Here is a 72,089-nt window from a genome sequence, read left to right as displayed (position 1 = left end):
AGACACAGTACTTGCAGGAATGGAAACCAGTTTTTTTTTTTCTCTCCTGCTGGCATGTCGTGCTCAACCAAATGTTGAAACAGAAGAAAATAATTCTCTGAACTCAAGGCCAGAAGTAGAAAGTAAATACTGCATTAACCTGATGCCTCTCTGGCATAATTAAGGTCTTGGGTGTTTCCCTGGATATATGACTTTCCAGCTTCATTAATAAAATGCTCTGTTGCTCTTCTAAACAGCACAAAGCTGCATTCCTTGCATACCCCCAATCCCCCTGACTCAGGACCCTGTAACACCTCACTTTCAGCATCCTCAGCCATTCCAGGCTTCTCTCCCACAGCTGCTGCTGTTTATGAAGGGGATTATCCAGCGTGGTGCCTGTGATAGCAGGAGACAAGGCTGGGGACCCAGGAGGCCTCTCTCAGCCCGTTCTGTGCAAGGGCTGGTGCACCAGATGCCACGGCTGCATGACTTGTTCAAACTGCTTGTCTGCTGCTGCAGCCGCTTACCAATTGCCTCGCTGGAGTTGGTGTTTGACCCCAGGCAAGACTCCAGCAGATGCCATCCAGTGGCACACCACGGATGGCTGCAGCTCCGGGCTGGTGGCCACGCCATGCAGGACCCACGGCAACAAAGGGATGGCTCTGTGCTCCAAGGCAATGAAATAAAGCCTTTCACTCCTATTTTCAGAGCTCACTGAAAAACTGCAGGTACAGCAAATTTTTGGTGTTTCTCTCTTGTCACTTCAGGATCAGATAATGTTGTGTTTTTTTGCTGTTATTTCTTTTAAACCATGCCAACACACACCCTCCACACCACACCGCCTTATAAACCTCTGGCTGCACTCTTCTGAATCACACTGATTTTTTAATTAACTGTTATAAGATCAATTACTCACCAGCCTTGGTTGTTCTGGCCTCCTAATGCTTCCAACCATGCAACCCATTCTCTCTCCCCGCTCTGCTCTGCCTTGTGGTCTTGTCACCAAGGAGCCTTGTTGGCTGAACACTGCGCCGTGTTTCTGCCTCCCACCCAAGATTTTGGGCCAAGGACATCACCAGGAGGTTTGTCACAATGAAGACATCATGCCTTTGCAGGCAAGATGTATTTATCTCGAGCTCACTTGTTTATTAGACTCCACTTTGGGTTTTGCAGAGGTAGGTCAGAACTGCAGTCTGAATGAATTTTACTTGCAGAGGTGACAAGCAGCTTCTCCTTGGCTTGTGTGGGCTCCACAGAAAGCACCACTGCTTGCACCCACAGGCTTTGATCACTGCCCTTCTACCCTGCAGCATCCTCAGGCTGCTCTGGGACCAGCTGGGCTTTTGGTGGCTGCAAGTCTGGTCCCTTCAGTGCCCCTGGGAACTTCTGCAGGCTGGATTTCAGTGCCAGGTTTGGCTGGAGGCTGTGGGCCTGCTGGGATGGCCAGAGCTGTGCTAAATAAGCCACAGAGAGACATGGGCTGCGAGCCCTGCCCTAGGGAAGGAAGGTTTTTAGGCTCTCCTGTGCTCTGGACATCTGCTATTTTTTTGTCAGTAGGAAACACAACTCCCTGATTTCCCTTCTGCCAGAGTCTGGCTGTTCTAGCTGGTGTTCCATGGACAGTGCTGAGAGCTCAGCATAGGCTGAAGATGAAGAAGTATTTGCAAAAACCCCTGTACTCTGGTGCAGTTGCACTTCACTCAGATGGTGGCATTTCAGGGCACAGAACAAGCACATTCCCCCTCTATTTCTAGACTTGATCATCCTTTCCCACACATTTCCTACGTGCCACGATTTGGAGGAATTCTTTCAGACAGCAATTCACATAATCTTCGTGTCACTGCTGGTTTTGCCATGACAGAAGGGGGGTTTCCTTTTCTCTGTCCCTCACTTTGTTCACCAATAACCATTTTACAGCCCTGGTGTGCTTGAGCTGCGAGTTTTGCCTCGGGACTGTGAATCCTTTGCAACACAAGCCTTGCCTCCTGCCCCTTGGATTTGACAGTGAGGATCTGGTTCCCAAAGCTGGGATTTCACAGCTGTGGTCTGACTGGTTTCCTATCACACACAAAAGGAGTGAGCACACAGCAGCAGCTCAATCCCCCCTTCCAACCTCAGACTCCTCAGCTGGAACAACTGTTGCAGTTTGAAGCTGTTTTGTTAACTCCTTTGGCTAATTGATAACATCTGCACCTCACCACCCTTCCCCGCCTCTCAGGCTGCTTTCAAATAGATGGGGCAGATAATTCCCGGGGCAGATCTCAGTTTCTGTATCAGTGATACATCAGTTATGCTTTCGGAAAATCCTGTGAGAACTGGGGGATGTCTTCAAATAATGCCTCCTTTATAAAGGTTCCTTTCACACAGTCACAGAAACAAGCCCAGAGACACCAATAAACCCTCGTGGTATTTGGCATTTCTCTTGTGATTGTGTCCAGATAAAAGATTTCACACTTCCCCCCCCCTCTGTTTTTCCCTGCTGCGTTTTCTAAGTTTGAAATTTACATTTGGGCTCCAAATATTGGAATTAGCTTTTATTTTTCGTTAGTTTTCATTTTCTTTGTGTTATAGCAGATGGATCAGAAACTGGTATATGTGATATTTTTGTAAATAAAATCCTTGTATTCAGGATCACTCTTGAAGTCTGGTAATACACAATGACACCATGTAGGTCCCAAGGAGACATTATGGTTGTAATGGAAATATCATATATCTCATATCCCAGGTCTGATATATCAGCTCAGCAATAAAAAGAAACAGGATATTTGCAACTATATTTTAACAGGGATTTTGCTGTTACCATGAGAACACAGATTACTCAGAAATTTTGGTGAGAAAACTCTTTAATGGTTTCATCAGTGTCGAACCCCAGGAGATTTCAGTGCTCTCCCTGCTGTTGAAGGAGGTATTAATGCAGTGAAAATCAGAAATGTATGTTGGTGTCTTCCTGGGCCTCTCAGAGTTAGGTCTCAGTGCAGGTCAGATGCTCCCTCCTCTCACTGCAGGATTCCCAGGATCACATTTGGGTTGTGCCTGGAGACACGTGGCCACTGTGAACTCCCTCCACCTCCACACCTTTTCAGCTTTGACTGGGGAGAGGTTCCCTCTTCCATCTCCCCCCTGCTGGGATGGCTGGTGATGCTGAGCTGGGTCTGGAGTTGTCCCCAGTCCCTGGGATGTGCAGGGAGCTGATGTGAGCTGAGATTAGAAGGCTTGGCTTTGCTCAGCCAGCCAGGAGATCCTCCTGCCTTTCCTTGTAAAAGGAATTTCAGAGGATTCAGGGAGACTTGTGTTACATAATCCTTTGAGAACACTGTTTGACACAGGGGAGGGCTGTCCTTTATGAAGTCCCCAACACACCACCACGAGCACTGTTGTTGTTGCAGTTCTTTTATTTTGTGCCCTTTCGGCGTCACCAACGTCCACAAAAGAAGTCAGATAAAATCCCAAATATAGATCTCATAACTTCACCTAAAGAAAACTTGACACATTTGGTCTTAATCTGAGTGCCAGGACTGGGATGAATTCTGCAGGGCTGTATAAAATAAATATTTTCCTGCACTGAGAATGGCTCAGCCCAAGGTTCAATGCCAGGTCAGCAAAGAGGAGCTCTTTAACCACATTTTGCTAGACATGGACCATATCCTCACCTCAGGAATTGTCAGGGCTCCACAGGGGCTGGTGGAGTGGAAGTGATTGAAAATATTCACCTTTTGGTCATTTTAAATGTTGGATTTGGTCAGCATTTGAGAAAAGCTGGGAAGTGGGTACAGCCCCAGCTTCCAGAAATAAAAATGTTTCCACCAGAAAAATGAACATAAACAGTGAATGAAGGACTTCTGGTTGGAATTCCCTTTTCTCCTCTGCACTGTTCAAACTGGATTACTTGCAGAACAAAGGGAACAGGCAGCAGAGCAGTCCCAGGTGAGTAATTGAGATGCTTAATAATTGGCCTTATAGGGACAGCTCTTTTAATTGTTTTTTCAAACAAACCTGAACCACCTGTTCTGCCATTTTAATGCAGGAACCAAAGGAAATGTGAGCCACAGGTGCATTATAAAAGGGAAGGCAGAGGTGCTTGGGAAGGAAAGTTGCCTCCCTGCTGCAGTGGGAGACAGTAGTTGTGTTTTGTGTCACTGTACAACTGGGGTGGGAATAACCTGAACAACAGAAGGATTTGTTAAGGTCAGTGGTTTTCCAATCCTTTGCAGCCATGTTGCTTATTGGTAAACAATGGGGGAGCAAACAAAGCCCATCTCTCTGCCAGGTTGTTCAAAGCCCCTTCCTGAAGACAATGTGCCTGTACTAAAACTCTTGGTAACCATACATTTATTTTCTTGTTGCCTTTTATCTCTGGGCCACTGTTGCAAACTTGAGATAGTTCCCTTTCAATTTGGTGGGAATTAATTATTAACTTTAGAAATAAAATTCAGTTTGTTAGTTGGAGATTACTTGGATTAAACTGATTTATTGAGTAACTTTTCTAAAGTTTGATACTTTTCTAGTTTGAGAAGTGATTCACCTTTGCCCTAAGCACTCATTCAGTTATTGAATGTTCTTTCTTTTGTACCAGACAGAAGCATTTTTGTCATTTCCAGACTCATACCAGCCTATATAAAGAACTCAGAATTTTGACCAAACTCATAAGGAAGGCTATGGCAGAGATGGAAATGAGTGCAGGAGTTTTGGTTCCAGGTCTTGTATCTCTGACTAATTAATTCTCCACTGATGTGATTCAACCTTCAGAGAGCTCAGCCATGACCCCTGTGGATTACCTGAGCTCAGACTGAAGGTATTGGGTGCCCACAGGCAGACCTGGGGCAGAACACAGTGGGTGATGCTCTACACCTGGGCCCAGAGGTTTTTCCACTCATTTAAATCCAGCAAATGTATTCCAAGTGATCTCATCCCTCCTGGAAGAACCTGATTCTCCTTGTTCAAAGGAATGTGCATCTATTGAGGCACTTCAGAGGCTCCTCTAGGAAGAGCAGGTGGCTCTCATGGTTGGATTTACTACAAAAGTCTTCATTTGGGATGTGTTCTCAGCAGAGGACTTTTAAAGAGAGATTGATTGAAGTATCTATGTTTTTGTTCCTTGGTTGTCAGGGAGAGGTTGATGTGTCCTGTCCTTGTAGAAGCTGGTTAAGTGAAAGTATTTCTTTATGACCATTGCCATTTATCCTTTAATTTTGGAGCAGCACTAATCTCTCTCCTTTCAGGGTGTGTCAGTGCACTTACAGACCATAATAAGTTGTCCAGCATTGAAGGTTTTACAACCCTATGTATATTTTTGAATTTTTTGGGACACATATAGATCATGTTAAAAACCAGAAGTCCATTGTTCAATCAATCAACTTAATCCTGGTGCTCCTTGATAACTATAGCTATCACATTTCAGAGTGATTTTATTGGATATTACTGGGATTACTTGTAGTAGCCACTCAGTCTAGACAGGGGTTTCTATTACAGTGAACACAGACAAAAGGGTAAGAAATATTAATGCCCAACATCCATTAACCATGCACAAACTGCATATCAGAGAGTGGATCCTGTTCCCTTGGCTGCGAGTCTCCCTCCTTTTTGTTTATCTCTCAGGAGGGCACTGGCTTCTTAATTAAAAAGAAGCAGGTTGTCTTAATAAAGAAGTAAAAAAAAAAAGGAGCTACTTGAAAACTTTGCTGCTCGGAGCTAATGGAAATTAGAGGTCTCTGATCAACTGTCCCAATCCTGAAAGGTCTGAGTATTTTGCCCCAAGATCTGTCTTGAGGATGCCTTTCTCTTCCCATCTTTCTGTGGGATGGGAGCAGAGTCATGGTGGTCTTGCTTCAAACTTGTACCTCCAACAGTCCCGTTGTGAGAAATGGGGTGAAGTGAATCCCAAGACTCACCAGGGCTGGATAAAATTAACTGCTCGTGGCTTCTGAAACAAAGCCTTTCAGAATGCCAAGCACTCCAGGAATGCTGCTCCCTGAATGGATGGGATGTGCCAGTGATGGTGTTCCCACCATCCCCTGGAAGACAATTCTGCTGAATTAGGACAGTTGGCTGATTAAAATTTGACCTCGTTAACGAGGCTCTGAGTGAGGTAATAAGCATTTCAAAATCTCCTTTTATGCTGCTCCACACGTTCACAGGACCATAACACATGGGCAAACATCATGTTTGCTGCCTGGACTGCTTGTTGTGTCAGACTGTATTTTGGACAGGGCATATTTCAGATTGCTGTCGAATTGCCCATCCTAACTGGAGCTCCCCCAGGTCTCTCAAAGCACTTTGGCAGTAAGGGGAACAGTAGAAATAATTACTCAGCTTTCACATGGCTTGCTGTCCTGCATCTGTGCACCCAAAGACCTGGATGTCCTTCTGTTGTTCACATCCTCTTGGGATCAAAAGGTAATTACCCTGCTGATGGGAAGGGTCTGTGGATCGTGTGGAAGCAGAAGAGTCCAAAATATTTTTTGTTGGGAGTGGGGAATGAAAAAGAAACAGTTTCCCTGGTTATGTAAGAAGCTTGCAATTTATTTCAAGATTGCTTTAAATCTTTGGGTCATGAGGCCAATTATGGATTATATGGATACATAAATCAAGATTTCCCTGTGAGGCTTTAGCTTGGTGGAGGCTTGGAGGACATGCTCTGCATGCCAGTGCTCTCAACCCTGTTTTATATGTGACAGTTGATGTTTGTGTGCTTGGACATGTCACAGTGGGAACCAGGGGCTCTGCTGCTGCTGCTCTCACTATTTCTGTCATCTAGTTCCTGGGGCTGAGCCCTGCTCATCTCTACTCCTCCACAGCAAACTGGCCTCTGACTGGGAATCTGTTGGTTGGTGAGCACAGCAGTAGATCCCAGTTGGTTTGGATCCCTATTTTATAAATGGAAATGTTGCCATCCTGGAATTCCAGATTAATCAAAGTGCAAATAACTAATTCTCTGGGTTGTTTCAATCAGCAGTTATGCTCTTAACACAGTTATGTCTATGCCAATAAGTTCCTTGCATAAAACCTGTGGAGCAGGGCAATGCAGTTGAGTTCCCTCAGATTTTAGGCTCCCCAATGAACATTTATTTCCCTCTGTGTACATGTTTATCTTGATCCAGCAGCTCCAGATCTGCTTGCCCCAACCCACCTCCTCTCTCAAACTTTCATTTCATGCTGATAAACCAGGAGTTTCCAGGGTATTTCTCATTGCAGTTTCAGAAAGGAGAGGGCAGCAGAAATTTCTGCCCTCATTTCCAGGAAGACTCTCTTCCAAGAAGAATTATTGTTATATAACTCGAGGAACATAGTGTCAAACTCTGTCTATAATTTGAGGCTGTTTCTAATAGGCATTGTCTCTGGCCTGTGGTTCCCTCTGGTTTAAATGTTCTCAGCTTTTTGGTCAAATAAATAACAGCCTAGAACAGTATTTTTAGGAAAAGATGATGCTTGGCAATGGTTGGGAATTCTATGGCTTTCCCCACCCTTTTGAGGATTTGGGTTAATGTCTATACTTTTCAAGAAAAAAGAACCCTCCAACTTGGGAAAGCTTCAGCTGAAACACCATCCAAGAGAACTCACAACTTCTTCTTTGACTGTGTTGCTGATGTGAGGGTTCTTTTCTGAATATAACTGGCCTTTCTGAATCTCTATAATCCTAGGTTTTTTTGGTCCTTTATTCTACTTTCCCCTGTTTTTCTCTTCTTCCTTGCTGCTCATTAATTCTTTTATTTCTCTGTCTGTTCCTCCTCTACTGTTTCCCTTCTGCAGTTCAAAATTACCTGGTCTTGAGCTGGTCCAACCAGTCGTGGAGAAAGTCAGTTCCTTGTCAAGGCTAAATTGAGTTTGATCTACACCAATTACATTAATGACAGTATTCATCTCTGTGATTCTCCTGACAATACTCTTGCTTCAACATTAGCTTTCAGTAAAGCTCTGCCATTTTACATTTCACTTTAAGCAGAAAAAATGGTTTTTAAAGTTTCAGATTCAGAAGCTTTTACAGAGCTGAATAAAAAAAATCACTTTTTTGGGAGAGGGCAAATCACAGTAGACAAGTGTATTGGTACTGATGGTTTCTATTTAAAAACATGTCCCTTTCATTTTCTCCATCTTGCAGCTGCTGAGATTCTTTATTTTGCTTCCTCTAAGTTTTTCTTACCATCTCAGAGGCATCAGAGAGGGGAGCAAATGCCTCCCACATAACCAAAGCAGAGAATTTGATTTTATTCTCTGTAAAATGACTCGGGTTTTTGTACTGGGGAATGATCTAGACAAGAACCAGGGATGCTGGGGAGAAGGTGCTCTAATGCACATGGTAAATTGGGATGGTCAAACACTCCACCACGCTTTTTAAACTCATTAAATATGTAGGCAGGAGGATGGACAAGAGCACCAGACCTTCTTGTAAGAGAAATATAACCTTAATCCTCACCCCTGCTCTTTGACCACCAGGTAACCGGGCAAAGTGCTCCCAGAAAACTTGTTGGGATGGAGGTTACTTGTTTTAATTGCACACAAAATCCTGTAGGGACAGCAGTGATGGTGCCCTGGGAATCCTGCTCTTGGGTTTGGACTGGCATTCAAAGGACAGCAAAACAACCCACAGGGTAACAGGGACTATTCCAAGGGAATAATTCAGGGAGGGGAAAAATCAGATATGAACTTACTGAGTGAAACAAGTGTCTGGGGAGTCTGGGATCTGACTCATCCTACTGTCACATTCCTGGATGTCCCCTACATCTCTAGGAAGAAGTCACCAAAGTGGAGGAAATACATAAAGTTAATCTCTTGCCTAGCTGGTAGCTGTATCTCTTTACCAGCTTAGCACTTCTGGGCCATATATCCGTGTAGGAACCCCAGTTGTACTTCTTTTTATGTGTATTGACTTAGTGAAGTGCAAACATGTTAAAAAGTTCACTCTCTCCTTTATACGAGTCTATAAAAAAGGCTCTTAAAATGGAGTCATAGTGTTTCAATGAGACAAATGAATGATCAGCTGAGCCCCCACCAGTCCCTTCCCACGGATTAGGTGCTTTAAGTGTGAGAAATTTTAGGATGCTGATCAGCCTGGAGAATTCTCATGCCTCCAGCACTATGTAATGACACAAAATATTGTGATGCCTCCAAGTTTTAATGGGATAGGGGAGGGGGATGCTGTAATAGGTATCACTCCTGATATTTGATTCCACTCAGAACTCCACTTTCAGAGGTCTCCAGGCAGCAGAGATTTCTTATGCATTTCTGGACACTGGAGTAAAACTAAACATATACATGCACCAGCCTGGAAATTTTTCTAACAGCTATTTGGACAGAGCAATGTACAGAAATAATTGTAAACATGTGCACAATTAGATCAGTGTGTGTTTTCAGTGTGCCTGCTTTTAGGGGGAATCACACATTAGCGTGTCTTCTGAATTTTGCAAATGCTCAATAAACGGAACTTTATGTGTTTGTCTGAGCTGATGACACCAGCATAACACCAAGATGTTTTCCTGTTGGGATTTAGGAAGCTGTAAAACATGACAGAAGTGTCCATAATGAGACATTTCATTACAAATTTGAATTTGCATGGAGTGGATCCAAAATCAACTGTCGAGCAAGGGGTGTATCTGGTTAAACACTTACTGTGGAAGGGATTGATGCCACTGCCAGGGCAGTAAAACACACAGTTGCTGTGATAGCACAGAAGTTGGTCACAGTCTACCAGAAGGAATCACTTACTGTACAGAGCTGTTAGGCTTTATTTCTGTACATTAGGAATTTTTGAGTTATGCCCTGTCACAGTTGCGGGCGTGTAAGTGATGAGTTTATATTCTGTGTTAGTCCCTGAGAAAATAAAGGAAAAAAAAAAGAGAATATTTCAATAGTAAGAGGGTGGGGAGCCCCTGGCACAGGTTGCCCAGAGAAGCTGTGGCTGCCCCATCCCTGGAAGTGTCCAAGGTCAGATTGGATGGGGCTTGGAGCAACCTGGGCTAGTGGAAGGTGTCCCTGCCCATGGCAGGGGGTTGGAACAGGATTTCTTTACGGTCCTTTCCAACCCAAATAATTCTATCATTCTATATCTTTCTAGCAGGGGTATTGTTGTTTTAGGGATAAAGAGTAAGATTGAAGTGTTTGAAAAGAATCCTCAGGATTGCTGGCTCTCTACAGGTTTCACTGAGCACCAAAGGATGCACCTGAGCTGGTGTTGAAATGGTTAATTAATAGTATGGGACTGGGAAATCAGTGTTCTACCTGGCACTACTGCTTCAGGAATCCTGCCAGGAGCCAAAAGCCTCCCTAAAATCAACGGGACAACACTGTTAAATGCCTGGAGTCTTAACAGGTTGGTGGTTTGTCAAGGTGACACACTTGTGGTCCTTGTGGCAGTGCAAGCTGAGAGACATCCCTGCTATTTACAGAAACGTGTCCCCAGTGCAGTTTGGGAGTTCTTATGTTGTGATTACAAGAACAAAATGTTATCTGCATAATTACAAAGTTATATTCTGATAGGGATTCTTATTTAAGCCTGTTACATGCTCCAGCAAAGCAGAAAATCCCTTCCTGAGCACCGTTAATAATGGAGCATTAAGAAAACACTGTTTTCTTTTCTTGCTTTATATACATTTATTTATTTTTAAAACAACTGTTTGCTGCTGCTTTCTAGGATTTCTTTCCTGGGGGTTGGAGAGATCATTTCCCTGGAGCTGGCTACAAGAAGGAATATCTCTACAGCCACTTCTGGTAACATTCCCTATGCCTTACTGGGACCAACCCTCTCCCAGTATAGTCTGCAGAAGGGCCTGGGACAGGGATTTAGGTGGGAATGGAGTGGGGAAAGTTTGCCAGCTGTAGGGAAAGTGCCTGGTCCTGCAGAAGCTGATGATGTTCATGGATTTCTTTCTGTATAAAGATTAGACTGAACTTTCTTGTGCAAAAAGTTCTGAATTTAGTGGTGGATTGGCAGGGTTGGGTTAATGGTTGGACTTACCATCTTACATCTTTCAACCTGTACAGACCAGTGAGGAGGCTGGAAATATTAAATAATGTTCTTTGAAATGAAAGGGGAAGGAAAGGAGTGTGAACCCCACAAAAGGAAGCAGCTGAGAAGGAAAGCAAAAGAGAAGAGCAGATGGGATAACTCCTGGCAATTAAGCCTTTCTGGGGTCAGCCCCACTCCCTGGGCAGAACCTGCCTGGATGCTTCTTCCACTGCTCCTGCTCCTGCAGGACAGTAGGACAAAAGCCAGTGATAACAAAAAGTGGCCACTATCACCAAGGCTTTGCTTGTTGAGCCACTGGGAATTTGTATCTGGAACTGGTGCTGTCTCCAGCTGAGACATCATGGTCAGCAGTCCCAGGAACTGGTTTCCTCCAGGGATTCCCACACTGCAGAGTCCTGCAGTGGGAGGATGGTTTAGGATAACTCAGACCTGCTCCATGCAGCTTCCTGCTCTGATCCATGGATGTATCTCCCAGGGCTGTGGGAAATGAACTTGTCTTGCCAGTTTTAAGGCCCAGCTGTAAATTAAGCAGTGGAAAAAGGACAGGATTGAACCCTTTCCTGGGCACTTGAGGGACTGGGAGTGGAACACTGGTGTTATGTGGCTTCACTGTGGGCACTTGCACTCTTGGATTCAAGACCAGTGTCTAGACTGGGCAAACCTTTAGTGTGGATGGGAGGAGGAAAACACCTATTTTCTTGTGTCGATACAAAGGATGACTAATTGCACCAAGAACAGCTGCAGTGCACTTGAAACTGTAGAAGACCAGCTGATCCCTTCCATGCTTCCCCAGCCAACTGGCAACACCTGAGCCCTGCCAGGTAAAAACCAGGCTCTGTGCTTTGTCCAGGTCATTAGAGCTCCACTTGGAGAGAAGTGAGCAAGGAACAAGCTTTGCTTCACTGCTTTAAGTTGCTCAAAAAGGAAAAAAAAAAAAGTACCTGGAAGAAATATTTCAGTCCCAAGTAATATTTACTTGGGTGCTTAAAACTTTGTAAAATGCCCTGAAGGTCACAAGCCATTCATCCTGCTGTGTATTTCTCTTTAAGAAGGTGCTTGTAAGTACTACTGGAACACATGTGTGATGAGGGGTTGCCATGGCAAACAGGTTTTGGCACTATTTAAGACAGGGTTTTATTGCACAGCAGAATAAATAAGCATGTTAAAGCCACATACAGTAACTTGTTGGCACATACATTAATACTCCCAAGGGCTGCAATAACTTAAGCACCCTCCCTTTAAACATTTTTCAGTGTTTTTTCTTTTTTATTGACTACATGCATTTAGTATTAGGGCAAGGAATGTCCCACTTCCACCCTCTTTTGAAGTGAGTAATTGAGGCAAAAAAGGAGGACTGTCTAATAAATCATAAAGGGGCATTGTGCACAGACAAGAGGGGCAATTTTCCCATTCCTGACATGCATGAGGATAAGCCAGTGTGAGACCTGTCTGTGTGCTAAATCCTGACTTGCTCCCTCTAGACCCAGGAGTAGATTGGTGTGGTTATATTTCTGATGGAGCCTGAATAATCAGAAATAGTTTCACCCTGTTTTCTGCAGTTTCTGTCTTGCTCTGCTGTGCCAAGCCAGGCTTTTCCCACATCACAGCCCCAAGCTCGTTACTTGGGCTTCACCCATTCTGTGAACCTGCTCTGTTCCCAGTTTGGCTCCCAGTTCACACCAGTGAGTCCCATCGGGTCTGGAAACACTCCCAGTGTTGAGGAAGTGCTGCAGGGAGGCGAGAGGCAAATCAGTGCCTGTAAGAGGGCTCAGGCTTGTGGTGCTCTTAAAGGTGAATATAAATTACACTTTATAATGAAAGCTCTGGTTTAAGAAGAGTTATTAGTGTATTAGTCCGGGCTTTATTAGCTCGGAGGTTTCGGAGCCATGTGGGAGGTGTGACACTGGCTCCCTCTTCTGTGGGAACCAGTAACTTTTCTGGGTTGGAGAACTTTGAAGCTACCAAAAGACGGCAAAGCCCACAAAACCTCCCCCATCCCTCCCACCTCGGGGCCATTGGTACAAACCACGTTATTTAGAAGGGATCAGGCAGTGCCCAGCTGTGAGGCAGGGGCACAGCTGCCGCCTCCCCGGGGAGGGGACGGGGGCCAGGGCATTCAGCTGGAGCTGGTGGTAACTGTGGTAGTTTAAAACTGGGCAGTTGGTGAGTGTGATGGACCCGATCCTGTTTGGTTTACTGGGGAGGAGTGACAGAAGTGAAATGACATCTCACCCTAAAAGAAGAGTGCAGGCAGTGCTGGCTCCCATTACACTCAGAAGAAAAATCTGGTTTATTATATTATTGTTATATTCCCTACGGTTTTAGGATGAAAGCTGGAACATATTTTATTCTTAGGACCCTTTTTGCCTTTTGCCTCATCTCCAGGGTTATCCCAGAGCCTTCACTAAGGCTTGGGTTGATCTTCAGAGCTCCTTGTTTCTCAAGGCCAGGTTGGACTGGGCTCTGAGCAACCTGGTCCAGGGAAAAGTGTCCCTGCCCATGGCAGGGGGTTGGAAGGAGATGATTTTTCTGGTCCCTTCCAACCCAAACCATTCTGTGATTCTGTTCTAGGTTTCTAAACTTTCCTGTGTGCTCAGCAGTGGCTGAAGCTGCTCAAGCCTCAGGAAATGGGGGAGGAAGAAAAGAGAGTTCATTATTTTATGAAAGGTACATGTTTGTAATGTCGCATCCTGATGGGTTCATTATGAATTACAATTTGCTGAATAAGGGGATTCCTGGGGGAGGGACAGTGCACGGAGAAAAAAGAAAGGGAAAAGGAGGGAGGTGATTTTTATGCCTGTAAAGGTGTCTCCTGGGCATAACCAGAGTGGAAGATGTACCACTTCCTTGGAGCTGTTTGGATTTGTTTGCAATTAAAGCCTAGTGGAGCTGTCAGGGGCTGTTGACAAATATATTATAACCAACTTAGGTTAAGCGAGTTACTTAAAATTAATCCATCCCTGCACAATCCTCCTGTTTCACTTTGGAAGAATGTGCCAGGAGGAACGAGTACAATCCTGACCATGTTGGGAGAACCTCCTCAAGGTGGAAATTTGCAAATAGGGCTACTGTAGTATGTAATGAGAAGCTGCAGGGCTTTCAATTATCCCACATAGTCTGTCTCTTTGCAACTTGACTGACAGCTAATTATGCCGGTGCCATTTTTTTGGCAGTGGAATTTAATCTCCCAGATGGAAAGCAAATCAATCTGCCCATTGCTGCAGCTGAGGCATACTTTGGCTCAAGTTTAATTTATTCTCCTAAGCCTGAGAAGGTTAGTCATTTCAAGGTACAAAAATATCAGATTTCTTCCGTTAACCAGGCTGGTGAAAAAGTGAGGAAGAGTTGGGATTTTCCGGGCTGCGCTGTGAAATGTTGCCGCTCCTTCCTTCGTATTAGGAAACAGCAGCATCATCTCCCCTTGATTCCTGGTCGTGGAATCTAACAAGGAAGGAGCATTTATGAGCAGGTTGCTAGTGATAATGGTTAAACATGAGTTGTGGAGGCATTAAGTGGGATTCTATGGAGGAACAAAGTAAATCTCTGAAGAACTCGACACGAAAAGGAATCGGTGGCAATTTTCAAGCGCTTCAGCCAGTGTGCAATAGCCTGGTTCCCTTTGGGTTTCGTGCCAGGGATATAAACACAATCCTCCTACTTACCTGCACTCTTCAGGCCTATCAATTATGCTGCTTCCTTCGAGTTGCTGTTACAACTTCAGGCATTACTGTCCTCTGTAAAAGCAGCGCCGAGCAGAGTATGGGACTAGTTATCACAGGCTACAGTCCTCATCTTCCAGTATCTGCACCTGCAGCTCCTGTCAGTGCTGTCTCTCAGGCTAGAAAACCCAATTTTAGTCGGGGTCAAGGGGAAGGGAGCTCACAAAAACTTGGTGCTAATGAATGCTGTAAAACCGGAGCCTTATTTTTCTGTCAACTTTTGCCTCTTTGGTTGTTTCAGCCCTGACTGTGGTTCTGATGTCTTGTCTGTGTTATTTTCCCTCTTGGGGTGCTTTCTCTGAATTCTTAAGCCCTCAGGGCTCCCCATTCCTGGAGATATTTAAGGCCAGGTTGGACTGGGCTGTGAGGAACCTGGCCCAGTGGAAGGTGTCCCTGCCCATGGCAGGGGGTTGGAATGAGGTCAGCTTTTAAGGCCCCTTCCAATCCAAACCATTCTATGATTCTACTCTGATTTTTTTTGAGAGTTTACAAATAGAAAGGTTCCCAATTCCCCCTCTTACTGAAAAAAGCATTTCTGAAAGTACTTTGCCCACACTTAATCACTCTAATTTCATTTTTCATCACACCTGTACAAAACCACAGCCATTTCAGTGACTCTTCTGGAGAACATTTAGTGGCTGGAAGATTACAACCTCTCCTATCCAACTATTAACACCTGGCTTTTTATATTTTCATAGTATCCTCATGATTATGTTGATGCTGCTCCTAATGAGCCCTGGAATGACATTGCACAACTGGGATGAAATCCTGTACATGGAAGCATTTTTTTGTGGCAAATCTCTGGAGAACAGATGTTCTGGTGTTGTCCCAGTGCTGCATCCATTACCTGCTGCACAGGTTTCTGCAATCTTATGGTTAAGAAAGGAGTTCAGGCAACAATGGGCAGCAGAGGAGAGAAATCATGCAATAGATGATAAGAGTGCTAATTAATCAGTGGGACCATGATCAATACCTGGGAAAAAACAGTGCACAGCAAGTGAATGTGGGCTCAGAAAGTAACATCCTGTGTGTCTCGTAGCTGATGTCTGAGGTTATAATCCCACTTACAGGTGTTTCTTTGGAAATGCACATGTATTAAACGGAAATCCAAAATAACCTGGAAATAACCAGCTGGATGGAGCACTGTGAGGAAGCCCAGCCCCCTCAGCAGATGTCAGAGCTCTTTGTAAGGTGCTGCAGAATACTGGTGTGTCCTGATGGCCAGAAAATGGGAGCTGTTCCAGCAGGGCTGGCTTTACCCAGGGGATGAGTTTGGGTGTAGCTGAAGTGTGAAGATAAGATGGACACTGCCCTCAGGGCAGGGATGTGGAGGAGACAGTGAGGCTCTTGGATGAACTGAATACCCACAGGTGATCAGCACAGAAGCACCCTGGAGGGGAGGGACCATATTTAGTACCCTGGGAGCAACATGAGTGGTCAGTTTTCAGATGGTTTGAGTTGTTAATCTAAAATGAGATTATTTTAAAAATAAAACCATAATTTACGAAACAATTAGAACAGCTATTAGTTCTCAACTGTGCTATAATTTTAAATGCTGGTGATAAAATGGAGTGTCAGACCTGTGATCTTGGGGCCAAACACGAGGGAATAACACAATCCCATCTATTCCTTGCCCACTTGTGTGAAAGTGGGGGGCAAGAGGGATCAGAAAAGAGAAAGTCTCTGCCATGTGTCTGTACCTCCTGTCAGTGGTCCTTGCTCAGCCACCTGACTTTTGCTGCTGTCCCAACCTCTGCATTTACCAAACTGCCACATCTAAACTTCCAGTTCACATCCAGAAAGGAGCTGAAGGAAGCGCAGCAGGATTTGCAGCTGAATCTCAAATCAAATGTGAAGTGTACAGAGGATGGATGTCAGTGGGATGTAACATGAGAGTGGAAGTCTCATCTGTCCAGCAGCACACCAACAATCCCAGAAGACACATCCACTATGGGTAGCAAATGATCTGCCCTTCCCAAATGGTTTTAGAACAGTCAAGGTTGCACAAATGTTGTTCATTGCTCCCATTTTTCATAATAATAAAAAAAAGGGACTTCAGGGAAACAAGGATTCAGAGGCGGAAGAGCACGGGAGGAACTCTGCAGAGGGGGATGACTCCCAAACTTGCATTTTTGCTTTCACTCTGGGACACTGAAGTACTTCTGTCACAGCTGATTGCAGCTACAACCCAGCCTGGCCATGGATGTGCTGGGATAATTAATTATCCCAGCTCAGCAAACCACACAGGCTGACAGCTTACAGAGGGGAAAGCTCCAGGAGGATGAAGGGCTGTAAAATCAGAGGGAACTTGTGAAGTTCCGTGAGTTGGTGCATCTTAAGGCCGGTATTACAGTGAATTTTCTGTTGTGGAAAAAGTCAGTGAGGTCAGAGGCTGGAAAATAGTGCAGAGCAGGATTTGAAACAGTGAAAAAGGAGAGAACATCTATTTTAACTGTTGTGTTCAGGTAAGATCCAGAATGGACTCAGCAGTAAGAGGAGCAGCTGTAAAGGCGCCTCACCCAGATTTTTCCATCTGTGGCCTTCCCGAAGTGGGATCAGAATTTTTTTTTTCCACCAGTGGACCTTGCATGTTTGGCTCTAACAAGCAAAATGCCAAGGAGATTCCCAAAGTAATGTTGTCCCACAGTACACAAGTTAGCAGGAATTTCTCCTCTTGTTTTTCATGTTATGTTGTGTAACCTGATGTGTTACTTTTTAGGCTCTTGACTAGATGCCATAATCTACTGGGGCTACCTGAGCTCAAGCTTTTTCTGGGATCTCTGGCTGGTGGGAGAGCAGCAGCACCACAGCAAGCTCTGAACACACACAAGGCTCTGGGATGGGTAAGGAGGAAAAGGATGCTCTGGTGTTTGTACAGAAGGAGAAGATGGTGATGCCCCTCGTGAGACCAGTTCTGACACTGCAAACAACATTTTGGGGTTGTATTTTCTCACAAAAGGACCAGAATCCCAGTAAATAAAATGGCCCATCACAGGGGATCCCAAGGAAACCAGCTGAGCTATTTATGGAGCAGCAGCTGAACAAGCAGATGAGATGTGAGGCCAGAAGAAGCAAGTCCATGTGATTTGAATTACAATAGTTTGCTTTGGGATTTTCTAGCTGAAAGACAAAAGTTGGCCCTCCCAGCACGGTGTTACAGTGTAAGAGATCTGCTTAATGCCATTGGAGGCTGTACTTTTAACTACGTAGAAAATACCTGTGGAAAAACACTTCTCCTGTTGACATTAATATTTTGAGACTTTAAAAAAAGTGAGAATTTATACAGTATAGTAAATTCTACAGTGCAAAGAGATCAGAAAACTGCAGTATGTACACTGTTTGATGTGCACTTTCCTTCTGGGTTAAAAATCCCCCTGTGCTGAAAAAAATTAGGGCCCTTCTCACACCAAGTGTTTCCTCAGGTAGCTGCTCACCCGGGATTTTTCCTGTTTTCCAATCCTTTTAGTGACATCTAGTGAAATTTGGGGAAAGTGCAGGTTCTGTTTTTAACTCCAAGGATCAGTGCGACTGCAGTAACAGATGCTTCACAATTAAATGTTGAAGTACTGTACCTCATTGCATTTACTGCTGTCTTTGAGGAATGCACCAAATGCATTTTGGCCATCAGAAAAATTTGAAGTTTGAGCCCATATTCTGGTCAAATACTTTATGCATTGAGGCACAAAATTAATTTACTCTTTGCTCCTTTTAACTTTGGGTATATATTTAGAATTACACTCTAATTTTATATTTTAAATTTTGGCTTCTGTTGTTGGTGCTGTTGCTCCTCTACACCTGAAGGCTCCAAGTACTTGGATTTCTACACAAAACCCCCAAATTATAGCAGGAGTTCAAGCTACACATTTTCAATATTTGGTATTCCTGAGCTTACTGAAAAGTCAGTCAGATTTGCTCCACTCATTGCTCTGGATCAACCCAGAGTGGGTGGGAAATACTCTTTAATCAGCAAATGAAGTTTTCACCAGAGATGGAAAATGTATGTCCACTACCTAGAAAGCAGCTAAAATTTCAAAGGAAGAGCTGCCTCCCTCAGAGCAGCATCCACATGCACCAGCTTTTAAAAGTGGAACCTCTTTTTTCTCAAAGCACAAACCCAAGTGGCTTCCATAAAGGTTTATGTTGGTATGGATTTCAGCTGTGCAAAGGATGTGGCCACCAATACAAACAGGGCTTATAAATATTTGGAAGAAACACGAAATGGCTTCAAACAGGCCAATATTAAATGACTGGAACCAGTTCAAAAAATCCTAGGCCTTGCTTGATCTAAAAGGCTTCAACCTCCCAGAGTGAACAGGCAATTAGGGCACATTCTGAACAGGAGGATCTGAAGCAATAACTTGGGAAAGTCGGAACACTCTGTGGAAAAAACGCAGCTGTTTGAGTGTCACTGGGCACACACAAATGCAGCCAGCGCAGGGAAGAGGCTCAGCATCCCCAAATTTCCAGGTCACTGTTTGTGATCTGCTCTCATCCCTCCCATAGGTAACTTTTCAGAACTTAGAAAACGAAGCCTTCGGGGAAAAATTAATCCAAGTACAGCAAGAGCAACAGTTCAAACATTTTACTAAATCAATTCACACAGTTTCAAAATTGTAAATATAATTAAGGACAACAGGGTTTCTGTATTTTTTTTTCTCTTCCAGATTCATCATTAAGACAATAAACAAACACAAATTAGGTTTATAGCATCTGTTCTTTTAAAAAATGAAAGGAACGCCACTCGATGTATTGATAAAGCACCACAACACAGTTACAAAATAGGGTTGGCCTGTTTCTTTCACAAGTAAAAGACTACATACTCCTATAACAGCTTCCTGCTTGATCCATACTTCATTAAAATAAAACTATAAAATCTCCTAGATTACACTAAATTCAGACGATGCCTGGGGTACAGTGCATTAACAGCAGTAATGCCAACTATCAGTGCCAACATAAAACAGTTTAGAAAGTAAAAACAAAACAAACAGACAAACAAACAAAAAAAAATTTCCCAAAACAAAACAACAAAAAACCCCCACCTTTATTCCCCCTAGATGAGCAAAATTTAAAATAAGGGATGCTCTGCTTCACAATGAGTTAAGGATCTGGGGAGGAGGAGGGGTGGAGGAGGGGGCTGGTACTGCAGCTTTTGGGGCTTAGTTGGCATCTAGTTTGGCCATTTCCTGCACGTAGATCCCTATACTCTCGCTGTCGAAGAGCACGAAGTACACGGTCTTGATTGAAGAGGACATTGTGGACACAAAGTAGCTGGAGATGGCTTTCAGGATCAGCTGAGCAGCTGTTTGCTTTGGGAAGCCGTTTCTAGAAGGAGAGATTAAAAAAAAAAATGAAAAGAAAGAAAATCAAGACTTGCTGGACTAGCCTTTGGTGGTTTAACCTTTAAGGCTCCGGCTTTTCTCTAAGACCTTGTGGTGAACAAAGCTGCAAAGTCAGTGTTTACAGGCTGAATTAGAGCTACAAACTTGTTTGTTTAGGTAAGACTTAAAATGTTCAAACAGAAGAAACACATTCCCAAAATACACCCACATTAATGGGTTGAACCTTATGATACCTGATGGGTCAATTATTCTCATTTAACAGACAAGTAAAACAAGGGCCTGATGTGTTCAGGAAAGCAGTGCAGATGTTGGAGCTGAAGAGTTAAACCTGTCCTGAAAGTAAAGCAACCAATAAATAAAAAGGGACAGACAACTTGACATAGAAAATGAAACATGAAAAGACCCAAAGTACAAAATGTTCTTACCACTGTTAATGGTTAATTAAGCACAAGATTGTAAAAGTTACTTGTATGGCCTTGCTGCAGGTTGAAAAGGAAGAGAGAATGAGTTCTGCTAGTTTGAGGGTGAGAAAAAGCACTGGTTACCCCATTATCATTTCAAATGTGGGAGGAAAGGGGAGCAGGCTGGATGATGGTGAGAATGCTCCCCTGGGTCACAGGGGCCTTGGCCAGATGGGGTCAGTCTGATTGGACTGGGGAAGCCAAAGTTGCTGGGTCGGGTCTGAGGACAGACTTTAGAGATGTTTCAGCAACACTTCCAGCACTCCTCACATCCTGTTTAGTTACAGGCTGCTCCAATACAAGTACAGTCCTAGGAAAATCACACTGACAGACATCTGCTTGGTACCAACTGCAGAGATGTGAAACCAGAGGCTTTCCTGCTCCTCTAGCCATGCCTAAAGAAGAGGCTCCTACCCTCTTCCTCTGGAGAAGCCACAGACACAGAACCAACCTTGCTGCTTTCTCAGATGCCAAAACTCTGCATGACTGAATTTCAAAGCTCAGCACCTAATCTGGCAACCCTCCTTACAAGCTTCTTCACATTTTTACCTAGCAGCCTTTGCCTGAAAATTTCATCTAATCTTTAAAATAGGTCAAGCACAAGTAGGATGGTCTGAGCAAAGCCCTGACCTGAACTGTGAGTTCTACAGGTCATGGTAAACTGCTGAAATTACACCTGGTAACCTGAGCTTTGCTGCTGTGTTACACCTGTGTACTGCTCACCCACACCAGGGGTTTGCCCTGGACAAAGTGTGAGCCCTCCCCCAGCTCCAGTGACGTGTGGTGCACTAACCAGTCTGAGGGTGAGGGGACAAGAACACCCTTAGGAGTAGCACCCAAAAAGAATTTGAAAGAGCCTGTTGAACGTCACCTGGTTCCTTGACATGTGCTTACAGATGTACGATAGTCAATGCTCCTCATTATGAATTGTGTACCATTAATACTGCAAATAACTTACAGATCACACAGATGGTTGAGTTCCTCAGTTTCCTCAGCAGTTCAAAGAAGCTGGGCTAAATTCTCCTCTGGCACTAACAGGTGAGCATCACTCAGCACTTGCTCACCAAAGCACCATGCTGATAATGAAGCACTGTTGGACACTCCCTCTCATTCTGGGCCACAACACACACAATGAGAAGGGCAACTGCCCGTGTCATGGCCCACTGCCTGCACATTGCCCTCCCAGCAAATATTTTCTGAGAGCAATTCTGTGCCAGTCCTGCCTGTAATGTGATATTATACAGGCTGCCTGAAGATAATGCTTGTGGCATTTCAAAAATGATGGCATGCAATAGCTCACGCTGTTTTCTCTTTTCTGAAAATGCCCTCTTTTTTTCTTCTATTGAAGAAGAAGTAAAAAAAAACCTTGTACTCTTCCAAAGGCAAATGAGCTGGTCAGGAAGAATCAGCTGTGTGAAAAGTTAATCAGCTGAGAGCAGTTCTGACATCAGAGCTGCTTCCTGCTGTCAGCTTACAGAGAGGCAGAAACACAGACTCAGCAGCCTCCACACCCGAGCACTTGCAGGTCACTTATCAATGCATATCAATCCTGGCATACACTGAAGAGATCTTTAGGGGTTTTGCTCCTGAGCAGAGACTGTGATGCAGCATCAAAATCAGGGTATACACTGTTCCTGAATCGTTCTGGGGGAACTCTGAAGTCACAAAACTTCTGAGTGTTCTGGCAGGGTGGTCACAACAGGGCACATGAAAGAAGAGCAGCCTGGTGAAAGGAAGGCACATTGCCAGGGAAGCTGATGACAGTACATTGCTCAGGACCCCTCTCCCAAAAGAAAGAGCATAGGAAAATCAGCAGAAAGGTGCTGGCCTGATGGCCATGTGTGGGCTGCAAGCAGCAGAAGCCTCTTGCATTGATCTACTGCTCTGAGTTAAACTCCTGTGAAAAGGCAGTTTGAGGCTTCAGCCAAACCAGTGTCGATCAGATCAAAGTCAGAGCCTCAGAATGAAATCCCTACCCCAAGGATGATTTCATGTTCAATCCCTAACTCTCCTTTCCCTTTTCTCCTGATGGCCCAACCAGACTGAACTCTAGGCTACCTCTGAACAGCACCCAAGTTGTGCTTTCCACAAGTTGGCTGTAGCTGAGCATCTGGCCCAGTGAATGCTGTTTTATTTCCCCCTGTGATTTATTTGAACTGCCCTCATGTAATCCCATTCCTCAACTATAAAAGAGAATGAAACTGTTTATGTGGGTTTATTGGGTGATGTCTGCTTGACAGATGTCTGTACTAGAACAGCTGCATACATGTGGTGTCTTTTGGCATTTGCTATCTTTTAAAGCTTTACTTTTATTTTTTTTAATGCTTTAGACTTCATAAAAACAAGTAGAGAGTATTGTCAGAATATAGTCTGCTCCCTCCAAAATTAATTTATGCTTGAGTTTCTCTAATTAAGAAAAAGGAGGGAAAATACATAGCCTCATTTATTACTCAAGGCCTTTTGATTCCTCTCCATCTTTTAAAAGCACCACTTCAACTGGCTCCAGTGAGAATGACGTGCACAAACCAGGCTGAGAGCTCACCACAGATCCTGCCTGTCAGTACCCAGATTTCATAACAGAATGGGAATCTGCTCATTTTATTCAGGGTTTCATCATCTTCCAGTACCAATCACCTACTTCACAGTAAGGGCTGGGACTGGTTCCTTGCTGGGAGCTATCCAGGGAAGAAAGGGCTCTGTGGAGGATACTTTCCACAGTTCCACTTTTACATAACCAATTCCACAGTTACACTGCAGTCCAGGGAGGGAGTTTCTCCCAAAGAGTGATTCAGAGCTTCCCTGTGTCCTGACCAGCCTGTGACCCCGCCAGTTAATTCACCAGCTTACTATGAACCCTCTGCTGTATTTCTCCACAAGTTATCTCCTTAAAATGACACCCATGTAAATTAACCTTAGCTGGAGATTTGTCTGATGCAAGCTGCTTAAATCTATTATCCTAATGAAACTTATATTTCTTCATTGTCATTCACCCAGAAGCTCAAATACTGATTTCTGCTCTAGCCCACAGAATATGCAGGAATTCATCTACTGTTGCAACACAGCACAATGAGAAGAATATTCTCGCTGTACATCAGCCAACTTCTTTCATGGCACATTGAACAGGGGCAGTTGTTCAGGGTTAGAGACACAACTGTGTGATTAAGCCTAGATTGGGCTCTTGCTCTTCACACTGAGCCATCACTGAGGGCCAAGAGTTCCAAATCTCCCCCTGCACCCCAAACCCAAGAGCCTCAGATTAAAGATGCAGTCTCAGACTCTTAAGAACACAATCCAACTTTCAAAGGCACTGAGCACCCTGTACAAAGCCAGAGGACTTGAACTTTAGGCTTTGGCTTTCAAAGACCTTGGCAAAGGCTTTTAAGGTCTTTTTTTTTTTTTTAACTGAAATAGTCCCATGATGTAAACTGCACGGAATTCAGCTTACGGATTCTGGGTGAAAGCTTCAAGTGACTCTGCAAATCCTAAGAATCAAAGCACTTCAGGTTTGCTGCTTAAACAAACACTAAGCCTTGTCTTTGGCCATCCTGAGCCATAAAGTGCAGGAAGTTTAATTATGCACTAAAACTAGGCAAAATAGACCCCCTTTTCTTCATGTTCTCCTCCACATCCCAAATTTATATGAAGAAATCAACAGTCTGAAGAGAGTCTTTTAATATTCTCCTGAAAGTCTGTTTTATGCTCTTTATCCTATTTACATGCTTTAAGATTCTGCAGGGCAGAATCACTCAGGAGAACACTGCAGGCCCCACAAGAGAAGAAACACTTCTTTTAGGGAACTGATTTAAAGAAGAAAAGAGTCAGCATTGTAGCAATGGGTTTTGTACATGGGAAGGGAGACTGGACCATGGGATGGCACTTAGGAAATGTGACCTCTTTGGCCCCAAGAGCCTTACCTGCCACTGCCAATGGAAGGGAACGCAATAGATTTCAGCTTCTTTTCATCAGCCAGGGCCAGGCAGTTCTTCACTGTCTTTTCCAGCAGCTCCTCACATTTGTCTGAGCCCCAACCAGGGCTGTTACAGTGGATCACAAATTTTGCAGGCAGTCCATGGCCAGCACTGACAACAGCTGGGGAGAACCGAAAGTGAAACATGAAAATTGCTTTTCCCTCTCCTCGGCATTAAAGGAGTGCACGTGTGATTAAAATAGCAAACAATCAACAGACATTCCCTCAGCCCCTGTGAATGGTTTGGATTACAAATCACACAGCCTTAAAATACAACATGAGGAGAGAGACTTTGTATTTTCCATTTCCAGCTGCACTTTGTTGTGATAATTTATGAATCATAGCTATGATAGAGCTTAGTTTAGAGAGAGCAAGAATTCATGGCTGCTATCAAAGGAAACACATTTATACTGGGGATTGTCTAAGGAAAAGGGCAGAATGTTAACCTGGTCAAGGGATGAGCTTGCTTTGGTTTGGTTTACCCCAGGAAATATCAGGATGGTGGACAGGCACGTGGAGTTATGACTTGGGTGACCTTCAGCTACTCCTGGTAAATGCACAGATTGTTCAGCTCACTTCTGATCACACCTCAGCCCAAACTGGAGCAGATCAGAGCTACCAGTGCTCTACAAACCCCTAAGGAAGGCTGGAAAAGAGGTGAATTAAGATTTTGGCTTTATTTCCACCTTTGTTTCTGAGCAACTGTAATGAAGACATTCGTGTGATTTCAAGACTTTGGGCCTGGCCTTATCTGAACTTTTTTTTGTCTAGGGGTCATCTAAGACCACTTGAACACTACTGGGTTTAATTTTGTGGTTTCTCTCTTTCATCACATTCTTGACAGACTGTTGGAGGGGACACACTTACAAATTTGCAATGTTTGATTCACACTGTTTATGTACCAACAGGCCAGGCCTTCTGTGTGTCACGAAATGAAGAATTTTTACCATGCTAATTGTATCTTAGCACCACAACACTACTATGGACATTCAGGGCCCAAGAAGATGGAGCAGAACCTTCGACAGCCAGAGATTCTCTGCCTTCCCTGCAGGAGAACATGCTCTGGGTTCACGACTTCCCACCACAGAGCAACAACAGGCTGTGCTCTGCCTGCCAGAAACCAGGGGAGGAGGATCTCTGCCATTTCCCAACTCACAGGGCTGTGGTTGGTTGCAAACAAAAAGTTGTAGCTTTGGTTAGTCAAAAAACAAAAAAGGGGGGGGAGGAAGGAGAAAACCACCCTAATGGCAAGCTGAGGCAGGAAAACATCCAGCTGACATCTCACACAAGCACACAGGGAACCTTCACAAAGAGTCAGCCCCTAAAATACCCCACAAAAGGGTAGGTAGAAAATGGCAGCTTATGTCTTCAAAAAACCATAATAAAAATACCAATAAGTCTTAAAAAAAAAATAATTTAAAAATCAGCTTTGCAAAGGTCTGAAAGCCTCCACTCCATTCTGGAATGTTTATGAGGCATTTTGTTATTTAAGTATAGTAGAAATAACTCCTGGCACACGATCACCACATATGGATACTATCCCATGGCTGCTGCAGGAAAGAGAAAATAGACTTTGTCATATGGCATCCTGACCAGGGGTTAACCAGAACATTCTGAAGGACAATGGAAGCACAAGCATTTATGTTCTTATGGGTTTGCAGAGTCCCAACATGTTGAATAGCCTCAGTGTTAGGCAATGTTAATTTGTCATAATGTGCAACTAAAGTGTTGGCAGATTCAGAATACATCATAAATCCAAGAAAAATCTATTAAAAGCAGCTGACATATCTCTAGTCAGATGTGAAATGTGGCTATCATCTTCATCCCGAAGGAACAGAATGCTGTATTGATACACATCACCAGCTTTAATATTTCTCAGGGATTGTTTTCTAGGGTAGTCATTAATTAAGTCATTAGGATTCTGATGAGGACAACTGTTCATTACCAAGAGCAGCTGTCCCTGACTTCAAATGCAAATGCTCTGTAAGGAGAAGTAGGAAACAGCAAGTGAGCCATGGACACATTCTGTGCTAGTTACCAGGTAGGGATCCTGGTTATTGGCAGATTAAAGGAAAACCCCTATATTTGAGAAATCTGAAAACTGGATAACCACAGCATTGAGAAATTGATGTGCATAAATTCTGCTCTAGAGCCCTCCAACAAATCCCTCACAGCCAGTTTCTCCCAGTGCAACACAGAGCTCCCTGGGGTAAGACTGGAAAAGCAGCTCCCAGATCTCAGGGATGCACTGATGCCTGAGAAAAACAAACTCTGCTTTCCAACTTGCCACCCATTTGGAGCAGTTTGGTCTGGGCCGGCGAGGAATATTGTAGAGAAGTTTTTAAAAAAAAAAAAAAAAAACAACCCAAAACTGAGTAATTGATTCTGCATATTTTTGCAGAACAAAAATTCCAAGAAAAACTTATTAAAATTTTTAAAAAGTTAAGGGAAAAACCCCCAAAGTATTAAGCAGCAGAAGTAAACAGTTGTAATTTTTCCTGTCAGAGCTGAATTCTTACATCTCCCCTTCGGCTGTAGTTAGGATTCGTTTACAAAACTGCACACACTGTATTTGTTTTTATAGCATAAACACAGATGGCAGAATCAGCCTTCTATATGAACAACATGGATCAGCAATTTCACAGATGGTGTAAAATTATATATTGCCATTATTAAACTTTATTACTCCTATAGTAGATTTTGCTCCGATATTACATAAATTTTGATAACTAGGCATCAAAAAGTCGTAAGCTTTTACAGTGATGGTTTTGGCACTGATGGAACCGAGCACCCAAGCAGATGCTGAACTTTAAGCACGTGCTTAAGTTCAGTGAAAGTCAGCAGCATTTCAGCAAAGCAGATGTTTAACAGAGTTGGGCTCAAAAATAAGCATCTCATTAATTGCTTTTCTAAACTGTGCCCTTAATGAGCAACATTCATTGTGTGTGCACGTCCCTGTGAACAGCTTTTACTTGCAGCATTACATCACTGCCCCACTGCCCACATGCCCTGGTAAAGGTTATTTATGATGCAACGTGTGTATATGGAGAATACAAATACCATGGAACCCATAAAAGCTGGCTCAGACAGCAGGAGCTCCAGGGCTGGAGTAGAAGGAGCTTGGCTGTGTGAGCCAAAGTGGTGAAGGTTTGGGTTTGGGATGGGTTTGGGTTCAGATCTAGGTTTGGGTTTGGGTTGGGTTTGGGTTCCCGGATCGCAGCCTCACCTCCAGCAATGTCCAAGGGTCCGTTCTTTTTGCGGAGCTCAATGACAGCTTCCACAAATTCCTTCCCGCCTTTCTTTTCCAAAGTGCTCCCTGGACAGAGAATTGATAGTTTACTCCTCTCATCTCAGCTTTCCACAGCAGACATGTGACTCATCATTAATTTTTATTACATCGCTCTAGAGTTTTCTGCCCAAATGTTGGTTTTTTTTGGGGACTGCAAAGTAAGATCTAAACCTTTTGGGACTTGAGAATTAGCTAATCATTAAAAACAACAACAACAACAACAGAAAGAAAAAACCAAAAAGACAACCCTAACAACCCAAAAACCTCACCCTGGTATCCCTTGCTAACATTCTCAGACTTGATTTTACTGTCAAAACATCGGACATGACATCCCTACCTCCTTCCTTATCACGAGCATCTCTCAGTGTGCAACGTTCCAGAAGAATGTGCTAGCTCAAGAGTGGTTGAAGGTTCATAACTCCTTCACCTAGGATTCATTTCCCCTCTTCTCTTACAAATTGTTTTAAAGAGCCATTTGCCACAATAAGAATTTGAGACTCACCTGATCTTGGTCCCTGACCCCAACAGGTGGCCCCAGGAATGAAACAGTCTCGTGAGTGCAGCGGGCTGCTTTACTTGGTAACTGCCCAGCTTGTTGAGCCACCTTTAACCAAGAGGAAGAGCCTCAGAAATAAGGAGAATCTCTAAGGAACATATTCCTCCAATGAACTTCTCTAACTACAGCTAAGGAGCTGGACAAAGTCATTCTGGGAGGAGAAGAGCTGTGCAGTGTTTCAGGGCAACCCAAAGGTATGCTCTTTACAAAGGCAGTCCATCACTAAATGGTTTAGATCTTATTTTGCAGCTCTAGTTTTAAATATTAATATTAAAAAAAACCCCTCAAATAAAAACAGCCCAAGAAAGCATTTTCCTAACTACATAAGCATCCCACATAATTTTGCACTGTGCATATTAATTATAAAGGTAGATAAGTACAAGCAGTGATATCATAAAGGCTCTGATTTGAGATATTGCTTTGAAAACTGATTTCCAAAAATTCAGAACTAGGATCTCTAAAGATCTAGACATTTATTTGGTGACACCCCTTACTTTCACTGATGAAGAAAGAAAAAAATGCATTTTCTGATGGAAGTGCACATACTGTATGCTCAAGGAAGCAGAGCCCCTCCTCCAAGGTTCAGGTTACTGAATTGGGTTATGGCTCTAGGAACTAAGATGCTTTTTGTTCTGCTAAATTTCTTCCAAACTGAAGATGAAAAGTTAAAAACAATGCATTTGTTTTCCATTCAAAAACTGACTCTGTGACCCTGCCTCTATTTTTCCAGTTGGAGTTTATTGCTTTTGGGGCACAAAAGCTGAGGACAATTACAAAACTTATGCCTTTTCTTTGGCTTTTTTGTCATCAGTTCAACGCAGGGTTTGCCAAAAGCTGGATTGCAAGGTCAGACTGTGTAGGTCAGAGTGTAATTTGCTCTTTGTGCTCATTTAAGCTCTTTTATAGAAATACTTCAGCCAAAGTACTTCGACTTATTCAGCCCAACTCCTCGCTAGGAATTTTCTGAGACTTAAAGTCACCAATCCCAGCGCACGGGAGTGGAAGGACCATCTTAAAATCTCTTAGAGGAGACAGCAATGGCTTTACTTGTAGCAGCAAGGGGTCTTAGGAGAGGGCTGGGAAAGGAGACCCACAGCAGCACTGAGGGGTTGGAAGGCCCCTGGCACCTCAAAAGCAGAGACAGACCCCCCCATGCCCTTTGCTGAGCCCTTCCAGGACACGTGGCTGAGCCCAGGGCCTTGTAAAATCCCTCTGCTGGAGAAGGGATGGGGAGGCAACAAAACAGTCTTCCATTCTAGTTCCATTTTTGCTGTATGTATTTCCATATAATTCCCATTGATATTTTTATATATATTCCAGTTATATTCCCCCCGAGTCCATGAACTCTGATCAGTCCTAAACCCCATGACATTCATAATCCTTAATTTCTCTTGTTTCAAGGGGAAACATAATTAAGCCTTGTGCAGAACCTAGGAACAGCAAAGATCTATTAAGTAGGTCATTTCTTTGCCATTGCAAAGCTGTTGTACATTTAATGGAATTTAGCCTAGTTTGGTTTAATTCAATCCAGAAGGATCAGCTTTTTCCCTTCTACTGGGAATTAATTTATAATTAAAAGCAATGAACAACCATGTCAGTTTATTTCACTGAGCTCTCTTCTTGGAGATCTGGTACAAAGAAGAGCAAAAGTATGAATCAGTGAGATATTCTGCATTTACTCCTCAATTATGTTCTTCTTCTGATTAATAGTGAGGGTTTATATTGAAATCATACTTGAGATCTATGTTCTAAATTAGCTTAATCTGGGAAAGGACAGACTGTATTTAACCATTTTCCACTACATTAGCAAGTTTCTTGATGGAAGTCTTGCTTCACAGCTTCAAGGTTAGTAGCTTATTTGCTCACAGGCATAAATATGTGTCACTCCCATGAGAACAAGATCATTATCTCATGCTTTCCAAGCAGGCATTGGTATCAGTGTGGAAAACAGCGTTAGCAGAAATTTAGGCTCTAAAATTCTCAGGATAAGCCCCCGGTACATTTAAATTGTTAGGGAAAAAAAATCAACAAAAATAATAATAAAAAAAATAAATTTAGATGGGTAAAAGTTAATAATTGGAAGCTAAGCATTTGTGCACTTCTATTCTTTCTTACAGCAGTCAGAGGCAACAGGAACCTACACTAAGGAATGAGCAGTCCAGCTTCGAGAGACAATTTTCTTTGCAGGGTAGCAAAGCACTTCCCTGTCACAGGGGAGGAGACAGGCACATTGGCTAAATGGGTCTGACAGACTTTGCAAGCATATTCTTCAGTTACAGGCTATTTAACACTTTTATTTTAATGTCTCTGCATATTATTTAGCCAGCCAAGCCACAGTGCTCCTGCTCAACGGGCCATCCAGAGCTACTTTTCTCTGTGTTACTCAGGAAGCAGCTCCTTCAGGAAAAGCAGGGGGTGTAGGATGTGCCAGTGCTGCAGCAGGACACGTGTCCCCCCAAGCCAGTGCTGAACCAGGGCCTTGGGTGTGCAGAGAGCTCGTTCACATGGTGATGGTGAGTTCAAGATGAGATGCAGAACAGAGGCTGGGATCAGCTCACTTGATTTTAACAACTTCTGCATCCAGCCCAAACTGTCACTTGCCTTCTCAAGTTACCAAGGCAGTTCAGTGAAAGCATTGCTACCCTTTTATCAAATCCTTCAGAACACTGTAAGCAGAGAGGGTACCACTTAGAGGAGTTACTCAGGGGACAGTTATGATGGCTGAATTAAGAGGTCTGTCCTGTTTTCTGTCGTGCCTTCTCTCAGCAGTGTGGCTTAGATGACTGACCACCTGAAAAACGTGTCACATCACTGTGGGCTTGTGGACCACTGAGCAGGGCTGGGAAGGTCATCAGACCATCAGGTTAATTGTAAGAGTTCAGAAATACAGACAGGCTAGATCCAGCATGTGAACCCAGATGTGAACATCTGGCATGGAGAGGGTGCACTGGAACTGGTTAGAAATCTACAGACCAAACCATGTTCAGCCCAGGCATTGAACACGTCAGGCCAACCCCTGACATGGGTGATTCCTGTGCCCTGCTCACGTGCCCGCATTGAACGAACCGTTCCCGCACTTCCAATTTTGGCGGCGCGTTCTGGTGTTGCCCTGGTTCGGTGACAAAAACCAGAAATGCCTACTGGGTTTGCAATCCCTGCTTTCTTTCTCTGATCAGTCAGGACTGCTGGAAGTGAGAAATGAATGCAGATCTGCATAGCTACACCAAGCTTGTGGCTGCTGATCGACCATGCACACACATACAAACTCGGCAGCGCTGAACTTGCCATTACCTACTTCACCACCGGTGTAGAAGTCAGAGTTTGTCGGGTGAACGACAGCATCACTGTCGATCGTGGCAATGTCAGCCTGTACAACTTGCAACTACAACAGGTAAACAGATGGATATCAACCACGTTGGACAGAGACCCAGCACAGGCTCTACATTTACACATGTACCAACGTCCATATTTTCCTACCTTCACATCTCCAAACCTTGCGCCAAAATGCTGAGTTGTGTGTGCAGGTGTGTGTAGAGAAAGGGGTGTAGGGAACAGGAGGAGGAATATTGAGTATGACATGATCAAATAAATGTTAAAATGACAAAGTCAGAGCAATCACATGAGATCATTTTCCAAAGTTTTAAAATCAGCTAATGCCCCACTGCACTTTGCAGAAACCTAGAACAACCAGTTCCCCACAGAGCATGACATTAAAATATGGAATCTGTTTAAAAAAAGAAATTCAGGATCATCAAGCCAAACAAAATAATTAGTTTCTCCATTTTGTCAGCATCAATAAGCTGACAGGTACTAATCTTCACATTCTAAAAATGCCAGTCTCCTTCACACAGAGGAAACCTTGTATTTGCAGCAAGGGTTGTACTGAATTTGCTTTAAAAAATACAAGGGATTGTTGTTATAGTTTAAAGGTAAGGCACACTTTCTAATTATGTGTTGGAATGGCTGAGACACTTGTAAAGATATACATATTTCTGAGAAAGGCTGGTTTAAAAATTAACCTTCTTAAATCTTTTTTCTTGTTAAGTTACTTCTGTACATTCCCACAGGAAATGCAGCAGTAGTAGAATTATGGGTTGTATTCCATTAAGGAAGTTTAAAAAAAAAGACAACAGCATAATCAAATAAGAATATTCAATATTCAAATGAGAAGGGAATGCAGTACATAATGCTTGAAAGGTAACTTTTCTTTTGCTGAAGGAGGAATTTTTTGATTTCTTTTCGATCTGGAACAAGACCGAAGCTTTAAAAGGAATTCACCATCTACGGTAGTTCACTGCTGGTATAATATCAGTATTTGTTTTCAGCTGAATCTGAGTGACAGGGAGTAACTGAAGCATAATGGAAACACGATTTGATTAAATTAAACATGAAATCGAGGTAGGAAAGATTTGGGGACAGTTAATTGTTTAATAATTCCTTTTAAAAATTTAAAGCCTACTCTAAGTATGAGAAAAAACTCCTGAGATTGCAGGTAGAATGGAGAAACTGCTTATTTTGAAAACAACCTGACAAAAAAGTATTTTAGTCCTCAAAGTATCCAAATAAGAAACCCCCCAAAATAGCTAACAGTCACATATGATCATTATGGAAAAGAATTTAAATTTTTGGTTTGAACTGAAATCAGCTTGAAGACAAGCAACAGCTGCGAGCGTTCGGATTCGGTGAAAGAGTATTTGGAACATATTTCTTCAACAAAGCAAGATTTGAATTTCTGCTCTTCCTAAAGGTTTTGAAGGCCTAGAGGGTAAATTCTGGGTTCCATAATTTCCATGTGACCGTTAGTTGTGTCAACCCATGCCCCATTTACCTAGGTCATCTTTAAGGTCAATGTCAGCATTGGTAGGATTGATAATGGCCTCCACCTCGAAGCCGGCTAAATTACTGATTTCACTGTGAATAAGGTTCAGCTGAAAAGAAAAGCATGAGGTGGGAAATAACAGGACAGCTGGGAAATCACAGAGAAGCTGCAGAAAAGTGAGCTTTGCAACACAGATGGAGATAGCATCACTGCAAACAAATATGCAAAATAAAAGGCAGGTCGTAAAGGAGGGTTATTGTCCCCAAAAAACTCAAACGCAAGACTCAAACGCTGTTCACACAGGGAGGACAGGAATGGACCTACTAATGAGCTCTGTTTTGGTTCTATGCTGATCACTGTTTGGGATTGTTGTTATTATTATTATCTACAACCTAAAGAGGGTTTACAAGAAGGCTGGAAAGGCACTTTCCACGAGGGCATGGAGTGACAGGACAAGGGGGAATTGCCTCAAGCTGAAGGAGGGAAGGTTAAGATTTGATATTGGGAAGTAATTCTTCCCTGGGAGGGTGGGGAGGCCCTGGCACAGGTTGCCCAGAGAAGCTGTGGCTGCCCCATCCCTGGAAGTGTCCAAGGCCAGGTTGGATGGGGCTTGGAGCAACCTGGGCTGGTAGAAGGTGTCCCTGCCCATGGCAGGGGAGAGTTGGAATGAGGTGTTCTTTAAGGTTCCTTCCAACCCAATTCCGTGATGCTAATTTTGGCATTAAAAGAAGGCTTTTGTTTCTCCTCCAAGTAGAGATGAAGGACACCCTAAGCATTCCTTAAGCATTAATTACAGGAACGTGCTGAGACCATTCAGACTGAACTGGGATCAAAGCTGCTGCTCCTCCTTCCTTAAGCCAGCACACACAGCCTATCTCTGAGGAAGCACACACTTGTCTCCAGAGATTCCTCCATCCCAACAAGAGGATGGGATTCTTTTTCTTTCCTTATCAGTGGTCAGCACGTTCTGTATTGCAACACTTCAGCTCTCATTACAGTTCTGCAGCCTTTGTTGAGTGCCTAGTGAGGTACCATAAGCAGGCACATAATATTATGTGCTTATTGCTTCTAGGTTTTATTTTATTTGCTTTTGTCCCTTAGGAAAACAGAGATTTTTAACTCCACCCATTAATGCCCATTAACTCCTCTCACTGCACCCCTGGATTTCTGTTTCTTTCTTGTTACAAAATCAGGAGGATTTCTCATGGGCACACAGTAAACTGAGGGAGGTGGCACAGAGATCTAGAGATTAATTCACATCTGCACTACATGTTCTTAAAAGAATAGAAAGAATTCATGGAATTAATATGAGGAAGTGCAGACTTTAACTTCTGGTAATATATTTTGAGCAAGACTTACAAACTGTTCTATGAAATTAGAAGTCAGTGGAAAAACTCAGACCAGCCATGGTGACAAAAGGATCCTGTCATGTCATTCCAGCAAGGATGTTTTTTCAGTAGTGCTCAGGGGTGAAAAGTGATAGTACAGATTGCCTGCTACTGATAGTTTGGGTGCCTCACCATAGGATGTGACCCACACCACAGAAACAACTCCATTATTTGGGCAACCTTCTGGGAATGCCAAACTTGGCAAAGGTCAGAATTGCAGGGTTAGAGCAGGTTGTGGCACTGCTTCGTAGCTCCTGTTGGGCAGTCTGATTTCACATGCACTAAGCTGACTGTTTCAAACTTAAAATACTCTAAAAGTTTAAAAAATTTCCAGATTCTTTCATCTGGGGAAACATATTAATTACAGCATGGTCTATGCTTGTCTCTACAGGTATTTAAAATGATTGTTTCAGGGGCTGATTAGGTGATACAGAAAGCAACTGTGGAAGAGAAAGTTCTTATTTGTTAATGCAAGTCTTGAAACCAGCTGCAGTTAAGCCAGGCTTTCCTTCTAATCCAAAGCCCTCAATCTCTGAAGCACAACAGGTATGGCACTTTACCTCATCAATAACTCAATTTTTTCTCTTGGTTTGTAATCCACGTTCTGTAAACTTAACTCTTCAAACCATCTCTCTGTGTATGTTAATTTATTAACAGGGAATATGAGCCAATCCATGAAACCCATACAAGTGAATGGGTGATTTAAGGAGGCCACCATCCACGTATTTAGGTTTTATGAAAAAAATATTTCCATTTCATTCATGTGATTCCATGAATTGACCTTCTTTCTCTCTTTAAAAGCCTGCAATGTCATATCATTTGCATATGTTGCTTGAGTAAACTGTGTCCCCTCAAAATAGGGTGATTTTGGCTAAAAATGAGTGTAATTCAGTGTTTTAAGTATGGGTCTGTTTGGGAATTTGTAATAAAATCTAAGAAAGCTTCCTTTCCAAATAGCTTGGAATCCTTTAATACTTCACACGTGGCAAGTTATTCATACTTGAGTTTGAGTCTTGAGTTTGACTACAAGCAACTGCTGTTTAAAAAAAAAAAGTCAAATCAAATCAAACCAAAAATGTTAAAGAAACTTCATGAATTTTAAAATTAAAAAACCCAAAACAACAACAAAACACATGCACACACCAAAAGACTGTTTTGTGAAGATTTTAGTCTGCTCCTAAGCATATTTTGTTCATTCTATAGATGTTCCTCTTTCATCCCTAATTCTGTATTCTACAGGTTTTTGCCCCAGATCTATTAGCTGCAGAACATTTTGGTTTTGGACCTGAAATCTAACCCTGAGCCCACCCATATATGGGATTTACATCATAAACAGCTGGTAATTAAACTTTCAATTTAACAGCAACAACAAGATGCTTAAAAAGCTGCCCATCACTGATAGCATGAGTTGGCAGCTAAGTATTATTTTACTAAATTCTGCATTTACTGCTCAATGCACTGTTAGACATCCAAGTGCCAGAACACAACTCAAAAATTAATCAGAATTAAATCCTCCAATGACTAATTGCTTAATTTCACTACCAAATAACATGAAGCATGTATTAGGCAGGAGAAGTGATCCCTTAAAGGGCCACTTTACAAATATAAATAGGCCCAATTTGCATATACATGTGCAACAAAGAATGGACAGAACTTAAGGTAACATTTCAATTAAATGTTAGTTAGATAAAATGCAGGTGGCACTTAGCACATCTGTGGGTATTTTTTGAGCCAAGCCTTGCATTTTTTATTTCAGACAAAATTACCTTAAAAGTCTTGGAAGTTTTTCTGGTACGAGTTTCATACTGAAAACTGAAGATGCCTGTTGAGGACCACAAGCTGAGGTCTCTTGCAAAGTCCAAACCCTAATGCTTAGGCTTGAGGTCTCACAACTCTGCCTCCAATCCTCTCAGGAAAAACAAACTACTTAATGTGCACAATACCACATTTCCATTGGGATGGCACTTGTAGTATGCACAGTCATTTACATATTAACTAGATTTTAATATTTAATTAATGTAGCACTAAGGCACTTGTACAGGTATAACTGAAGGGTTCTTGGCCATTTCCTGACCTCTAAGAATTTCTATCTGAGTGTCAGCAGTTACCTAAAGATTTAATGCAATAACTGAAATTATAAAAACTGAACAATACCCAGTTTTGCAACATTCTCATTTGTGTTTTTAGCTAATTAAATCTGGGGATATTAGAAGGATGAAGAGCTGCTCTTGCAAATAAATCCCTTCCATTCTGCAAACATGGAGCCAAGACTACGATTTTTCCCATTAAACACTTAGGAATGGTGTGATACCAAACCCAAGATTATTTTCTTCCCTCTCTGCCATTTAGCAAATGATTTTCTGATCTAGCAGATAATGGTTTTGCAAATCACAGAGACATGCTGGAGAGGTGTTCAAGGATGTCACAGGAGGTTTGAAAGATCCTGCTTGATTGATCTCAGCAGCAGTTCTTCCAATGCCTTCTCTAACGCTCAGAACATGATCCCTTTGATTTGGAGGGTTCTCTTACAGGAGACAAACAGGTTTTCATTTTCCTTTCATTTTTCTTTTCATGTGTGTTACAACAAAAGGCTGACAGCTGGTCCCTCTCACGTGCAGGGCTAAGTGACAATCACCCAGTGCAGGGATGGACACGTCACACCAGGGAATGCTCTCCAAGGGAATGGGAAAGCCAGGAAGTCCATTTCCCAGTATAAGGCACTCCCTGGGAAGCTCTAAAACAGACACTGGCTTTGCTCAGCACAGCTTAAAGCAATCCTGGAGTTCAGAATTCTCTTCCACTGAGCCCAGCAGCGAAGCCTCACTGATTTGCTGGGTCAGTTTGCTGGGACACAACACCAGGTCTCATCCCAGGTTCCCTCTGGTAACTAAAAGGAGCTCAAAATCAGCTCCAGAAGTCTGATGTTGCTTTCTTGAAACACTAACGTGGACTATAAATTTTAGGTTCTAAATTAGTCATTGAAATGTTTTAAAGAACCAACCCCCTACTAGGAGTAAAATAAAAGACCCCTACCAACCCAGCAATTTAGCTCCAGTTGTAAAACTAAATGTGGAAAATCAGAAGTCTTGCAAAAAAAATGTTACTCTCATGCATGTTAAACTTGGCAAACAAACTGTGGCAGGGTAAATGGAGAACAACCTCAGTATGAAATAAAAATGAGTCAGAGGAGTTACATTCCACAATGGACAATGGCTCATCTTTTATGGCTTACAACACAATGATCTGATTACTGAATGATAGAAGAAAGATGCAGCTTTACTTAACAAAAAATTTTGTATCATGAACTAAAGGCAGGTTTCAGGATAAAAAACCAAATTGATTTAATGAATTGTCTCTTTAAATGGATCCTCTCTTTAAGCAGATATGTATTTGTATTAAACCATCCCACGTCCCAAAGCACATTCACAGGGAAAAAAAGGATTGTTGACTTCTAGCTTTTCAAAAAAGCATCATTCATTATTACACAGTCTGTAAACCACAAAACAGAACATAACATAAAACCACTATGATGAACAAATGCCTAAAATAGGTTTTGATAAAAACCTGGAAATCATTTACATCAGTAATGAAGTGGGCTGCCCACTGGAAAAAATACATATTATTCTTATAATAATCTCCTCTTTGGCAGATGCTGAGCTGTAACAATTATGCTGTTTATCAATAAGGTGAGATAGATTACAAGCACACAGGCTTTCCTTCTAATTAAGTATTTAATTACGTAGCCACATGAAAGAATTTGTTATGTATTTTTAAAATGTTCTAGAAGTTTGTTGTTTGAAATTAGAAAAGCTAATATCATACACTTCCTCAAGTGCTCAGTGGGGAAATGTCCATTGTACCTGGATGTTTTATGGAAAGGGGGGGTGGCAGGAGGGGGGGGGGTATTCCCTAAGCAGCATGGAAAAATAGGTATTCATTTGTAAAAATGCAGGATCATACCTTCTGGCCAAGAAACAGGCTTTTGGTGGACAGGACTGTGAAACCATCTGCAGGAGTTCCCTCTGTTGTACTGTCAGCACTGGCTGATTTGCTCACTTCTCCCTGCTTCTTCTTCCAAAAATACAGTTAATTAGTTAACTCAAGGCTCTGAGAAAACCAGTTTAATGACACAAAGATACATGACATGCACTAAATGCTTAGCAGGCAATAAAATGCCTGTGCAAACACTGGGGTTGGATTTTATCCTCCAGTCCAACCAAAGTGACTGATAACAGTGAAGGGATCAACAGGAATAACGACCTCAGCACCTGCAGGTCCACAGGTGCCTTTTCCTGCCCATGACAGGGCACACTTGAGATGGCAGTTGTCTTAAATGCTGCAGGAAGACACATAAACAGCCCCAAAATGTTAACAGCTTTCTGATGGCTTGTGTGGACAAAGATATTTTATCTGCATGTGTGGGCAGACATTCATTTTAAGGTAAAAAGTGACTTGCTGGAGAACAAATTTTCTTTCTCTGTGAAGGGAGGTGCTCCCAGATTTCACAAACTTATTTTTAGAAATGCTCCTCTGTAATGTGTCCTCAGAGGCAGAGTCAGAAGAATACACCTACTTTCTACCTGCCTGGTAGCAGGAAATGGGCTGAAAAATTTTCTGTCTTATTTAACATCACCACCCACTTTTATCTCCAGTAAAACTGTTGGGGGAGAAGGAGTTCCCCTCAACCACCATTCCTTTTTTCAACAGTTCTCAGGAATGAACAAAAATGAGAATTAGGAACGTTTTGAAAAAGGCATTTCATGAAGACAGTGAACTGACTGCTGTGGTCATAAACTCAACTGGTGCCAAAAATAATCTCATATTTTCAATAAAATTACTACTTAGGGTTTCATATAAATATTTGGTGCCTCAGCAATATCTATGTTGAAGCTAAAAAGTACACCTGAAGTATTAAGCAAGCCACTGTCTCCCTATTATCCCTTTGCAAAGTTTAGTTTGTAGTTATATAAACTAAATCCGAGGGTGAACAACTGAAATGACTTTGATGCAAGGGTATATTGGTGCTTTTAGAAGCTGTAACCATGCTTTACTTTACACAAATGTTTTGAAAATTAGAATTTCATGGGTCCTATTTCAATTCCCCAAGAGTTTGCTGTTAGCCAAATACCAATATAGTAAGCAGACAATACAGTTTATTGTGTGGAAGAAAAACAGAACCCCACAACAGACTTCCTGCTTTTGTAATCAAGCAGGGGGAAAAAAATTCCAGATTTAGGGAAATTATTAGTGCATGGTTATTGGAAGCACTGCACTTGAAATGTCAACTACTAGGTGTTCTGGGGGAGAAAACAATTCAACAGCTCGAAACCCCCCCCAAAAAATCAGCAGAGTGACCAAGTAAACAGTAACAGAGACACACACAATGAATAAAGAAGCTTTGTTTGACCCAGAGGCAATTTTGACAATCCTTGTCCACTTCATGAGGAATTCCTGTCCTTTTCTTCCTACTTTCATAACTTATTGCTTGACAGTAGTTGTTTTGCAAAAGACAAAGCCATCCTTGGCTACACATGTGCAAAGATTCCCTACTCCTACGAACTGAAACCTGTCAGGTGTGACCAGCACAGCCTCCAGACACTTTCCTCTTCTATCTCCTGGTGCCTCCAGCCTGTGCCCACCTAAGAATGTTCCTTACAGAGTATTTATGGCTCACCCCCCTGTCCTGCAGACTCGAGTGACCTCTGAGGGTTTTCAGACTCCCCCTTCCTTTGCTTGTTGTGACTGAAATCACTGTTGTTAACAACACATGGCACAGAAAGCTGCCCCTGAGTGGAGCTCCCTGCAGCTACTGTTTGCAAGCTCCTTGGGTTTAAAATAAACACATTACTCTACCTTGGATTTCCTAGCTCCTTTCTTGCCTCCTGTTTTCTTTGATACAGTTTTTTTCTGTGAGGGAGACTTTGCCTTCTTTGCTGGAGGTGGAGTGATGATGGCTTCCAGTTTTCCTTTTGATCCTCTCTTCTTTGCCAACAGCTCTGGGTGAATATTGGGTAACACTCCACCACTGGCTATGGTGACCCCTTTCAATAGCTAATAAAAAATACAGAAAGTTGTAGAAGACGAATTCCAGCGTTTACTCACCAATAAATAGAAAATGGCAATTTACTGCAAGCTTTGTACATTGCCCTGAGTTTCTCAACACATTTACCCTTGAAGAAGAGAGACGTGAAATGTATGAAAGGAAGCTGACCACGTAGGAGATTTTAACCAGAAAAGGAATGTGTGTTCTTCTTGCAACATATGCTTGGCACTGTCAGCATCTCCAGGGCTCACCCAAGATCTGTTCCTCTGAAGCTGTGCCATAAAGGCTGTTACCCAACCAGGAGAAAACAGGACAGTCCCAGCCACACACATGAGGGCCCTGCAGGGCAGCCTGGGAGACAGAAATGGGGCCCCAAAGTCCAGGGGTGACACTGCAATGGGTGCCACAACCCAATGTATGTCCCCAAGTGCTGAATTCTCTTGAAAGGGCATTTTTAAAACAGCTTTTTCTTTCTTAGAAAAAGCAACTTCAGAATGGAGGGTAACATTTATACAAGTCTCTATATCTAGAAGTCTTTCTTCAAAGAAATGGGCAGTTGAAGATCAATATTCAAAAGTGTGTGGTTCATTTAAGTCTTTAAAAGCAGAGGTAAATATGCCATGTTCTGTATTTAAAAACACTTTAACCCATTTTTATACATCTAACTGGGACTAATTCACTATTCAGGAGGATACAAAAGGTGGCATCAAAGTCCCCCAGGTAATTCCACCTTCTGATTCGTGTTGACTGCTCCCAATCTCAACCCACTGAGGCTCCAAGCTTACAATGGGATGATGAATTGACAGTATTCCCAAATTTCACACAAAGCCAGAAGAAGGGTGGTTTGGGGATATTGGTTTTTCTCCTGTTCCATCATAAGTTTGGAAAAAGTCTCTTTTCAGATGTGTTTTTACAGCACCTCACACAAAGGTACAGTAATCCCAGCCACTGCCCCTGGCTGATGCCACAGCACTGTAAAAATAATACCCCAATTTCTTGTGGTACCTTGAAGCCTGTAAAGGACACAGACGTGCAAGAGTTCAGAGCTCTTCTGTGGTCACAATAACAGACTTCAGTGGGAACAGATAGGGGAAAACAAAAACAAACAAACAAACAAAAAGCATCTGCAAGATTTCCTCTGTGTACCTGTAGAGTTTAAGAACACGTCCCACCCCAACAGAAGAGGCTGTAAGGGTGTGAGCAAAGGTCAGGTTACATCTCCATTGCATTCTCCCACATTTTAAGGGTGCTGAAATACAGAATTAAGCTGAGTGCTGTAGTTACTCAGGCAGCACGTCAGGGAGTGATGGAGCTGTTTCCTGCTGTGCTGCTCAGTAAGCAGAAGTCTTGAGTTACAATTCAGCTGGATGGAAAGACAATTTAAAAAGCCCTAAAGGAAATCCTGGCCCTCACAGGGCAGGTTTTTCTTACCTGATTTAATTCTTCATCATTTGCTACAGCCAACAGGATGTGTCTAGGAGTGACTCGACCCTTCTTGTTGTCCCTTGCTGCATTTCCAGCCAATTCCAGAATTTCCGCTGGGGGAAAAGTAAACCCCTTTTAATTACAATGTGATCATTAAGAAAAATCAATGTGTTATTTAGCAAAAAGATATGGGAATTGCATCATGTTCCTCCTAAGTGCTGTAGATACCCTCAATAGACATCTAACTCTAAAATTACCATCTTCTTTTTACATGCCTAATCCCTGAAGCACAAATGCACCCTTGAAGTCCTGTGCTTTAAACCACAATTCTTTTTTTTGTTCTTTTGAAGCATTCAGATTCTTCACCTTTCAGTGGTCTTCTCAAGGCTACTGTCTGCTCATCTCTTAGGATCCCTCTCCTATCAGGTGACAGTACCAGATGTAAAAATTCTATAGTTTTTTTTCCTCAAAGCAGTCAAACGTGAGTCTGGCTTGAATCACTTCTAGTTTTTTATTACTGGAAAAGATGCTCTTCTCAATGTCTCATTTTTAACATCATGGAAGCATTTAAGCACACACCAAGTTGGGACACTAAAAATACAAACTCTCCTTCTACAAACACTGAAAGATCTTTTTTCTTTGCCTGACAAGAAGTGTCTAACCCAAAAAAGTAATTGATGAATGAAGTCTATTTTTTCCTAATAAATTATCTCCTTCGAAGACATTCCCAGTCCTGACAAAATAACGTTTAACAGCTATGTATGGGATGGCTTTTACTGGAATTAGGAAAGATTACCTTGCTCCCCTGCAAGGATTCTATGATGTGAAAGGCTGGAGTGCTATCTGCAAACTTATCTGTCTTCAGCTCAACAAGCCCTGGGCAAGGATGTAATTAATTACAACAGAGTCTGGGGAACAATTAAAAAATGACATAACATGTTTATCTGACTTTGCAATTATGTGCTGTTGCTGTCACCTTTTATCTCCCTCTCTACAATCTGTGATTCACCATTATTTTCTGTATAATTCCTGTTGCAAACCCGGTAATGTTTGGAGAAAAAAAAAGAAAATGAAAATGTCTTTTTTTACATCTATTACACACCAACATTAAAATGGAACATCACAATAAGGTATGAGATGCATTTCACATTTAATAACTGTCTATAGCACGAGAGCTCTTCCATAATAGGGAGGCAAACAGAACTGAATTAAGACATTAATCTGGAAATGAAAAAGACTAAAATCGAAGTCCACGTGACCACATAAGACACAACAGTACATCTTAAATAATACTGTACAGCACAGACTATGGCTTCTCATTGGACTGAATTTAACATGATTCTCCAATTGTTCTTCATCCTGATCCCCATAACAAGTAAAGTATGATGCTTACTGGAAAGCTTACAGCTGCTCCTGGATGTTCTACAGTTAAACCTCAGTGAGGATTTTGGTAGGTTTTCACTATTTTTGTGTTCTTCAAAGCACTCAATTAACTTTATTACAGGGTGAGACAGAATATTAAGTCTAAGGTCGCAAAACTAACTCAACGTTTCACGCTGACAACAATTGCTTTAATTTATTTTTAAAGCAGGATTAGCAGGGTAAGGTCAACCTGCCTATGCTTTCCACACCTCCAAAGAAGGGAATTAAGCTGGCATAATCCTTTTCATATACTTCCCCAAAAGGTCCAGCTCAGGTACATAAGGTTTAGCTGCCTGTCATGACAAAGACCTGGTTCCCATCCCTGTGGACACCCCAGACATCCCCACGGAGCTGAGCGAGGCTGAGGAACACCAGCATCCCCTCCTCTGAAGAGCAGGAATGGAATTGTTTGTACTCAGACATTAGTCCCAGCTGAAAAGCCAGGCTTTGCTGCAAACAGCAGGCTGTGTTTTTTCCCTTGCCTCTGCTCCCCCAGTTTACTGCAGCAGGCCCTGGAACAGTCAGGCCGTGTTATTCCCTGTGACTGAGCGGCACAACTATGCAGACAGGTCATTTTGGAACTAAAGGCTCTAAGAAAAGTGCTGTGCCTGTAAAGCACAGAGGAATGTTTTATTTGTTCCTCATAAAACTCAAATGTCTGCCTTGTACAGTGGAGAACTGTTCTGGTAAGTGCTAAGCCCTCTTCCTTGGACAGGAAACTCATTTTGAAATTACAGTTTTCTAATGGTCCTTTAGGGAAGTTGAGGTGCCCCACTTCCTCCTCAGGAACAGAATGCTTTGCACTGGCCTTGAGGACCACAAAAGAGGAGCTTGGGGAGGGGGAGAGACGAGGAGGAGGCCAGGGAGGGTGGAATTTCTCTTCTGGTCTTCTCAGCTCTCCAATAATAACCGAGTATTGCTGGTGCACACAGAGAGACCCACAGCACGGAACAGCCAAACTCAGCCCTGCACACAAGGCTGGTCAGAGGGGCACTCTCCTGATTAAAAACAGAAGATCAGGAGGAATTTGAGCTGAAGCCAATACAGGCAACAGTTTTTTTGATTTAGCACTGACCAAACCTAATCCAAACCCAACAGATCAGAGCACTCACAAATGCTGGAAATGAAGACTTTGTGGCTGTGGATGGCATTTGGAGTACTTGCCTTGAGCTTGCTTGCAGCCAGCTTCACTTTCACATCTGTTTTATGCTACTTTAATTCTAAAGACTTAAATGGTGTTTCACCTATGTTTTAAACTGATTTTAAATGAGATGAAAATCTAGCACTCTCTATAAGGGAGCTGACTCGAATTTCCAGAAGAATCACTCTGGCTTTAGCTGGAAAGAGTAGTAGGTGGGAAAAGGTATTTAAAATTGAGAGTGGCTCTGAATTCTTAGGTCAGACCCACCTTTGGAAGCAGGAGGCTCAAAGATTTGAGTCACTGAAGAGTTCTGTCTCATTAAAGGTAATCTTCCCACAGTGGGGAAAAAAAAGACATTGAAAAATCAACTCCTGCACCTGAGCAGGGCCCAGAGAGAAGACTCTGCTTCGAAACGTTGAGGCAAAAGAAAGTGTTAAGAGCTTCCATGACATCAGGTTTCACTCAGCTTGTATTTATCCAGCCAGAAGACCAAAACATTTCACAAAAATGAGGCCTCACAGAAAGGATGGAAGTTGCATAATGTCTATTCCATTCGTTTCTTATATTTACTGAAGGCATTTCCCCCCAGGAGAATAATTACATCACCACCACTCAGGCAATAGAAAATGAAAAGCTCTATTTTTTAAAACATGAAGAAAATATACAAGTTTTTCATTATTCTATGCTCTTGAAGGTATATTTTTGCAACTACTACATACTGAAATCTTAGCTTAATAAGAAGAGATACTCTTACTTGCACAAATGACTTTTTCTGTGCTTTCGGATACTTTCAAACAAAAAATGTATTGCTTTAAGAGCAGATATAAAACAATCCAGTGAAAAAGCTGTGAGAAGTATATAATTAGGAAAAAAACCCCCAATTAAGTAGGAATGCCATGTCAGCATGTGATATATTCATGTATGGACAGCTGTTAAGCAGCAAAAAAAAGGGTTGGAAGCCTCAGAAATCTGTAATGAACATATCAATTCGATTTAAAAAGTATAGTTGTGATTAATATTTTTCTTCTTTTCAGTCATTATTAAAGAAGGTTGTCATGAATACTTTTCTTCTTTTCAGTCATTATTAAAGTGGAAGGTTATGATTAATATTTTTCTTCTTTTCAGTCATTATTAAAGTAGAAGGTTAAAGTGGGAAGTGAAAGCCTTAAAAGTTAAGACATTTCCTCTTAAATTTTAACTCAAAGGTAGTTTTCAATTGAAAAACTCCTTTGTAATATTTAAACCAAGATATGGGTAGTGAAAACTGGTTCAAGCCTGTTCTCAGCACTTGAACCAAAACCGCTTTTCTTCAGCTGAGGTTTTTAAAAAGTTCAGTTAAATATTTTTAAAGGAGAAAAGAAAACCGGTTGTGTATCTTTGCATTTCAACCTGAGATAAGACCACAGGAAAAGCTGTTCTCAAGGCATTTCCTCCTCAAACACAACCAAGAAGTGTCAGAAGTGTCCACAGAAACCTCATCCTGAAGCAAGTTTTCAGGGTGAGTTCCTCACCCTTTCCTTTCAGAGATTCTGGTCATGTCCTGGACATCTCCTGAGTTCTCAATTCCCTACTGGTATTTCCCTGTTTCCCAGGGGGCTCCTCTCTGCCTTCAACACCTATTTCACAGCACTTGCAAATTTTGGAACCAACACCACAAGGTTAAAATGAAATGAGTTACTGTGAAGATGGAAACAAAGCAGGCACAGCAGGAACTGCAGACCTGGCTGGAAACAAAAGCAAATACATTCTTCTCCCACTCCTGGAGAGTGCTCTAGTTCATTTATCCCCATTTCCAAACAAAATATTACTGGTCATCACTAACTAAAACTCCTTTCAGGCCTTTAGTTTATCGTGCATTCCAGGCTGTAATACTTTCTAAATGTTAATAGTCAATTTAATTGGTCTGAGTTCATCCCCAAAATGTTGGTTTTCTCTCTTTTTTCGGTTTACATCTCAAGCTAAACCACTGATGTTGCATCAAATCCCCTTGTCCACCTTCTCTTCAGGGAGATGAAATCATAGCTTTGAAAATTAAACTCTTAACAACTAACAGGTGATGTGTTGACAAAAGGCCAATTCCTGAAGACTCAAATTCCAACAGGAACAAGTCAGAGGTTTTTAAAAGAATGGTGAAGCCTCTCCTCCAAAGAAAATTGGTATCCAGAAATCAAAGAGAAATGAATGTTGACACAATTACACTGAAAAAAAATATGTGTTTGCCACAAAGCCAACTACATGACAAGGAGTCTGCTTATTGTACTTTAAATTAACCATCTTCCCATCAGCATTTTATTGACCTGAGAATCATTTTACGTGATTCCAGAAGGTTTTAACCCAATCAACTCCAATCAACCAAGAGTGGTAAGAGTTTCCTGCATTCTTCTCTCCGTGTATTCCACCCAATCCCCCTGGAATCTGCAGTTGCAAGAGGGAAGGTAGAGTCATTTAACAACACTTTCCCTCTTATGCATCCCAATAAAACAGTTCTCAGCCTTGGTTCAAAGTCATGGAAACCTGATGTAGTGAAAATCAATTCAAGCAATTTTACTGCTTTGAACAAGCCTGGATGAAACCTCAACTCCCAGCAGGGCAATCATTCTCTTAGGATGTGATAAAAAACCCAAACCTTTCAGTCTTGAGTGTCTGAGCTGTATCAAAACTAGGCCCCTTAAAGGAGAAACTGTTAACTTTGCCAAGTTATTCTAAGTTTTGCATTTCTGTGAGGCAGATGACAGACTGATGTTTACATAAAACACAAGTTCAGGCCACAAAAGCCACTTTTCAGCTCTCTATTACACTTTATTACCATCCTTTTTTTTTCTTTTTTAGTATGAGATCTAATGTTATTTAACTTCCTTTTTTTTTTTTTTTAGTTTCTGGGTTTACTATCGATCTGTAAAAGGTATGAGAGTTCAGTTTTCAGGGAAACCTGAATTTCAACTCAAATGTTATTTATTACAGCAGTCACACCCTGAGTACTAATTTACAGAGATAGCCTAGTTCTTCTCCACTGACTTCAAGAATCCTGATGTAATTCAAATCAACCTTTATTCTTTTCCAGTGGAGCCTCCTCTACCTGGCAGGACACCTTTGCTGTTACTCATAACAGCTTACAAACGTTTTAGAAATGCTCAAACATGATTAATGTAACTGCTGCCAGACATTACCTGATCAAGTGGAGCATGTGGCACTTGGGGATATTGGTTTCCCATCTTAGAAATGCATCTTTTTGTTTAGTTCCCCAATGGATTTTATTTCCATGGATGTGCCTAATTGTTTTCTGGCCCCATTCAGAATGGTTCAGTATCCATTTTTAATATCCATAACATCCTGAGAACACAAGGCTCGCTACACCACAGTCATTTTTGCAGTTTAGAAGAAAAGTACCTCCTGTTTGTTTTAGAAATCCTGCATTTCACTGTATATCCCCTAAATTTATTTTTCCCCAATGAAGTTTCATATTGAGGATGGAGCATTTCATCTGACTGCACCGAAGAATCCACATGGAATTTCATTTCTAAACGTAACTCGGGGATAAATGTACTGTGGAAAAAAAGACTGGAGACCAAAGACAGAACATTATCTGAACTCAGGCATTCTAAATAATCCTCCCTCATGGAAAAAAAAAAAAGGGGGGGGGGGAAATTATGCTCACAATATTGATGTAACAACTTCTAAAAGTTGAGAACATCTGAGCTAAACACACTGTGCTGCTCTAGAGGGTTAGGATGTCTTCCTGCTTTCCAGCCATTTGTGCTGGCATTCCAAGAATAAAGGGCCAAAGAAGAAAAGACTTAAGCTTTAATAGATTCTTTTCTTCTTCTCAACAAGGAATTCAAGATAAGGCAAAGGTAAGGGTAGAAAAAAACATGTAGCAAAATCAGCCATATTTGTTTTACACTTCATTTACACTCCACTCTTCAAAACAAACGCTGATACCAACAGTAAACTGAGCAGCAATAGACAGTAGAAGTCATTACTCTCTTGCAACTTAGCCCAATAAACAGATGAAATGACTCACCAGAATAAAAAGTATTTAATTCTAGAATAAAAAATATTTCATTCTAGACCTAAGTGTATTAAAATATCCCTAAAATGTAACATTTTCAAGGGATGAAATAATTTGCCGACCATGATGTAAAAAATACCTCGTGAGACCCTAATTGAGAATACAGCAGGACCCTGATGGGGTCAGTAATTTTGGAGTGGGGTTGCTTTTGTAACTTGGGGATCCACTGAAGTTCATGGCACTACATGATAAGAGGCACATGTTTAAGTGCTTACAGGGCTGGGGCCAAGGAAGGGCTTATCAGTGAAAGAAAACTCTTCATTTCTGTACATTTGAAACGCACTGATTCGTGCATTTGTAATCAGAATGTTGGTAAAAATGTAAGGTTTTATATCTAAAGATATAGTTCTTACAAGTAGAGCAATTTTAAATTGTGACAGTCTCACTTCACTTAAGAGCATGACACAAATCTTACGTAAAAGGAATGTTACAAAGGAGCTTTCCTATGCTGACATATTCAAAATATTCTGCTTGTGAGGGTACTGCCATAAACAACTCTGCTGTATTTTAGGTCCAGTATTAATCCATATTAAACCCACACTGGATATGAAGAGTCAGCTTTGTGCTTGCTCAGGTAAGGCACAGGTCCTACCTGTCCCACCCCTAATTTATTTTAAACCTCCTTGGGACAAAGTTTGTGGCCCAACACCACAAAAGGGATTAGTGTTTCCAAAACTGCCTGTTTAAATAAGAGATGCATCTTGGTAGTGAGTACACATTTCAACAGCATCAAAAAGATACTGTCAATTAATTATCTTCTTAAATTTCATTACTCCCTAAGGACTGTTATTTAGAGCAGTCTCAGAATGCCTGGAAGTCAAGTTTAACCTAAAGCTTTTTTCCTGTGGACCCCTGAGCTCCCTCTGCTCCCAGGCAGGAGTTCAGCAGTCCATCTGACAAAGAGGACAGATCATTGCCTTCCCCTGTGACCCTTTAAAGATTTTGGGCAGTGAGCAGGACACCAGAGGGGAACAGCAACAAAAAACCCCCACCTCACAGTTGAGAAAAAAAAACTAATGGAGAAAACAGACATTTAACATTTTCTCCTTCCTTCACTTTGTACATAACAAATATAAATCAGGGTCTCATTTCTTCTGTATTCCTGTGCTCCTGCTGTTTTATAAACTTCTCCTTCTCCTCATTTGCTATGACATTTTGGCAAATGAAAATTATTTACAGTGTAGAACAGATGATGGGGGACAGGGGGAGCAGAAATCACTTGCAGGCCTGGTTCTTGCTGCCTTTAAATATGCTCAAGAGACTTCTATTTTTCAAGGGCAAAGGAGTATCTTTTTCAGCTCATAAGAAGGTTTGGACTGTACTGTAATTTGGACAAGCTCTACATCTGAAAGGACCAGACCTGATTAGATGTGTGGCTGGACCAGTTCTGACAAATACAAACCATCCAAGTTCATGTGAGTGGCTGCAGTGCCCCAGATGAAGTCTGTGGCCATTCCCTTGCCTGACCTAGTGTTCTTTTTTGACATAAATTGATACTGATTCACTACTTTGCAGAGAAATTAAGAAGTGGATTGCAGTTTCCTGAAGTCCACATTAAGGAAGATAAACAGGCAAGGAACCATTGTGAACCAAGTGATGCAATAAGGAAAGGAGACAAAAGGAATTACCAACCCTGAACCTGCCAACATAAAACTGTTGATAATGCTGATAATGCCTGAAATTAGCTCTGCAGCATAAGAAGTTAATCAAATAATCTGACTATTCCCTACAAGACAGGCAGCACTGCATGAACTGCTGCTGCAAAGAAGGAAAAGTAACAAGAACTATGTATTATAGTTCTTCAGCATCCACACTATTCCTGCAGAGCAAAGAAAGGAACTGTATCCATTTGCTTTGATATCAGTAAGACTCAAAGGTACTTTCTGCACAGTTCCCTACAAAACACACACTTGCACCCTATTAAAGTGGACATAACACCTTATTTCCTTAGAGAAAACACAGGCAACTATAATAAAGTTGGCTTAAGAAACCAAACTGCCAACACTGGGTGTGCTGATGAGACAATTATTTTGTAATATTATTCCTAGGTAACCTCTGGTGAAGAAGCAAGAGAAGGACAATACTCACTGGGCAACCTGTTTCTGTGTCAAGTATATTGAAATCTAAGGACACAAGAAATGACAGAATGTGCACCTTTACTTTCTGATGAGTAGTGTACATACATGATAAAACTAAATTCCTTTCAAAATACAAAGTGGATAAAGTCATAACTCCAGATGAATCCAGAACAGAACTCCAAGCCTAAACAGCTGGAAGCATTTCAAAAGTTCAAATCTCAAACTGAACAAAAAATCCCAGATCCGAGCACATTATGGGCTAATTTCAGATTTACATCAAAGTTAAACTTTAGCAAAGGCCAGTAGAATTTATCAGCTCACCTTCAAAAGGATTAAAGTTGGGGCCAGTACTCTGCACCTTGATGAACAAGGTTTCAAACCTTAGTGGGTTCCTCTCTATTAGGTCATGTCTCTGTCATTTCCCCTCCTATTTTTTTCTGAAGTTTCACTTTCCTACAACTGCTTTTGATATTTTACATTTCTCCTCTCCTTCCTGGATGCCAAGATTGCTTTTTTTCATTTAGCCAATTTATTAGCAGGCCACTTCACATGGGCTCCTTCCTATTAAGTCACGTTCCTGCTTTTACTTTGAAATGGTTGAAAAGCTTTGATTTAGTCTCAGACCACGTGCTGACATGATCATCTTCAAAAAAAAAAAAACTCTCCTGGAGAGAAGTCAGGATTTCTCTGGGTTTGTGAAGTAATAACTGCCAAGAGGTAAAAAGAACACAAACCAAAAATCTCCAAGCATCCCATTTCAAGGGAGTGTGTCTGAATGATGCTGGAAAAGATGAATGACCTCAACTTCAGAAAACATACAGAGCACCAAAGACTAAAAAATTATACTACATAGAGTAGGAAAAACTTACAGAAAGAGAAGGGCAAAAAAGCCCCACCAGACTGAAACAGTCAGAGGACTGCAAGAAAGCTGGAGAAGGACCTTTTACAAGGACTAGCAGTGATGGGACAAGGGGCTTCAAATTGAAACAGGATACATTTAGATTAGATGTTAGGAGGAAATCGTTCCCTGGGAGGGTGGGGAGGCCCTGGCACAGGTTGCCCAGAGAAGCTGTGGCTGCCCCTGGATCCCTGGAAGTGTCCAAGGCCAGGCTGGATGGGGCTTGGAGCAACCTGGGCCAGTGGAAGGTGTCCCTGCCCACGGCAGGGGTTTGGAACGAGATGAGCTTTAAGGTCCCTTTCAACCCAAACCATTCTATGATAAAACTATTATTAACTCTGGAAAGAAAAGTGTATCTGTGCTTTTGAGGTGCATCTATGTACAAGAGTGAAATAAAACCCTGAGGATATTAGGATTATCTACCCAGCCTTCAGAGGAGACAAAAACCCCATAACAAAACTACTTGCAAATATTTAAAGGGAGAAAACAAGAAGGTACTTTTACCTTTAGCTCTCCTTTCCCTCTCTCATTTTTACTTTTCCTAAAGCAATGTGTGTAACTTTTCCTTGGCTTTTTTTTTGTGGTATGAATGTCCTCAGACAGTTTCCCAGGATCCACAGTAGTGAAAGAAATACCTTTATTTCCCCACCCTATTCTCAGCTGCCTAAACCATCCCTTCCTCAGTAAACACTTTAAATCAAAGAGTTAACCAGCAACATGTGCTGCTCATTAGCAGTGCCTTAAGCTCACCTGTATTGCTCTGTTCCTTTAAAAGGGCAGCATTCAAAGCACCCCTCACCCTAAGAAGCCTTTTATTTGAGTTGTTATTGCTGTAAGCAGGAACCCAGCTGAAGGAAATGTTAATTTTTTTAAGGCCGTCTATGAAGTTTAAAAGCATTCTTTTAAAGAAAAGGCCCAAATAAAGAAAACTGAATGTGAACAACTGAAAGGGGGGACAAAAAAGGATATCTGATGAAAACAAGCAGTTTATTAATTATTCATTACATTACCAATCATCTTTAGGGGAAGAAAAAACTTCACAGAAAAAAAATCAGCCTCTTTCTGTTCTTCAATGTCAATATTCACTATCAAGTGTAACTAAAACAGTCCCAAGTGTCAGGTTGATACAGTTTTAAACACTGTTAAAAGTTAAAGGAAAGTTAAATCACACCTTAGTAACTTTGTGTTTAAGTCAAAGAAAGAACTGTATCTCTTCCTCAGATGCTCAGCACATCCTCAGAGCTTAAAGACTCCTCTCCCTTCCAACCCTTGAACCTGCAGCAACCCCAACACTGACAGAAGCAGACGCACTGAAAAAGGAAACACTGCTATGAGAAATAAGATCCAATTCAAGCTTTTCCTTGGTCGTGCTAATAGACTCTGTCCCCAAACAGCAATCCATCTGGCACTTGTGCTTTTTGCTGCATTCCTACACCACAGGTAAATGCTTAAAAGTCAAGCTGCCCACACAAAGGTGACTGAGCCGATGGTTGGCTCTTACCTATTTTTAATTTTTATTTTAAGCAAACCATTATTGCAAAAAGCCCATATGTTGATGCTGTTACAGCTGGGGTTTTCCATCAGAGGACTGCTTTTGTAATGCTGTTTGTGGGGTAAACTTGCAATGTCTTAGGTCTCATTTGAGAGGAGAACTGCTGTGTAAAGATCTTTACTTGAATGTCTTTGGGTAAAGCATTTTCTTCCTTTGAAGCTTCTTTCTAAACGGAGGAAAAAATACTTTGGTCCTCCAAGAAGGGACTGTGAGGATGAGATAATTGTTTAAGGTGTTCTCATTCTGATGCAATGAGAGGAACAGAGCAAGGACTACAAATGGAAGCAAATAAGCCACATAGATCCAGGGCTGACCAACAGTGTGCATTATACACAAACTTAACCAAATAAACTGCAAACAGCACATGCAGTCTCAAAAGAAATCTGTAAATTGAACAAAATGTATAAACAAGGCTGTAAGCAATCTCAGCCCTGTGTAAACACTGAGAAGCTCTCTATTTCAATTTAATGTATATGTTTAACAGACAATTAGCAGACAATTATAATCCAAACAGAGTCATCAGGCACAACATCAAAGCAAGGACGGCAGCAATGCAGGCCCAGTCCACACACAGTGGTGTCAGTGGGAACCCTGACTGCCTGTGTGGAAGGAGAGTTTTTACAACAGGTGAAGGCAAACCCAGCACTGGAATGAACAAAAACCATCAGGGCTCTGAGGCAGGGTGGGGGTACCTTGATTTTGGCTGAGATGTGTGATCAGCACAGCACACACTCAACGTTTTTTTAGTCATTTATCAATCAGAGGATCTTTTTCCCCTCGTTCAGCAACACCTACCAGTGAGATATTCCAGTACAGCAGCCATGTACACGGGAGCACCAACACCAATCCTGTACTTTGGGTGGCCCTTCTTAATGTAACGGAGCATTCTTCCAACAGGGAATATGACTCCAGCCTTGGCCGAGCGGGAAGTCTTGGTTGACTTCTTCTTTCCACCCCTGCTGGACATCTTGTCTGTCTCAGCTCTGAAACAGCACTCTACAGATTAGGAAGAAAAACAACCAAACAAAAGATAAAAGGTTATTAATAAGGACTGATGGTATAATATCTTACACTGAATTTCAACACAAATCAGTATTTTGGGGTAGGCAATGCATTAGAGTGCCCAAAACATAAAGACAAGTTGCCTTTTTAGAGTATACACAACAAGAACCTAAAATATTTTTCCCCAGAATGTTTACTTGCCATTGCAATCTTGGCATAATTTTATGTAGGAAATATGTAAGACAAACTATTTCGTATAAATCTCCTTTTCTGAAATTCCTAACAGATTAAACCCAGTACCACTAATGGAGCAAAGAGTGAAGATTACCAGATTTAAAAGAGAGCTCCTGCATTGGAGCAGAGGATGCCTTCTGCAACAAGGAGGCTGACACAACCCTCTGCTCTCCACAAAAGACCTTTGGTGGGACTTTTGATGATTTGAACAGCTGTGGTAGGACAGTTATGCTCATGAACAACTACATTCCTAACTAGGAAAAACTGTGTCCACTAAAGCTTTCCTAAAGTGTATTCACCCTCTTTAAAAACCTCATTTTTCAAGAAGTGTGAATTGACAGAACAAAAGCTTATGGATGGCAAAATACACCTACTGTACACTAAATGTTCTATTTTTAGAAAGAGCTGAAATGACCCCCTTGAGATCTGAATCTATTGAAGCCCAACAATGTCCACACCGAAGACTCTGTTGTTTCAACATGCCCTCCAGGAATGTGCTGAACTTCCATCTGCCACCTTTCCCTCAGAGCACAGGGGTCTGAACACCCAGCAGACATCTGACAACTGTATCTCAGTTTATCTCAGGGAGGAAACCTACTGCTGATACAGCTGTCAAACATATTCTGTTCTCTCTCTGATTTCTGCTCAGGCTGTAAATAGAAGCTGACAAAACCCAAAGGGGTGGAGGGTTCACAGGCTCTCAAGGTATCTGCACAGGCTTAGGCAACTCACTGGGTTCTGAAATTACCTCACGGGCAAGGAGACAGTGCCCATCTCCCCCTCCCTCCCAAACTCTAGGGAAACCAGTGGAATGCATCAGTGATACCCAGACCTCTGTGCATCCCAGCTCTTCCCTGGCTGCACAAACGCTGCCTCATACACATGCAAATTCACTGCTGTGTTCATACACTCCACAGTGAAGCCCCTTTGAGCCTGTCTTCCCATCACACCATTGCTCTGCTTCCCTTTCCATTTTCTCTTGTTTATCCTGAATTTTCTCCTAGCCCTTTTGAACCTGACTGTATTTGCTACATGTCTGAATCCACAACTGAGGGAGCTCAGAATTCAGCAGAACAGGTTCACCAACCCCACTTTTAAGTTTTGCAATTTCTGTTCTGTGCTGACACATCCTGCAGTCCTCTAAATCTCAGTGACTCACTGAGATTTAGACTCCTAACTGCCAAATGAAGACCACTCAGGAGAACTAAAGAAACACAAGTATCAAACATTTCTTTTCCTTTTCACTTCCAGATTCCATACCTGCACAACACATTAGGTAAATTAAATGACACGGGCTTACTGCTTGTTATAGGTAAACAAAATAACCCCCTCTCTGTAGCTCAGATGGAATTCAAACTACATTTAGGAAATTTATGTCAAAACCCAGCCAGGAATGTAGGGAAAGGGGAAGCCATCAAAAGGGCTCCTTCTCCTTTCATCTGCTGTGGGCTCAGCTCTGCAACCACCATTATTCTGTGAAGAAGAGGACAAAAGGCAATTTTCTTGCCTTGAGAAACTGTCTAACTGGAGCTCACCAGTGATTTAAAAACCCATCCATTTAATTGCATTTCCTCATCTAGTTACCACTGGCTTTGTTAGCAGGAAGGCTGGGTGGGGCTTTGAGTTGGCTATGGACCTTCTGCCAGAGATTATTTTCATATTTCATAATCCATTTTCGTCAACAGCACTACAGATGTTCAATCTCACAAATGTGAAGCAGTTCATTGACTCAAACACCAGGGAAATGGGTGTGAGAAATACCTGTGCTGCCCCACAGCACCTTTGGTTGGTAACTGATGGGTGAAAAACATGCTTTTCCCAGAGAAAACCTGCAAGCCTGAAGAAGTAAACTTCTATTAACCTTATGAGTTTATGGGATAGTCAGAATAGTTGGGAGAGAATATAGAAACCCTTACTTCCTGATGTTTTTGGGAGAGTGTCAGTCATCAGCTGCTGTAACATTTAGATCAAAACATTACTAAAGTAGGTACCAATACAGAATAACACTGATCCATATACAAATTTATATAACCTTAGTTTATCACCTCTGCTAATTCTACAGGTTATTCTCTCCCTCTGTTTTATACACTTGGTGACATTCCTTACATTAATATTTAGGATAACCCTGGACCTATCTTGACACTTAACCTGGTCCCTTCATACAGAACATTAAGGACCTTTCTGTCTGTAAGTTTATTTGTAAGGAAAAAAACTTTGTCTGAATCAGAAAGGTGGTGAGGGGGGCTGCACATTGAAAAAACCAAGAACTTCTGGAACTTTTAGTATTAACAGTGAAATGTGATGATGAGTTTCAGAGCTTCCCATCTCAAGGATCCCATTCCCACACCTGGTGAATCACGGAATGTTCAGATGTTGGAGGTGGAGGGTGGGAAACTTAACTGGGTTTCAAGTACCACTTTTGCTGTTGCCAACCATGTAATTTGGGAGGTGAAAGTGAGAGCCTGGCATGGCAAACCTTTTTCAGAGCTTCGTTGTGTACTCAGCATCATTCCTTTGCAGAACCTGTTTGTCCTGCCTTTGAGCTGAGGGATGGCCCAAAGGAGATCAGAACGTTCTCCTTCTCCACAGAAAAAGAGAAGGGAAAGAGATTTCACTTGCAAAGGCCACAAGAAAATGGACTGAAGTGAAAAGTAAAGAGCACGGCAAGAGATCAAAACCCAAAGAAAGCCCTGTGCCTTCCATGCTCCGAAATGGTTTATCTTTGTAACACCAGAAACTCTGGACTGCTGCCAACACTAATGAACCAGAGCTGTTTGCTGAGTCACCGGGAGCCCGCAGATCAGAGGCAACCAAAGGAACCTTATCACAAGAGCCACAGTTCACACGGGATTTGAGTGGCATAATAAGTAAATATATTTTTAAATGAATCACAGCCAGTGACAGTCAATGGACCAGTACTTTCCTTTCTTTCTTCTCTCCTGCCTTTGCAACGGAATTACTGAGAAACTTTACCAAATACGCTGCAAAGCCTCCAAAGATTTCGACAATAAAATGGTTTTGTTTCAATGTGACAGTTCACAAAATTATCATTGTGATAATCAGGGGATATCACTGAGCAGTCAAGCATCTACGTTCACCTTTCACTTCAAATCAAATTTCACACTATATTCTTCAGTGGCTCTGCTGTGCTTGGACACAGATTGCCCTTGGTGCAGAATTTAGCACCTGATCCACAGTCTTTTGAAAACCTCTTAAGGACTGCAGCAAGACTCATGCTGCTTTCTAAGATGTCCAAATGTACACAAACGAGATTTGATGGTTACAAGATTCAAGTTACAAGGCTCCTCTGCTGTCACATCTTTGCAAGCCAGAAATACATATTCTAAGAAAACGTTAAGGTGTTGTGATGAAATCACCATAATTAACATTTTTCTGGTTGAAATTGGCTGTAGGAACTCCGGTTGGCCATATTTTCCTACATTAAGATACTCTGCTAAACGACACTTTTAAATACCATCTTCCTAAAATGCACATAGGCATCTGTTTTTCTGAAAGGCTTAACATCATGTAATTCTGCAAGTACAGGCTGCACATCCTGGCAAAGTGATACCCAAATTCCAAACACCAGTTCTTTATTAGCTGAGTCGATTTGCTACTTTGATCAAACAGCAGTAATAAAACCACCCTGCTATTAAGAGTTTTCAGGTACAGGTTCTTAATGACTAAACAAATTACTATGAATGCTGCTGCTGTCAGGCAGGGACTGTTCTGCTCGTGGGCTTGCACTGCTGTATTAACTGCACTCAGCAAAGAGATGATTAAATTTAGATCTACATCATCATCTCAGTAAGTGTAGTGGAATCCAGGAGATCATTACTACAATAGGAGAAATACTAAGACGTAGTAATTATTTTTCTCTTCTTTCAGCACAAAGACTACACTGGAAAGTTCATTTTTGTATCACAAAAGAGATTAGCTGCAACGCTATTTTCTTTCCATTGTTTCAAAAGATTAACAATATAAGTGCTGCCATTCTCTCTTAAATCTCTTTATGTACCACAATAATAGCCGCTCCTGAACTCTTTTTGAAAAGGTGCATTTGAATTTGCTTTGACAAGTAACTTGCTCTGTTCTTGGCTGATCAGAAGCTAGTCTGGCATATTTATAAAATGCACTGCCCAGGGTGGGTATAAAATGGGCTCTAACAGTGCCTGCCTAGCACGAGAGGGGCTCAGCCTGGCACTGTGGGTTCTAGGTACCAGAGCACTGAGAAGAGCTCTCACTCAGTTACCATTTGATCTCATGTGATTTCAAACTTCAGCTCAAGTTCTTCATCAAAGCAGTAACTCTTTGAGGTCTGAAACGGACAGAGGAGTGAAACCAGTTGTGAAACTGGTGTGAAACCACTGAAACATCTGTTCCAAAACTACATTAATTTATCATCTGAAAAGGCAGCACCATACATACATTTATTTTCACTTGGCAAACTGAGAGAACACTCCTCATCTAGGAATGCTCAATAGGTGCACTCGCTGTTGAAGATTAAGAAGACTATTAATTCCCAAAACATAAAGGATGGGAAAAAGAGGAATAACATTTTCATTAAATCTGTGTGCTAAACAAAACACTGTTGCACAATTGTATTCAACTGACACAAGTCCCTCCCTCCCCCAGTGGGTCTGAAACACCAAAACAAACACCCCTTAATGTGCAAACCTCCACACTGAACAGTGCTGGGAGCGTGACAGGAGTTTCAGCTGGGCATCCTGCCACCAATACTCAGGAAAACATAAATACAATTGTCTTCACTGACCACTGCTGGGAGAACTGGCCCAAAATAAGCCCATTTGTACATTATAGGTTTTTGTATACTTGACAGGAAGCAAGAAAAAATTGATACGTGGCCTTAAAGCACTGGATGGTTTGTGAACTCAGGGGTCAGAAAAACTGTTTTAAAGAACATTTTGAAAACTCCTTTGCCCCTAGACGTTTTTGGAAGGAAACAAAAACATAATAAACAATTCACGTGGATGTTTCCAGGGCAAAATCTGGATGCAGAATGAAATTTAAGAGAGATGCTACACTGCTGAGGAAAGGGAGTGCAAGAACTCGACCCACTGAGGTCATGAATGGTGTGATTCTCACTTCACTCCTGGAGCAAGGACCACGAATCCTGCCCATCCTGTCTTTAGAATGGGTCTGGGTAACGAATTATAGCTTCTTTATGCATTGACAGCATCTTTCCCCAACAAGCAAGCAAGCCAGCCCTGCATTCTTTCCACAAGCACTGCATGATTCTTTTCCAATTTTACCTCTTGAGTGGACAAAACCTAATGCTCACAGCACTGCCCACTGGGCCAGTATTCCCTCTCCCAGTGGAAGATCTATCTGGAGCCTCTTTTCTTTTTCTCTCTTGTGGCATCAGTTCCAGATTCCTCCTCCTGTATCCCTACTTTATAACCTTTTCCGTGGAACAGACAACAGGCCTTGATCCCACTTGACAGAGTTGTACAAAAATACTTCTGAATTTCTTTGAGAACTCAGGTTCATGACTGTTCTTCCAGAGTGTGACTATATATCACCTTTCCTATCAAGAGAATATCTTGTATCAGCTCATTGCTGTGCATTGGCAGAACCAGGCAACTCCTAAGGACAAATTTAAACACACTAATTTCTTTTAAGTCTAAGCTTGCAGTAGTGGACTTCTCTTTTTGCTAATGTTGATGTACAAAATAAGCAATGTTTAAGCAATGTCATTAAGCCAAATTCCAGTCTTGCTACAAGTTTTCAGATCAGTTATGGCTTAATCTACACTGTCAACATTTGGTTTTGCTGGCAATCAGAAGGGTATGCAGTACAAACAGCAAAGCACAGTTACTCTTTAGGGACCCAGGAGATTTCAGTGTGAAAGGTTATGAATCATAATGCAGCAAAATAACCTGCAACCATTACTAAGTAAACAACAATCTAATTCCTTTCTTTCATAACACTCGGAGAAAAAAAGCCCCCAAACCCCAAACTCATTGAGTAGTTTTCTAGGAACCACTTGATACAAAATCTCTGATACCCAACTGCAATAAAATCTAATTTTCAAAGCAACTGTAATTGTCTTGTTCCCACTGAAGTATTTCAACTCTGGGCTGTACCCAAGAACCCGGGTACTGTTTTTATTAATTGCACTCTTGCTCCTTAGCTCATTTATTTCTTCCACTCTTCAGAATGGGGGAGGCACTGGATCTGCAAAGTTCCCTACAGACCTGTTGCTAAGTGACAGCTACACACGGTCCTGGGGGGGGGGGAATGGTTGTTCATTTGTACGGTCAAGAGACAAATAACAAGCCTCATCCAAATATATTTCAACAACAAGCCTCCTTCCATCCCCAGTTTTCCACCACCCTGCTCGCACTGAGCTGGCTCCCGCTGCCGGCTTCAGAGGCGATTTCACGGGCCTTCCGCAACTTACTTTTAAAGATTACAGGCAAAACAAAAGGACTGCGGGAAGGTGCAAGTTGCAGGAGGAGTTTGCCGCCCTCGCTGTGCCCCCCCGGGCGCAGACACGGGCCGATGGCAGCGCTCCTGTGCCGTGCCCGGTGCGGAGCCCCGGGAACCCGCATCCACCTGCAGTGCCGGCGGTCCCCTCGGAACACCCGCACCCGGGCGGTCCCCACGGGCTGCTCCGAGCCTGCAGGCAGACATATTGCGGGCTCTCCTCGGCAAGTGACACTTCCAAAAGAACAGCGAGCCCCTATTCTTCTTCCAGCCGAACGTTTATTTATTTTATTTTATTATTTTTTTTTTTTACCGCTCTCCGCTTGCGGTTTCAAGAAACGCCATTCGGCTTTTGTTTTTCATTAAGTCGTTCCCACGCCGCAGGTAACTTTTGCGCCGCGGGTTCCTCATCCCGAAGTGAAACGCACGGGGGAAAAAAAAAAAAAAAAACAAAACCACCAAAACCGCGTCCTGCTGCTTTTCCCTTGCGCTTTTCACAGTGCCCCTCGATCACCCCGCGCTGCCCGGCGGGAACGCCGAGGAAGGAGCCCGCCGGTGCCTGGAGCAGCAGGGACGGGGGCGGACCGCGGCCCCGCACCCCCGCCGGGCTCCCCCCGGCCCCACACCGTCATTCCACAGCGGATTCCATGGAAATACGGCCCCGCTGCCACCATTTCGCTGGGCGCGGGTGGCTCTCCGGGATCCACCCGAGACAACAACGAGAGGCAGCAGAGCCGACCCCCGGGTTCCCCCAGGGGAGGGGACCGGCCCCCCCCGCGCCCCCCCCGCCGCCGGTGTCACCGCGCCGCGACAGAGCCCCCGGCGCGCCCCCCTCCCTTCCCCGCTCGGCGGGCGGGCGCGGCGGGCACTTACGGCGCGGGCAAGATGTCTCCCGTCGGCCGGCGGCGGCCCCGCTCCCTCTCCCGTTCCCGCTCCCGTTCCCGCTGCCGCTCCCGCCGCTCCGCTCCGCCCGCGGGGCCACCGGGATCGGCTGCACGGGCTGGCGGAGCTCCCACAATGCCGCGCGCGCCCGCGCGTCACATCCACCGCCCGCCCCTCGCGGCGGGGACGCCTCGCGCTCCGTCCCCTGACGGTCCCTCCCGGTCTCCTGGCGGTCTCTCGCGATCCCCTCGCGATCCCCTCACGACCATCTCCCCGGGCTTCCCGGGGGCTCCCCCGCCTCACGGGGCAGCTGGCCCGGCCCCGGTGCCTGCGCGGGGCTGAGCCCTCGGCCCCGCGGCCTCCGCAGCTGCTCCCGCCCGGGCCATTGTGTACAAAGGCGTTCGCCCCTCAACCATCAGGGCCCGGGAGGACAGAGCGAGGGGTGCGAGCCGCGTTCCTCCCGGCGTGAAGCTTGTCGTTCGTGGAGGGGAGAGAGCGGGCGGCCGGGTCGTCACGCGAGGCGCAGGCACTTTGTGCATCGTGCTGTACAAAAATGGCTCGATGCCATTTTCCAGAGGCCCCAGATGGAGCCTTTGGAGGGGTCTGTGCGTGGGATGTCCTTGAGCTCACCTTGGGGGGGTGGGAGCCCCGCGTTGCTGCTGCCCAGACCAGGGTTCGGTCCCTCACCACCCTCCCCTCTCCTTCTCCAGGTGCCTCGCCCGCCGGCTGCCAGTGGGAAAGAGGAGCTGCCACAGCGGATCTTGGCTGCAGGACAGACAGTTCACAACAAACTGCCACTGCCTGTACAATGGTGGGACTAGGGGCAGCTGGAGTTTTGAATGTCCTGAAAGATTCCTGGCTTGCCAATGCTCCCAGAGTCTTCCACTGCTCCCACCCGAATGGAGCATCCTCTTTCTTCAGTGCCCAAAGCCCAGCCCATAACCTCCTCCCCAGTGTCCCTTGCTGTTCTTTCACGGGTAGAGCTGTAACAGCTGACAGTGACATAATATCATTGCAGCTACAAACAGCTACTGGAGGTCAAGGAGCTTCTCTCCTGCTCTTATCAACCACCCTGCCCTCCAGCTCTCCTTATTTTGCTCAGTATCAGCACATCATCACAGTGCCTTTGTCATACAAAATAGCAGGAAGAAGATGGTTTAAAGGAAGAATGAAAAACATTAAAGGAAGAATGTGGGGACAGCCTATGTAAAAGATGTGTGGCTGGTCTGAGAAACATCCCTTCATAAAGTGTTTCAGGCATTATAATTGTGCTCTCATCCCTCTAAACGGCCAGACTTGGTCTGTGTTTCAACGCAGCCAAACTCGGTGTCTCCCAAGACATCTCTCATTACCTGTCAGTGCAGCACACGGTCAAATGCAGCCTTGTCCTGACTGTGCTCCCTGAGTGCTAATTACACCCTGAATGCCGTTCAGTGGGGCAGTTTTGCTTAATAAAGACTCCCTGCTGGGTAAGTACCCTATAGTCCCCGATTGCCCTTAACCCAAGGATATGGATACAGTCCTTACTAGGCCATCTGCCGTGGCTCCTCTTTCACAGCTGACACGCTCTGCTTTCCTTGTGTTCTCACCCACACACATCATCTCCCTCCCACCTCCTCCTCTGCGTTCACATCACACTGGAGCTCTGCTCCCTTTTGCCTTGCTGGTGGTGCTGCCCACACAAAAACCCTTCCCATGTGCTCTGCAGAGCACCCAACAGAACTGGTCCTCCAGTGCTTGACTCTTCCCACTCTCTTTTACTGTCACACACACAAGTTTTATATAAATCCCCCCCCCCCCCCAATATCTCTGTTGATATGAGCAACAAAGGCCCATGTGAAATTTAAAGAACCCACAACATTGTCTCGTGGGATTGATGGAAGGTTACAAGATGCAGGGAGCTGGAGGTTGGAACAAGATGATCTTTGAGGTCCCTTCCAACCCAAACCATTCTGTGATTCTATGATTCTACAAGGGCAGATAGAAGGAGCCATCTGGGAGAGCAGTGTAGGTAACTGTCTATGCTCTTCTGCTGTCATTGCTCACTTTGTCTGGTTTGAAGGGAATCTCCATATTTTGTGCTTTTGAAGAAAGCCTCCAAAACACCAGTGGTGAGAATTTCTGGAGTGGGAGCTGCCTGAATTTGCAAAGGGCCTGAACAATTTGTCCATGGAACAGGAGACTGCTGTTGATCATTTTTATTGTTGACATTGACTGGCTCACCTCCCACCAAAACACAGATTTATCATATTGCACATCTGCTGGGTCTACAAAGAACACCCGTTTTGAAAGCACACAGTGTATCACGACTGTCTAGAAGTTGCTACAAAAGCCTGAGAAACTGCGCTACATGAACTACCTCACTGAAACAAGCCTTGGCTTAGATTTTATTCCCTTTGTCTGTTTTGTGATTTATTTATATATAGGATGATAAAAAGCACCTTTTCAGAGCTCCTCTGTCTTTGTGATTAATATAAACAGTTCATATTCTTACATTTTTGTACTCTTACTTCAGTTTGACACTCTGACTCTGTAATCAATTTTAGCAACCTCAAGAGACTATTTGCAGAAGATATTTCTGAGTGATTGAGAATATAAACACTTAACTTGTTTATGCAGCAGAGATGATGGAGAAGGAAATATTGCCTGGGAGGGGGCAGAGCTGTGTGGGAAGGGTTGTGGCTGGTGATAATCCTCTTAAACTTTGATAAGTGTTTTCACTTTGGGACAACTATCTTAATTCTGAATGCGTCACCCCATTTGTCACTGGTGTTTATTTGTTGTTGTGTGTTTATTGGATACTGAGAATGCATGTCCTTGGTTACTGCAGCCTTCTGAAATATCCCTGTAGAATGTCTTGTGCCCTGCCAGCAGATCCCTGCTGTTTTCCTTCCACCTTCACCTGGTCAAAAGGAAGCACAGATTCCTCAGACGTGGAGTTATTTCTCTGAAGGGTCTATCTGAGCCTCCTTCAGCTACTCGGCCTCCTCTCTCTTTGCAGACTATATGACCAATCCATGCTCCTGAACTCCCTGCCCTCAGGTGCAGTCACACACACATACCTGTGCTGTGGGTCATGCTGTTGGCATTCTTGCCTTCCCCCTCAGATGGGCACAGTGACCTCATACCGAATGCACTCAGAGCTCATCTCACTCTTAATGCAACCCACAGCCCTGGTAGAGTATTAGCTGAGTAGTCCCAGCAGAGTATTAGCTGTGATTCCAGAGGGCTGACCTGGCCCTCAGGGATTGCTGTAATCCACTGTCACCGTTCCCATCTGAGAGATGACGCACTGCAGCACTGAGGGGGGGGTTTGGGCCAGGTCTGTGCTTTCACTTGCTCTGGTTTCCAGCCACCAGAAAGATCCTCGGCTTCCCTGTAATTCAAAATTAGGCCATCAAGATCAGAAACTTCTGCATCTGAGACTGACCACAAACTGTTGCTGGAACCTGGAACCACAGTGTGTTTGATACCTGTTTTGTGCATTGATCTTACTGATCCCCCTTTATCTCCTTATCTTGACCACCAGAGACCTGCAGTTTGGTTTCAGCACAGTTCAAAACCTGACTTGGTTGAACTGAGCTGCTGTTTTACACTCAGCCTTTATCTCCCACAGGTGAACAGGATTAATTCCATTTTCAAGCAGTCACTCTTTGCTTTGACATCCAAGTCATGACAACTGGGATATTCCCCCTCTTTTGAACATTTCTTCCTGCCTTGACATTCCCAAGGCACTGGTGACTCCATAGTCACTGCCAGGCATGTTGTTGTGTAGCAGAGGTGCCAGCTGGTGCTAATATGTTGTGGTGAGATTAATTCTTCCAGGGCACAAGAAGTGGATGTCTGGGATTCAGTTCCCAGGCTGGTAGACAGAGATAATTTAGTACCAAGAATTTACTTTGTCCCAAATCTTTCTAGTCAGGCGACCTCTTATTTTCTTCCCCAAAATTATATTTGTGCCAACCAACTTTTTCAAACGTGTGCCATTTTAGTCACTGCTTTCTTCTAGAGAAATGCCAGCTATGGAAATTTTTATCAGTACTTATACCCTCTATCAGAAAATGTTCAATTGCTTTGAAAGTATTTTAAATAAAGTGTCACTTCTTAAAAAAAAAAGAAGGCAACCTTTTTATTTTAAAACTGGAAAACGAGAGCCACTATGATAACTGCACCTTTTTAACCAAGTTGTGACTTCGTTCATACATTCATAATGGATGCTGTGACAAAAAAAAGCCAAAGTCTGTAAAATCATTATTAATCTGTAGATAGGGGATAATATTAACCTCCAATATAATGCATTTCAAAACTTGCTTCTTCTAAATAAAATCTAAGTGCTGTTTTGATTAATAAAACCAGTAGCCCAACAGCAGTATGACACAGTGATATCAGGAGACATAATTGCTTGTTTCCCAGCAATATGGAAGAAATGTGATATAAAACAGGCCTGGACACACCCTGGAGCACCAGGGAACAGGCAGACCTGTGTGGCCACAGCTGCTCCCAGCACAACCTGCTTCCAGGTTGGCCATTAAGCAAATCAGGCCATTCCTTTCTGATATTCCAAATGGCCTCTTGCATTTGTGCGTTTTTAATGTCAAAGTGGCTGGGGAAAGTTCTGCGTTATAGTGCAAAGAAAATATTAAATCCAAGAGCTATGATTTATATTATTAAGTCAAGGAATTCAAAATTACATCCCGTGCTGATCAGTTCAATGGCTCCTGGTAGCTGGGGTAAAGCTTGGCAGATAGTCATCTAGTAATAACTTACATTTCTTATATTTAGTTATTAAATCCCGTTGCTCCCCAACATTAATTTTCCATGTAAGCAATAGCAGTAGTTGCCAGAGGGATTTTATGTAATTGCAGATGGTAGGAGACACAGTTGGTAATTGCAGAAATGCAGAGGGAGATGTCCAGGAGATGATCTTCTATTAAGATGTGGCCGTTGCTATGGAATACTTTCCTAACTGCTGTTCTGCATGGGAGTGCTATGATGCATCATTTCATATAAGAGGTTATTTTTAAAGCAGACCCATTTCTTTGCCTGCAAAAGCAAAATCAGATCACCTCTCTGGGGAATATTAATTAAAAAAGCTCCTGTGCTGGACAGCAGACATTATATAGAATATGGTTCATGAAGGAGTCAAGAGAATTAGAGTCCACCACAATACCAGGCAGCAATGAGATCTGAGGCCTTCACATCCATCTCATGAGACAAACCCTCCTCTTCAAATTAAACAAAACTTCTCTTGCAGATATGAAGATCACGGGCTGTCATAGCAAACAAAAGCTTCCCGGAGGGTCATGTCCTCAGTGTAACCTGAGCTTCATAAATTCATTCCTAGCAGAGACAGCCCAGCACTCCTTCTGTTCATTTGGAGGTGTGTGGAGAGAGGACAGGATGAGGAGGTGATGGTGCTGCATGTTTGTGATGGACACAGAAGTGTGTTCATGTCACAAGTGGCGCCAGCTGATGTGGTCAGCCTGGGGTTTGCTGAAGCACTCAAGGGGTTCTGGGAATGCAGTAGCTGCCTGATTGCTTTGTAAGAACAGTTTCCATCTCCATCCCTCTTTGGGAATCGTGGAATCACGGGATAGTTTGGGTTGGAAGTGACCTTAAAGCTCATCTCGCTCCAACCCCCTGCCATGGGCAGGGACACCTTCCACTAGATCAGATTGCTGAAGGTCTCATCCAGGCTAGATGAACACTTCCAGGGATGGAGCATCCACAGCTTCTCCAAGCAACCTGTGCCAAGGCCTCCTCGCCCTCACAGGGAAGAATTGCCTCCTAACATCCACCCTAAATGTCCCCTCTTTTAGTTTAAAACCATTCTCCCTTGTCCCTGGGCTATCTGCCCATGTAACAAGTTTCTCTCCATCTTTTCATAAGCTCCCTTTAAGTACTGAGAGTCCACAATAAGATCTCCCTGGAGCCTTCTCTTCTCCAGGTTGAACACCCCCAGCTCTCTCAGCCTGTCTCCATAGCAGAGGTGCTCCAGCCCCCTGAGCATCCTCATGGTCTCCTCTGGAAAGGTTAATAAAACAGTGATAAATTATAAATTCAGTAATGCTGGCTCAACAACTGCCATGTCACTGCTGGTGCTCTGTAACAGCACAGTGTTAGTGCTTTCTGGAGTAGGAGTCTGGGAAAAATCCCTATGTCAGGACAATGGAAACACTGAATTCAGTAACAGACATGACTGACAGGTTCTGGTGCATGATTTGCTCATCTTAAAAATCTACATGTCAGGAAGTGCCTGTGCAGTGACCGGAGCACGTGAAGTTTCTCCCATGACATGGGCAGGAAAACTTTCAAATAAGGAAGAAACAAAGCAACATCTCCCTCTATGGGAATCACCTGGACTGCACTACTCTTACTAATTCCTCTGATGACGTTTTTGTCCATAAAAAAACGGCTTATTGAAAGCACTGGGGTGAATATCAGTGAGAAACGGGACAGGATATTTGTTTGGAAGTGCTTAGAGGGTTATTCTGAAGCTTGTGGATTAACCAGGCAAGCAGAATTAGTCTCAAGTGTCAGTTGACCTGCCCCACAAATTGAACCACGGAAAGTAAAGCATTCTCTGGGTATCAGTTGTGGTGAATATTTTCCAAAGACTTCACGTAATAGAAATATGGTCACAATAACTGTATATAGGGTAATAAATGAATATGTAATATGAATATGAAGCAAAATGAAAATCTATGTCTTTCTATGTACTCTTTTGGAAAGAAAATAGTGTTTGATGACTTCCTGAATGTACTGATTGTTGTCAATAACCCTCATAGGTTGGGAATATGCCCTCTTAAATTAATTTTTGATTTCCCTGTATGCCCTGCACTGAATTCTCAGAGGTTTCTGTCTCATTAATATCATAACATTTTTCTAAAGTCTGGCCAGTTTTGAGGAAATAAAAGATGTGTAGTTTTATGCTAAATTGCCCTTATCACACATGGAAGCATTTACTATAGCCCAAGATTTCTCCTGAATGCACCTCATATTCTTAAACTGCTCTATAGATTGTGTTTCCACTGAAGTTGCTTTTCAAGTACTAAAATTAAAAAAAAAAAAAAAGAAAAGAAAATCCTAGTTTTCTTTCAATGTATGGTTTTATGAAAAGGAATCTCAATAGAAGTAAATGTCAGCTCTGCCCCAATCCCATCACCCTCACTGTCACACGTGTGCATCATGTTCTGTGTGTGTATGTACAGTTATTAAAGTCCACTCCTCTGCAATTACTTGAAATATATCTCTGGAAACAGGATTTGGGAAACAAAATACAACATCTGGTCGCTCAAACCACTATTTCAAGTCTTTTTTATGAAATATATTCCCTTTTTTTTTAAAACTTTTTTAACGTTTTTTTGCTTCTCCTTAGACCCATTTGCCTTTCAGAATATTTCTGGGCTGTTGTGGCCAGCCCTCAAATGTGATTAGTGATTTTGCAAATAAGATCTCTTAGACATGTTTCAATTAAACAGAGCTACAGAGATCATTAATCACTTTAGAAACTCTTGTCTGGTATTTTTCTTAATGGGATGAATCATAGATCTTTCTTAAGCCCCTTACCACTGGAAGGGGAGCATCCTTAAGCCCCTTTACCATCTGTATGTGCAGACATGATGCCATTAAGGAGCTCAGCCAGCAGGTGGAGTTTAAATTGCATTTAAACAGCAGTTTTAGACTTTGGTTAAAGCTTATCTGGAGCTGTGCTACTGGAAATGCCTCTTAGAGACACTTGTGGGAGAGCATTGGGTTGTTAAAGCTTCTGTCAGCTGTCAGACTGTTTGTACACAGAGCACATTGCAAGTGCAAAGGTGCCACGTACAGTTCATTAACTTGCTTGCCTCGACTTTGGAGTGATGTGGAGGAGTGCTGAATAGTTGCCATTATGTGTAAATTTAAAAAAAAAAAAAAGTAATCTGTCGGTTTTATGTCTACCTGAATAGACATGAAGGGAGAAGGAGCACTCAGATGAACCCAAGTCCCAGTTTAAACTTTTTTGGTTTTTGCCTCGATGGCAAAAAATAGGATTAGGGTAGGATTAGGGTAGGATTTGATGGCAATGCTTCACTGGAAGCTGCATTAAGCACCAAAAGAGATGAAAGGGTCAAGAAATCTCTGACAAAAACCATAATGCTGCGCTGGTAGCAATGGGAGGTAGATGAGAGAAGGGTTTATTGCATCTGTCACTGAGCTTTATTATGAACCTTCTGCTGAACAAGAGCCAAAGTGAGAGAAACTGGAGCTGGCCAACCCTTCTGAGCAGGATCTGGCTATGGCTGGCATCTGCCTGGGAATGGAGCCAGACTCCAAGGCTGGTACCTCCAGCTCAGAGATGAACTGTGTGGTCTGGCACCACTTTATCTTCCACTCTGAGTTCTGGTTGGAGGTCAAAGACAGGAACTGATTGATAAAGGCTGCTATGATAAGCTGTTCTGCTCTGGAGGTGACTTCTGCTGTTATCCAGAAATCAGTGTAAGAAGTGTGTAAGAGTGGGAAGAAAAACAGTGATGGGGTTTGCTTTGGCTGATAGAGTTGTAAGCGGTACTGGCACCCAGGGAAGTCCTTATGGCACAGTTTTCAGGGGAAAAAAAAAAAGAAAAAGAAAATGTTGCACTATGCTGTGGTGATTTGAAGGGTGAAATTTTTGCAGTGTTTTGACCAGGAATGGTTTGCAGAACTGGAGTCTATAAAATCTAGAGTCCTACTGGGCACGAACCCAGGCAGGAACACGCAGAGAGGAAAGGGAAAGCAAAGCAGACGGGCAGATCAGGGCCTGCCAGGTTACCCTGCCTTCCTCTGAGCTATGCAGGAGAAGAAAGGGAATTGGCAGCCACTGAAAGCACATGATGATACAACTCCACTGCTGCAGAGACAATGTGGATTACAGGCAAAACACCGCAGAAAATTATACAGATGGAAATTTCAGTTGTAGAGGCTATGGAAAAACTACAGCTTTAATCTAAACCAGGTCAGTCCTGCAATGGTGACACTAAACCTGTGACAAAAGGGCTCAAAGGAGAGGTGCAAAGCACCACAAAAATCATGTTCAAAGCAGATGATACAGGCTGGAGAAAAACTGCTGGAAAATGCCCATGTGTTTGGAAGCATTGAAATATTTCGTCTGAAAACACGCTCATATGCTCAAATCAGTGAGCAGAATACCTTAGGAGAGAGAAGGGAATAATGGAAGCTGTTAAATGAGTATGTCAGCACCCATTAAGGGATGCAGCACTTGGGAGCAGATGGACAAACTGCACCATGCCCAAGTAACATTAAATACAGCCCGACTCAGAATTTACTACCAAATACCCTCAGTTCAGTGAATACATTTCACCTGGCAGAAAGGAGAATTTTCTCCATAGTAAGTGCCAAAGAAAGGAAATTTGGCAACTGCAGCTGGAGCAGGAGGGCTGCTGTGGCCACAGAGGGTGTCATAAATAACTCCAGGAAGCGTTCCAGGAGGCAGGTCATCCCTACCCGGGTGGGCTCAGACAGACAGCCCTACTCTATTCCTGCCATCTCCCAAAATTACCGGCGTTTTGCTGGCCCCCCTCAGCAAACCTCAGCAATCCAAAGGCCTGCCTGGTGTGCTTTCTGCCACAGCACAAGAGTGACTTTGCTGAGCTAAGGCTCGGTCCCAGCGCTGGGTCTGGTGCTGCAGTTTCACACCATCACCCTCTCGTGGCTCCCCCCGGGAGCCGATGCTGAGTCAGCAGCTCGCTGCACAAAGGCTTCTCAAAGAAAAGCTGCAGAAAGCAAAGAAAATATATGGCATTCCACCCTTGGTGTGCTATAAACTGCCTTTCATGGTGCAATGCTTCATACCTGATGGCAGCGTGCTTGTATACTTGGGTGTTTGCAGTCCCAGCATCATTATACCTGCCAGTTTGGAAGGGAGTTACAGACATAAGGGAAGAAAAATATGCAAAGGATGAAGGCTGAGCTACTGGCAAGCTAAAAACCTCCCTCAAATATAAGTGGAAAATTCTGCCAAGCTCAGGCTATTTCTTTTTTAATTAAATAAACTTTTCTCATATTTCTGTTGGACTCAATGATCTTAGTGATCTCTTCCAACCTAAACCGTTCTATGATTCTGTATTATTTCTTTTTTCTTCAGTTTCTAAACAAAATCTCGCTGCCAAGGTATGGGGGATGAGGTCAATGGGATGCACCTGAAATCAGATGGGATCCCATGAGCAATGTGCTGCTTGGATTCCCACATACTAACTGCAATATTTCCAGCACAATGGTTTTTATTTCAGACATCAAAAGAAATGAACAGGCATAAAAAAAAAAAAAAAAGAGAAGAGGGAAGGAATTCAAAGTCAAGGACGGTGATTTGCTATACAGGATAAAAGAAGGGATGGTGAAGTAACACAGGATTTCTCCTTTTGAGTTGCATCTGAACCT

At 42.8% G+C, this 72,089-nt stretch overlaps 1 protein-coding gene across 5 annotated transcripts; it reads right to left on the bottom strand.

The window, feature by feature from the left end:
* Positions 1 to 19,225: 19,225 nt before the first annotated feature.
* On the bottom strand, positions 19,226 to 61,793 carry LOC116794283 (core histone macro-H2A.1). 5 transcript variants are annotated; one of them, XM_032702843.1, is made up of 9 exons: positions 61,665 to 61,793; positions 53,901 to 54,101; positions 41,952 to 42,058; positions 40,331 to 40,528; positions 38,438 to 38,548; positions 33,099 to 33,198; positions 27,652 to 27,741; positions 24,373 to 24,547; positions 19,226 to 19,980 (listed from the first exon to the last, which is right to left on the bottom strand). In XM_032702843.1, exons 2-9 carry the CDS (start codon positions 54,070 to 54,072, stop codon positions 19,815 to 19,817), a joined length of 1,119 nt encoding a protein of 372 aa, XP_032558734.1. In that variant the 5' UTR covers positions 54,073 to 54,101; positions 61,665 to 61,793; the 3' UTR covers positions 19,226 to 19,814. The 5 variants fall into 5 exon arrangements, 4 of the variants coding, with proteins under 4 accessions (XP_032558734.1, XP_032558736.1, XP_032558735.1 ...); XM_032702845.1 differs by lacking the exon at positions 33,099 to 33,198 and adding an exon at positions 31,562 to 31,652; XM_032702844.1 differs by having other exon boundaries at positions 38,438 to 38,545.
* Between the last annotated feature and the right edge of the window lie 10,296 nt (positions 61,794 to 72,089).

Source organism: Chiroxiphia lanceolata, chromosome 15, assembly GCF_009829145.1.
Source record: "Chiroxiphia lanceolata isolate bChiLan1 chromosome 15, bChiLan1.pri, whole genome shotgun sequence".
NCBI classification, from domain to species: domain Eukaryota; kingdom Metazoa; phylum Chordata; class Aves; order Passeriformes; family Pipridae; genus Chiroxiphia; species Chiroxiphia lanceolata.
Note: the sequence above shows the minus strand (reverse complement) of the source record. Positions and strands in the feature narration are given on the sequence as shown.

What these genes read in the sequence shown, in the direction of transcription:
- LOC116794283 (XM_032702843.1), bottom strand. Translation starts at nt 54,072, where the DNA reads ATGTCCAGCAGGGGTGGAAAGAAGAAGTCAACCAAGACTTCCCGCTCG. An exon ending in GCCTGTTTCTTGGCCAGAAG is followed by an intron (nt 33,199 to 38,437) that starts GTATGATCCTGC and finishes TTTTCTTTTCAG; the next exon opens with CTGAACCTTATTCACAGTGA. An exon ending in CCTTCCATTGGCAGTGGCAG is followed by an intron (nt 19,981 to 24,372) that starts GTAAGGCTCTTG and finishes CTCTCCTTCTAG; the next exon opens with AAACGGCTTCCCAAAGCAAA.